Source organism: Haemorhous mexicanus, chromosome 8 (genome assembly GCF_027477595.1).
Source record: "Haemorhous mexicanus isolate bHaeMex1 chromosome 8, bHaeMex1.pri, whole genome shotgun sequence".
In the NCBI taxonomy this organism is placed as follows: Eukaryota; Metazoa; Chordata; class Aves; order Passeriformes; family Fringillidae; genus Haemorhous; species Haemorhous mexicanus.
In genome coordinates, this window is record NC_082348.1 from 8,674,994 (window position 1) to 8,747,082 (window position 72,089).

The window sequence follows — 72,089 nt, forward strand, 5'->3', positions numbered from 1 at the left end:
CATCATGAAAGACCAGTAGCTGCTGCAATTAAATATATAATACTTCTGCTCCTGTTACAATTTAGGCTTTTTTTTTTCCCTAGGAAACATCCTTATCTGATATAGAGTTTGAGGGACAGTAACTTATCTTTCTCTTCCCTTCCCCCTTTTCCTGAAAAACATTCCCTCTGTCTCACTGTCCATTCACTGAAGGAATTTTGATAATACTTTATAGCGGTCACTTGCCAACTATTTTGGGGAAAAAAAATAAAAAAGAACAACAAACTAGCCAAAACATGTTTATGCTTGTTTTGCAATTAGAGGCACTAAAAAAAAAAAAAAAAAAAAAAAAAAAAAAAAAAAAAAAAGATAATGATCAAGAGGAAATGTCAAAGAATCACTGACTTTGAACTACTATGTAAAAAATATGAATGAGGATGATCTGGGGAGTAAAGTGAGCCCTTCTGGCATGGCTCAGTGGGCAGGTGACATTGTATGAATCAGCACTGTCTGCACAGGGGATCTCAGTACATATGGGATTAACTCTTAGAGAAGACATTGAATTTAGGCCCTACAAACTCCAGATCTGGTAAATTCTATGCACTTAGAAATACTCCCAAGAGCAGTTGCCTGAGTTATAATGGATGTAGAGCCTCTGAGCTGATTGGGTGGGAAATGAATGCCCCTGCACTGATCCCTGCAGCAGCTTCCTGACAGCTGCTGGGGAATCTGGCAGCAAAGCCCAAAGCTGAACAACAGCCATAAGTGATGTCCAGTTTAAGTTCATGCCTACTTGAAATGGTGAGCAGACATTTACTTATTTTCACTTATTTGTGGGAGAAACAAACAGGACATCTAATTCTAGACTGTTCTAGTGACTTTAATATCTCTAATCCAACAGAATTTTTCTTTTTTTTATGGTGAGATAGGGGGAGAGTGGAAGGAGAGATATTTTCCTTATCCTGATGTTATTTTTTTGGTTGCAGGGCAGAAAATGAAAGTTCTGACATTGTGGCAGTAAAAGCTGACCATTATCCTGGAACCAGAGAGCACATGTTCACTGAGGTCTGAGCTACTCATGTAAAGGAGGAGTGGGGGAAATAATTCCTTTAATTATCTTACCCATCAGAAAAAAAAAAAAGCAACAATCACTGTAAAGTGGTTGGAAAAATGTGAGATGTATTTTTATTCCCTTGAAATACTCACATCTATTAGAGTCTAACATTCTCAAACTTACAGATAACCCCAATTACTGCCCAATGCAATTCCAGATGGAAAACACAATCTGGAGAGGTAACATGTTCTTTAAAAGACAGAAAAAGGAGCATCATTTGGACTCAGAATTTTGTAAAGAAAAAAAGAGGAGAGGAGAGGAGAGGAGAGGAGAGGAGAGGAGAGGAGAGGAGAGGAGAGGAGAGGAGAGGAGAGGAGAGGAGAGGAGAGGAGAGGAGAGGAGAGGAGAGGAGAGGAGAGGAGAGGAGAGGAGAGGAGAGGAGAGGAGAGGAGAGGAGAGGAGAGGAGAGGAGAGGAGAGGAGAGGAGAGGAGAGGAGAGGAGAGGAGAGGAGAGGAGAGGAGAGGAGAGGAGAGGAGAGGAGAGGAGAGGAGAGGAGAGGAGAGGAGAGGAGAGGAGAGGAGAGGAGAGGAGAGGAGAGGAGAGGAGAGGAGAGGAGAGGAGAGGAGAGGAGAGGAGAGGAGAGGAGAGGAGAGGAGAGGAGAGGAGAGGAGAGGAGAGGAGAGGAGAGGAGAGGAGAGGAGAGGAGAGGAGAGGAGAGGAGAGGAGAGGGACACTAAATTTTATTGTCTTATCAGGCTTTGCAGTCACAAATTATTTGATTTCCTATAAGACCAGGATTGTGCCAACATTCAGGACATAATTCATGAATCTATTGCAACCACAGGCAGCTTTGTGAGACACAGATAATTTTGTAGAAGAATACATGAATATGGGTGCATATGTGTATGTAAGAAAGACATGTGGGTCTTTCCAGTATATATATGTGTATAGATATTTAAACTCAATCCTCACTGGGAAATTTTTGACAGAATTAGTGATACAGATGCACAGAGGTATCTAGTCCAAGCTTGCCTTCAGGGAAACTCAGAGGTTTCAATACCAATTTGTAGAGTTTGGCTGTTAGGTGTCAGAGAATCTTTTTCTGCCTCTGCCCACAGTGATCTGGGTTGAGGGCTGGGTGAGGTAGCTGGAGCTGTTGGTGCCTCAGTTTATATGAGTGACAAGCATTGGAAGCCCATTGTCAGCAAATCCCCCAGTGTGCATTTTTCTTTCCCATCTCACTGTGTGCGATCACCTCACAATGCTCAGAAGCTGTAAGGGGTGAGGCACTCAAATGCACTGCTGATAGCAAAGTTCATAAAACTGCAAAGCTGAATGATGTGGGTAACTGGATGGAAGAGGAGGTGCTGTGGATTCCCTGAATTCATCAGAGACATTTGCAGTGAATCCATGGAGCCAGAATAACACCACTGTGCAAGGTTGGCCCTTTAATTATGTTGATTACCCTAAGCCAGATTTTTACTTGCAGACATATCCCTGCAGCCACACAAAGACTTTTGTCTACAGTGACAAACCCCCTGCACAAGGATCTGCCTGGGCAGTGTTCACAGCAGGACCTGGCCCTAACTTTCTGTGCCTACATTGAATGGCAGGTCAGCAGCCTGAGCACACGTGGGCCATGGAATGTGTGTGCCTGCCCCACTCAGTGCTTTGCTGCAGCTCCAGGCATTTGTGAACAGAGATGAGTAGTGCCTGTGCCTGTGCCAGGTAGGAGGATCTGCCCTTGCTGCTCCCACGGGGCCCAGGAAGGCAGGTTAAAAACTTGCATCAAACTTCAGGCATGGTATTTGTTTCCATCACTCTAATTTAAAATATCAGGTGATAATTTCCACACAGAACAATAAAGACTATGTCTGTATCTATGAAATCGCAGTCAGTGTCCAAAACCCAGATATCTCTAAGGGAGAGAGACAGCAGATACAAAAGAAAATCTGTTTTGATTATCACACCTGATAAGCCTCATTGGTTCATCATGTCCAGCATCTGCACCGCTGAAACCTAATGATCATGAGTGAAACCTTTCTCCCTGACCCATAATAAATTGTACTTGAAAGGTGATGAATTACTTTCTGCTTTTTGCATCTTGGACAAAAGGATTGTATCACCCTTTTCTGCAAAGTCCTACAAAGGAACTAGTCCATTTTCCATTTAAAAAAAATAAAAGGAAAGAAAGAAAAGAAAAAGAAAAAAAAAAGAAAACAAAAGACTACATGGGCTGTTTCATGCTCTTGTGGGAAAACTCAGTCTAAAAAGAAACAACAACTCTCTGCCAGTTAAAGCGAGAGGGATATTTTAACAACAGTCTTTGCCATTTCATTAGTTGCCCTTCACATATATTGCAAAATATGACCTCCAGTTTCCACATTATTGTGCCAGTGACTTTCCAGTGGCTGTCCTAGATCTTCCTCACAGCAGTAACTTGCCACAGGAGCAGTTTTACTGAAGGCATAGGAGTGCCTGCCCATCACAGAGGTTTGGGGCTCAGGATCAGCCCCAGGACAGTGAGTAGTCTGTCCGAGAACAAATGAGGGAATTTAGCAAAATGTATAAGTCCTTCCCATGCTACCTACTGAAACAAGCAGATCTATAGTCAATTTATTGAGCATAAATTACTGCCAACCTTCGCTAGAATAATTTATACTCCTGAGCCACTTCAGACAGGAAGGCAATAGGGAACTGTCAGGATACATGAAGTTTTATATAGAGATGAACGAATAGCTCATTATTCAAAGTCAAATGATATTCATATTTAGGGGTCAGAGAATTTGGGAAATGTTTAGACCCTCACCTGAGATTGAAGTATGAATCCTCTTTCCCCATAAGGTCTTCTCAAAATAAGTGCTGGCTTTTCCAATCCTATTGCCTTACCAGAATAGTTAACCCAGGCAACAGTTGGGTGGGGAGAATTAATAAGACTAAAGGAGCAGGAAAATTAACAGAGGGACTCAGTCGGCAAAGGAATAAGGAAATGAGTAAAAACAAAGGGAAAGAGAATTGAAAATATAAAGAGATGAGAGGGAAAAAAAGGGTGGGAAAGAAGAGAAATAAACAGACACTCAAAAATAAAATTATATCACAGTGTTATTTCTCAGAATGAAATTGTTCATTTTCTGGTTGTGCTTGATTATTTGAAAATGTTTGCACAATGCAATACAAAAGGCAGAATATTTTCCTCTGTGCTGCTCTGTGTATCAGCCTAAAATGCTCAGGCTTTATGAAGTAGAATGACATTTTTGCCATCTTTTTTCTGTTTATTTTAAGGTCATAAAGGTTATCATCTCAGCCAGAAACAAATCAGTTTCCTTTTTAACTCAATAAATCCAGCTTTACTTTAAATCAATTAAATCCCAGATCTCCACTGGAGTGGAGAACTTGCAGTAGAAAGAGAATCTGTTCCTGTGTTTTAAGCTCTGGCTTTTCAAACTGACACAGGTTTTGTTGAGCATTGCTTGCCCTTTAAGACTGAGTTTCAATAGAAAGAGCCTGGCTGTTTTTTCAGCCCTTTCCCACCCCATCACAGTGGCATTTGGGGCACTGTGCAAATTCTCAACCTGCACAACTCTCGGTTCACCCAAAGCCAGGGGGAAGCAAGAGGGACAGAGCTTTGCAAGTGACGGGAAAAATGTCAGAAAGCAAGGCTTGGTTTTCTCTACAGTATCTCCATTCATTCTGAGGAAATTCTCGTGTTCAGTGACCTTGAGTGGCACAGTCACAGAGAAAGTTCAGGGTAGGTTTCCCTCCAAATTTCCCTGGTGCTGCTAATTCCCTGATCAGCCATTAGGTTAGTTTACTAAGTCATCTGTACTCACCTACAGCTCCTTCACTTCATTACTCCCCGGCCAGAATCTCTTCCGAAGGCTCCTCTGACAGATTTATATTCTGAGCATCAGACAGGAATGTGGTTCTCTGTTTTCCCTTTACCTATACTACATAAACATGTCCTTGCAGGGCTTGCAGAGGATCCCAGGCTGAGCAGCACAGACACCTACAGAAAACTCCTGAGCTCCCTGTGACTCCTGCAGGCTGCTCAGGGGCTCAGATCAAGTCTCACCTACATTTTGGGACCCATTGCTTGGCTGCAAGGGCTGTGGTCAAGGGAAGCCATGAAAGACAGGGAAACATTTCAGAGGCATGTTATGCTCATTAAGACTGTGAAAGTTTGCTACACTGCACCATCAGTGTAACTAGGTGGAGTCTCCACACCTTTTTGGGTAATTTAATTTTGTTCTGCAAATCAATGGGAATTTTTGGGGGGGTCATGTTTTAGAAACTACTTTCTTATATCACGCAGGAGTGACTGCACAAAACCCAGCCCTCCAACTCTGTTCAGGCAATAGTGGCTTTCCAAAGCCAACCTCTTACCCATTTTCCCCCAAGAAGGTAGTGCATATGAAAGTGTTGCTAAGGATAAGAGTTCTTCCTTTCATAGAACAGTCCTCCTGTCTCTTGAGAACTTCAGCCATGAGGATTTGTATTAAATGAAACTAATTAGCTAAAGGTTGCATCAAAACTCTCACAAAGACCCACTGAGATCAAATTCCTTTCCTGCTAGTTATCTCCCCCGCAGATCCCCAAACAACAGAAGGCATTGTAGAGACAATTGTAGAGATGCAGGTATGAGACCAGCACAAGCAATGAGGGATGTTTCAGTGGTACAAGTGTTAGCAGAAAAAGGAAGGGAAAAAAGGCATCCTTCTCAGCCATTTTCTGAAAAAACTCCAACATGTCACTGCAAAACTCTTAATATTGTGTTGATGCTCCACAGTCCTGCAAAGAGCTGAAAATGGCACAGTCTTCACCTTGAGCTTTGTCCAGCCACATTGCCCTCATGTTTAATACATTATTTTCCTGGAAGCATTATTGTGATCCAAAAGTGCCTTTAAGAGATGTAAAATTCAGACAAAGTGGCCTCACCTGATGATTTTGCTCTCCCAGATACTCCCAGAAGAGAGGCACTAGCCCCAGTTTACACACAGCTTGCCCTTGGTCTGCACAGGGGAAAAGGTGCTGCCCACAGGTGTGTAGCACCAGGAAGGGAACCAGGCACAGCACCAAGCTCTGGTTTGGAGAAGAGACTGCTAAGGGCTGCACAGAAATTCCAATTCCTGTTTCACTGTGTGTGTAAGCAGGCACAAGGCTATTGATAGTGTCAGCTCCTGCCTGCAGAACTGGGCTTGTCTCAAACCAGCTAACCAGTCTGCAGGTCAGAGCACAAGGAATGGTGGTGTGTTACCCCGGGCATTCTCTGTGATGGATGGAAATTGCACTTGTAGGCTCCTGAAGTATTTAGTCAAGAAAATAAACCTGCAACACACACATATTGACCTGAAAAATTCTCACCTCAGCTACCCCAATATAATATCTTTCTTATTTCATTTACACTATCTCAAGGAGTGAAGCACCTTAGAAATACTTTCTTCATGCACAGATTGATGCCAAGAGTAATAACTGGAAGATCATAGCATACTCTAGAGGAAAGATTTTTTTTTCTAAGACCAAAGATGGAGAATTTTTGGTTGCAATTCTTTAAAGAAAATTAGAGAGTAAAAGAGACAAAGAAACAGGAGTGTTTCTGTGTATTAAGCATTAAAAACTGGGTTTGTTAGCTTGCTATTTTGAAGAAATATAGGTAAGCAAGGCAAGATAAATCACAGCAATTTGAAATGTCATTTGGCTCTCCTTTAGTGTTTGAATTTCTTCCATATTACAATAGATCTTCTCTCCTTGTGCCAGCTAAATTGAATTCCTCTTTTTGGGCTGTTTCTTTGAAGGGCTTTGGATGAAATGTCTCATGCAGTTCAGTTTGGAAGCTTCCCAAATCAAAACCCCAAGTCCAACATTTGTTTCAGTTGTGGGGAATGGGAATTCAGATTGTTTTTTACCTGTTCATGAGACATCTGCTTTCACTATTTGGCATAGCGTGGGGCTGAGGTTAGTGGGGGAAGGCAGGCTGATTAGCCTCAGAGGATTTATTACATTGGATACATTGAAGGGCTGGTTTTGCCTCCCCTGCTCTCATTCGTTTACAGCCCATACATTGAGATACGCAGCAGAAAGATTTTAAACCATTTAGATTTAATTATCCTCTCTTATTTAGCATTGAAATATCGAGAATAACTGGCTGGTACCTGTTGGTTTTGGAAGTTTTGCCCAGATTAAACTTCTGGACTCAGCAATGGAAGTCACAGAATGGGAAGTTGATTTACAAACTGCCTTTAAATCCAGTGACATAGGCTAAAGTGCACTGAATATTCACAAGCTCTATATTAGCAGCCTCTACTATTTTGTGCTCCCCATGGCTCTGGCTCAGCTGAGGAACACCCAAAGTGATCCCAGATTTTAAAGTCCGGATGATCCTGAACAGAGCAAATTTCAAATGAAACCAGAATGCTTTCACATGTCTCCTATGCACAGTTAACACTTGACTACATATGCTAAAATTTGTGGAGGTTTTTGATATGTGAAGTTTTATACCAATTTGAGTGAGAATTAAACCATTGGTAGACCATGATGTTTTGTTGGAAATATTTCTAAGTAAAGCATATTTGAGGATGATGCCATATCTCTTTGAAGGGGCAAAGAAACTAAAATGTGCTGTGAAAAACAGCCAGAGCTTGTCAGATGTGGAGTTTGGCCATAAGAAAGTCTGGTCAGAAACCATCTGATGACACACAGTTACAGCAGAAATGATGATATTTAATTGAAATTGTGAAGTTCACAGTGCCTGTTAGGTCCAAAGAAATATTGCCCAAACCAAGGCAAAATTTTTCTCAGAGTCTATGCCCTGGTCACCAGCAGAATTTTTTTTAATAACCTTTTCTTCTTTTAACAGGTCCAGGACCCAAGAAATGCTAAGGACCTCACCTGGAGTCAGTTTTTCTTCCAGCTTTGCTGCCAAACAGGATTAAGACCTGGTCACAGGTAGGATCCAGGCTGGAACCCGATGCTGCTTGGTCCAGGTGACATTAGTGTCACTTTTTGCTGAACATCTGAAGGATGCAGGGAGACTGGGCTCTTTAAAATACCAAGATTTGAGCTTCTGAATTGAAATTTTAGCTGCCTTTTTCCAAGCTGGGGATTTTTGCTTTGGTCTAATTCAGGATGAATCCAGACTGTGGAAGAAAATAGTGAAACCTTTCAGGTCCTGTTGTGCTTAATATTCTCCCTGCAAAGGTTTTCCTGCAAACAAGCACACATGTGCACCCCCAGACAGATCCACACACCAAAATGTTCTTCCCAAGCTGTGTTTTACCATCAGCATGTTATTTGCTCTATTACCCTTCTGGGTGGCCAATAAAATATCAAACAGCAATTCAAGAAGGCAAGAGATAACTACTACAGTGAGCTTTCTGAAAGCAGAGGCCAGGGTAAGCAGGCAGATTTATACATTTCAATTTGAGGCAAAAGTGAAATAATAGCAAACAATAACTGGTTGGGGTTTTTTTCCCAAGCAACAACTGCACAGAATTTACTTAAGGTATGCAACTCCCATCTTGATTTTAAGATGAGGACTTGGATTCTCACCTGGTGAATATCAGCCCAGATCCATCACTCAGAGCACAGATTGCTAAATCATGAATGTTATGCCTCAAGCAGAAGGCACTTGGCCAGCTCCTTCCCTGTGTTAATGATTTCTGTACATTGTGCAGATTTACATCAGCCAAAGATCTGGCTGAATGCCTCTTATTTTTGCTGAGACTGTAAATACAGCCCTGGTCTCTATATTCTGCAGAAATTTTCACAACTGTAATCATTAAAACCTTGCCTGGCCTTAATCTCTTTTCCCAATCTTTTAGTCCCATTCCCTCCCTTTACAGAACAGATAACAGATTTATTGTTGTCAATCCCTCTGTGGTTAAGCTGACATATTGGTGGTACATGCAAAAGTTGGTAGACTACTAGAATGCCTCATCAATACATTTTCATTTCTGGGAAAAGATGAAAGAATAATTAAGAGATTCCATTACCTTAAAGTAACTTGCTTTTCTAAGGTATGCATCTTGCCATGCTGAAAGAGTGGCACTTTTAGTTCAATAGCATCACAAATGGAGAACAAAGATGGAGAGGGAGATGAAGACATGCCCTATGTGGTAAAAGAAATGCTGCCATGCAGTAAATGAAGAGGAAAAGCACAGCATGATATAGAAAAGGAGGAAACTGGGGCTTATAAAACTGCTGGTAATCTTATACTGACAGAGGGAGGGGAGAAAAATGGGGCTTGAATAACCAGGGAAGGTTTTAGTTAATGGGAATCATATCTATCTCTGGCTTCAGAGTTTAAAGATTCAAAATCTGGATTTAAAGATTAATTTTTGTATTTAATCTAGCCCTTTAAAACAAAACTAAAACAAAAGATTAATTTCATGCAGCCTAGTCCTTGTGAAAGAAAAGACAGCTACAAAAGGTGTAAGTTCAGATCCCATTGAGGACAGTTTTTGTGTCAATTTGCAGGTCAAGATGAATCCTAGGGCCTTGTATTGTCTTTACTTGGACTTACTGAAAGTTGTTCCTAGGAAATGGCTTATCTTTATTAGGGCTTTTTATACTAATGCTAGCAAGAAACACATCTTTTCTGCTCTAAGTGGAGAATTCAATTCTCATTAAAGCCAGAGGAATTAAATGTCTCTGAGAAACCCCACAGTTTTGCAGAATCAAAAAGTGTTTCACTTTGAACAAATGCTTCCAAATTCAAATTTTTAAAGCAGCTTTACTTGTAAAGCATATTAAAGGAAATTTCAAAAGGAAAAAAAATCATTTTGATTTCAAGCATTTTGGTTTTAAAATGATGAAATAAAGCATTACAGCATTTTCAACATCATGGTTTTGTTCCAGACAATTTGGCAAAGCTACAATGAATTTAGAAAGCACTTCAGTATTGCTAAAACTGCATTTTTTTCAAAGAAAACAAAAACCAGCCAGAGCTAATGTGAACCCTTTGTTATGAATTAAATGAATCTGTGTTGTTTTGAGCAAGCTCACTTTTACCCTATTAATCTGGGTAGAGATTTAGTTTAATTTCAAACCACCTAACACAACACAACTTTGTAAGCAAAATCTTGTGTGTATGTTCATTAACATTTTCGACTCTAGGGCTTTAAGTCAGTGTGAACTGAAAAATTTTTTCTCTCAACTGCAAAAAGAAAGAGTATAATAAATCACAAATCCATTGTGGAACAATATGGCAATATGCTTTCATGTATTTAACTGAGACAGAGTTTGCCTTTCCACTTCTGTAGGAGCTAATGGTTGATTTAATCCAATGTTGCAATCATCAGACCTTCACTCAGATTTTGTTTTAGCAATGTGCCTCTGATAAATAAACTTCCAGACTGAGCATTCCGATCTAACAGGGGCTGCTACTTGGGATGTGCTAAACAGTGGCAAAACTGTTTCATTCAGGGAAATGTAACAACAGTGGACAACATTTTGGTTTTCATCAAGGAGTGTAAAGATGTAAATTTCTGGTTTATCTTTAAACATACATGGAATATGTCTGTGGCACTCTTTTGGTTGCATTTCATCTCTCTTTAGAAATACCCTAAAATGCTTTATAAATATAGAGGGGTTTGGTGGGTTTTTTAAATAATTCTTTAATTAAGGTTCCAATTTTTTTCTTTGAGCATGTAGAATCTTATTTTGTGTATTTTTTTCCTCTGACTTCAGAGCTATGAATGTTGTCTCCTTTTTTCCTATTCATTAGTAACAGATTGATTTCTTCACCTGAAAACAAGCACTCTCTTGTGTTGTGCAGTCATTAAGGGCAGGAGAAGTTCCTGTCCCAGAAAGATTAAAAACTGAAGTGATATTCTCTAACCAGCAGTCTCAGAATTATGGAAACATTCTCACAAAAACAGAGTTTATTCTTTTATTCAAAATATCATATAACTAGCACACTTTCTAACTAGCCCTTTTGTCAGATCCCAGTACAGAGGCTGTTGTCCTCTACACCCCTTGCTTCATGCCTAGGAAAGCACATGAGGAAGAGTAAGCAATAAATCCTCCTCATTTAAGGAGCAGCTTCATGAGACACATAGAAAGGCATGTGCTGCAAAGCTCAACAAAAGCTAATCAAGCCAGCTTGTCAAATTTTCTGCTCTTAGCCTATGCTGTCATTTTCCACACATGCAACTCCAACTGCAGTCACGGGAAGAGTTCATATTACCCAAAAAACAACAATAAAGAGCCTTAAGGAATTGTACAACCCACAAAAAAATTGCAACAGCTCACAGAAAAATTACATCTGCCCTATGTGTTAGATGCAACTTTCTCCTTCCTGACAAGAAAAACTCAAATGCCTTGTTTTGCTTTCTGCTGAACCTCGGTGTATTTTCTAACTGCTCAGGGGGAGTAGTAGCTTCCTTTTGTCCCATTTCTCTGCCATATATACAACATATTTTGTGCACCTTATTAATACACTGAAAATGGCTTGAAATCTCCCATTCTAGAAAGATAAGGGGAAAAGTTGTTCAGAGGATCTGAGTGCAGAAATTGAGCAATAATTTATTTGGATTATGGTTTTACAGAGCAGAAATAACATTGTTGACTAGACTGTGATGATAACACTCAGTGCCTCAACCCTGCAACCAAATTTCTGGGGATAAATACTCTCAGTTTAGAAGAGTGGGCAATGAGAAGTTCTCTATAGGGTGAGGACAATATCTGATGTCCTTGGAGGCTGGTGTAGATCCTTTGGATATCAGGGGGGTAGCTGGGTACGTTTTGGGAACTCTCCAGGCTTCCATCTTGCAGAAGCAGAGCACTGTAGAATTTCCTCCCACCAACATGCTTTGAGGCTGCTTACTGCAGATTCACATTTTGTTCCCAAAACAGTAAAAATTAGTTTGGCCACTGGCTTTTCACAGCAAGTGTGGTGAAACATAAATCTGCCTTGGGCTGCAGGAAGGGGGGGACAAAACCCCACCATTGTGGTGCCTGTAAGTAACAGATATTCCCCTGTATTCCTCTCCACCACTGAGTGACAGCAGCTGGAATTTATGAAGCACGGTTGTGCTTTGCACTTTCCCTGTTTTTACATTCAGGAGAGAGAGAAAATGTCTCTGCTTTGTTCAGTTTGTCAGGCCACTTCCTCCTTTATGCCCAAATATGTGCTGTGCCTTACAAAAGGTCCCTTCTTAAATTACATCCCAAAAGGTGAACGGGATATGTGCAAAAGTCATTTTGCCTTCAAACAGTATGCCACACCTGTATGGGATATGTGACCTTCTGATAAAGAAAAATGACCAAAACTGGCTGTGCAATTCCCACCTGAGTTGCTGCACTCAGGAATTTAAGATGGCTCCTTACTGCACTTGCACAGGCTGAGCCCTTTTTTGTGCTGGAGCTGGCAGAAGGTTTCATTCTGATGGCCATTGCAGTGGGTGATATGACTGAAACTGGACATAAAGTCAAAAAAATAAATGTTGTGTTTTCACTGCATATCTGTCTACGCCTATAGGAGAAGTGCCTGAAGCTCCTTTTCCCCTCCTGGAGGCCATTCCTCCTCGCTGAGCGCAGCGCACGCACACACGCATGCGCGCACGCACTCCTTTCTACCACTGCAAATGACTGAAAGCCATCAGGCTTTCATGATGGGAAGGGGAGGAGAGAAGGGAATCCATAGCTCAGCAGTATTATTTCCCCCACTTCCTTGCAAAACCTCTCTCACTGGAGTTTCATAGGCTCTCTTCTCCAAATTATTTATGGGAGAGGGGCAACCCACTCGACGCTGTATGTGCCATTATCCCCAGCTATTATCCAACAAGTAGTTAATGTTGTTTGAAGCAAGCATGATTCCTTCTGAGCTCCTCTGTGGCTGCTACTGCATGCCTAGGGCCTGGTTGTACTCCCTTAAAGTCGATGCTAAAACTTCCCAGCCTCACAAGGTGGTTGTGAGGATAAGTTCATTAACGTTTGCAAGGCCCCCAGATATCATAGTGCTGGGAGTAATATAAGTATCTAGATAGCTAGTTCTCAAAGACAGCATCTCTGAGGGTCAGATTCTGCACTAGAAATTCCCTTATGCCCATCAATTAACATTTGCTCTTGAATATGTATGTATCATGATGTTTTCCTATTATACATATTTAATTATGACTTATTCTCCAACAGCTATATAGTATATGGAAAGAAACATCACAGAAGCTGGAGTTTTTCAGACTACCTCAAGAAAAATAGGCTCTGAAAATCTGGAAGAGTCTAGGGGTTTTATTTTTGTCTGAATAGCTCCATCTGAGTTGCCATTTCTCCATAGCAAAGTGTAAGTTGTCCCCACTGTGACATGCCCATGACTGTAAATGTTTAAATATCCCTTATTCCCTTATGGTTTCCATTATAATTTATTTCTGTCGCAAGCAGAAAGCTGTCTGGGTCATCCTTTCAGCCAGGATGAAACACATAAAATGGCAAAGCAAAAGAACAGTAGTAGTCAAGAGAAGTTTGCTGAGGGGCACATGTTGGGCAATCTTTTGACTGAACTGGAAAGTCTTGAGTCCATTTGAATTCTTAAAACCTTTTCTCACCTTTTTTCAATACAGTGGGTCAAATTCACTGCTGATGAAATTCCTTTGGTTCTGTGGTCAGTACCAAAATCATAAATCAGTGTTATAGCCAAGTCAGATCAGTGTTAGAATGCTTAAGCATGTCCTTCGTTTGAAACACAGAAATGGAAGTCACCAGAAACAATTGTATGCATAAAATTAAATACACACTTGAATTTATTTCATTGGATTGATGTTTTAATCTGGTTTTATGACTTTAGTAGCGAAACAGAATCATTTTCCTAAATTAAAATTAAATAGAATTGTTGAGAGTGCAAATTATTGCCAGATACAATATCTGTAACTGGCATGAGGAACACACATACAATGCAGTTAGCTGTAAAGACTCAACCTCTTAATTAATTTTCCTGAGGCTTAGCCTTTCATTTAAAATACAGCTGTTCCAGTTCCAGGGAAAAAAAAAATAAAAACCACCCTTGGAGACATGGCCCAAATGCAACCAGCTCAGCAACGTTGGTTTGAATTGCAGAGAGCCTGAAACCACATCCATGACACATGAATTTCTCTACCAAGTGTATCCTGAAGCCAACGAGAATCACGCTGTTTCAAACAGAGACATTGCTAGCTAATTTGTCATTTATTGCAGCATTAAGAAGTGCCATCAGATTTTGAAGATCTCATCATTTTCCAAGACTGGATGGGGCATCTGCTGCAGGGCAGTGCAGGAAGAGTCAAACTCAAGGCAGAAGGTGAAGAGGGAGACATTAAGTTGGAGATGTTGAGCAGCTCATTATTGCTTTTTAGCCTGCCATAACTCCCTGCTTTGTGCTCTCTATTTGGGCTCCAAGTTCTTACTGAGAAGGACTTGTACAACACATGACAAAACATCCCTCACTGCGCCTGGAAGCCCCAAATCTAATACCAACAATAAATAAAAGTAAGACTCTATTTTCCCAAGGGAATGGGCTTTGCTCTCAAAAGCTTAGAAACCACCCCATTTCAGCAAACACATAAATCTCCATTGTAAAAACATTATGTCCATTTATACTTTTTAAATGAATTCATTCCATTTGATCACTTTCCTTTCAAATAGTTTGGCTGTTAATTGGACACAGGCAGGACACACAGTCAGAGCACTCCAACTTCCCTGTTGGTTCCACATTTCCAAGCAGATATTTTGAGAGACAGGCATTGTCTGTTAAATGGGAGTTGTGAAACACAACTACACTGGGCACTTTTAAAACTTTTCAGTTGCCTTAGGTAACTAGGCAATTTTCTCTCTTTTTTTTTTTTCCATATTCCCTAGGTATTTGCTGCACTGCATGCCAGGGAAGAAAGCCCTGGAGGGAATATTAAGGTCAGGACGAGATGGAACTAACAATATACAGAATATTTCTGCTGCACATAGCCATCAGTGCAGGGTTTGCCCTCAGCTTCCCTGGTGTGCCTTAGTTACCATTGCTTCAGTATTCCCTGGGTATCTCTTATGAAAATTCCCTCTCTGCTGTGGGGAGGGGAAGAGCAGAATAGAAAACAGAATAACAATGGGAGGAGAGGAACTGAAACTAAACAGTTATTCATGAAATTGTACTCATAAATAGGGCCATGCTGCACCCTATAGTGTGTGTGCTCTCATGGCCATACAATCCCTATGGCCAGAGGATGTCCAGCACTCACCCAAACCACAGCTTTAAGCAGCTGCAGGACTGACCTGGAAAAATGCACTTTACAGTGGGTTTTGCTGGGCAGTGTGAGCTATCCCACCTCTGCCCAGCCCCTCCAGCTGTGCCAGCTCCTCAGGTTGCTGTTCAGTGGGCTTTGTGCAGCTCATCATCTCAATGTGCTCCTCATTTAATGCCTTATAGCTTTCATATGGTGTGAATGTTTTTGCATCAGTTGAAGAGAACTGTAAGTGCTATTGTCAGTTTGGTATAAGGGTTCGTGTAGGTTTGACTGTAGTAACTCTGCTTCTTATTTCAATAGCCCAGCACAGTAGGGACAGCATTCTGCCATAACACAATAAAAGATTTTCCAGGCAGGGCTGACACTCTGAAAAGCAGAACAGATAGTGCAGTCTCATCCTGATGAAATTAGCAGGGGAGAAGTATGAAATCTCCACCTTCCATTACACACATTCATGGACATTTGGAATCTGATCTGAGTATGAATCTGAATAATTTTTTTCTCTCATCTTACAGCATGTATATTTACTATATAAAGCATAGTGTTTTCTAAGATGAAACAAGTGTTGTATTAGGAAGCAAGGAATACAATAAACCTTTAACTCCCAGGTCAATAATCATATAACAAAAGGACTTGATGAAGTGCCCTCTATACCTTTTTTTTAATATGTCAGCAGGAATAAAAACTGCTTTACTTTTTACCTCAGCTTCGCTACTTTAACCCAAGCTGATGGCAAGAAGCCTAGAAAATATTGCTAGCAGCCTGTTCTCTTATGACACCCACCCTTCATCTGGATGTAATATCTCAATATTGCTCCAGAAGATTGGATTTTATTTAGTCTTTTAGCATGATGTGAAAAAATGAACCAAATTCTTAGATGGCAGGGGCTTTGTCAATTAAAGGAGTCTAGTTTGCTGGGAGCCAGCTGAACAGCTGACTTTATCATATGCAGGAGATTAATGAATGCTACTGCTAGTCAAGAGAAACAAGAGGTCATCCAAAGACTACTTTGTTTGCTCTCTTGGTACTTTTAAAAAATGTTTCTTTAAATTCTTTTAAGGCAGGCCTGTTCAGTGCTATAAGGAACACACTTGCCAGTTAATCTGTGATACATACCAGCATCAAAGATCTCTCCTAGTTCTCAGGTTTGCATCCAAAGAAGCTTTTGTGGCATCCAAGCTGGAGAGGGCTGTATATTTTTTAACACAACTCCTGCTAGGAGAGCAGAGAATGAGAGATGTTTTCTGCACCTTTCCACTGCCCCCTATTACTAGTCACACCAAACATTTTTGTGGTTTGGCACCTGACTTTATGCAGAAGAAACTTCAAATTAAGTACTTAGACCGAGGTTTTGAATGAGGGTCACTTACTGCACCAAACTAGTGTGAAAATCCTCTGTTTGGTTTTTCTCATACTAAGAGTTTCTAAAAGTCTCAAGTTCATTTTGCACAGCAGTGAAAACAAGAGCTGGAACCTTTAATATTTCAGCAAAATACTTTTTTTTTTTTTTTTTTTTACTGGGAGCCTTGGACTTGAGGAATGACCACACTGGGTCTGCACTGTGCCCACCACCCAGCAATCCAACAATGGCAATGGTCCAGCAGGGTGCTGGACATGGGAGCAATTGCTGCCTCCCAGGAGGATCCCACTGGAAATCTCCAAGTACCCTGTTCCCTTTTATGGGAATGTTGTTGGCTTTTAGCTCCTATTTCTTGTTCATTGGGAAACAAATTCCTGCTGCTACCAGGGCAGGAGGAGCTTCTCTCCACTTTGTGGATGAAATCCTCCCTTGAAGGCTCATGGATTCACAGCAGAGCTGCTGTGAAGGCATCACTGCAGCCATGAGGTAGTAAAGGAAAAAGCATAAAACTACAACTGTGTGTACTAAACAGAGGTTCATAGCTGAGTGAAGTAATGCAGAGAGGATCCCAAAGTTCCTCAGCTCTGGAAGTCTCTGGGGTCCTTTCAGCTCTTTTCTTTATTTCCTGCATGATTCAACAGAGAAGAATCTCCTGATACTCAGGCTTGACTTTCTCAGGTGTGCTTCCTTTCCCACCCCATATTCTTATTAAAATAATAAAAGGACCAAACACTGCAGATAACATTAATTCAGCATTCCCTAATCTTCTCGCAGCCAGCAATAGGTGCTTAGTTATACTCTGACTATAAAGATGCAAGAGTTTCCTTTAATTTTCCAAGTGCAATAACAAATCTTGGCTGCAGCAGAACATTTATTTTCCCATCTGGATGCACAAGAAATAAGAGACAAGTTTCTTAGCACTTAGTAGAATTTATCTCTTGGCTGGCCAGATACTTATGGAAATAGCCTGTGAAAGGAAAGGGCAGTAGGCTTGCTTGACTCCATTCCCACTATCACTAAAGGAATAGCTAAAAAAATAAATCCATATTTTATCATTATTTTTACCTCCCAGTGTACATCACTAAAAGGGTTTATATGCAGCCCTCTTAATTGGCACAGCCCCTGCTGGAAATAGAAACATGCCAATGAATTGCTCATTCAGATTAGGCTCCCAGGAATATATTGTGCTGAGAGACACTCACTCTTATTTCCTGAATTGCTTTAACGATGAGCACTGAGCAGCTCTGCCTGCGCTCCCTCCCTCCCAAGAACCCTGAGCTGCACAGCAAGGCAGCAGCTAGAAGCTCTCAGCCAGCCCCCACAGCAAGAAAAACCTGCACATAAATACCAAAGCACACCTGTGAACAGCTGGGAGTGGGCCTTCAGATATTGTGTTTGCCAGCTAAACACATAATTCTCAATTAAGTGAGCAATTACCTGTTATTGTTTAGCCCGTGAAATTCAGCGCTGTGCTGAATCTATTCCCTGGCAATGGTCCCAGTGAAAAAGCAAGTCATCTCTTTAGGGTACAGATTTATATTCTCTGGTAGTAGGGTCACTAATAGCATTTGGAAATAGGATTCACAGGTAAACTACAAAGACTTCAAAAGGCTTTGAGCACCTTCAGCTCCCACTGTGGAAAGGCTATTCCCAGAAATCATGGTTCTCCTTTTCTTCTAGCTACTTGTTCAAGAGTCTTGTCTACAAAGTTATACCGTTGTTTTTGCTATTGTGAAGAGTGGGAGATAGGCTTATAAAATCTGGCAGGTCTAGGTTCTATAACAGGGTAAAAAAACCACAGTGCTTCACAGAAAAGTCCTCCTGAACTGTTAGAGTGAAAAAGAACATCATAGCCAACAAAACTGGGACAAGTTCATCTTCCAAGAGTGTTTGGTCAATAGACTGAAATTACAGGACAGATAAGGCTTTGTTTTCTTAAAAACTTGTAGTCATGTTGAAGATTAAAGATCATTAATTGATAAACCCAGACAAAGATTTTCTAGCTTTTAAAAAATGAAAATTCTTTTTTTCCAGCTGAAAACCAAAAGCTGGGTGCCAGACACAGATAACTTCAGCATGGCTGGTAGAAAGAATCACCTCAAATCTTGTGCTTTGTGGATACTTCCTAAAATATTGAAGAGGAGAACATCCAGAAGTAATTGAATTAATCTAAACCCAAATTTTCTATCAAAAAAAGTTATTACTAAAGATTTTCCAGGACTCTCAGCTGCAGTGCAGACCTGTGAGCATTTATATGCAGACCACAGCTGTTTAAAACTGTGTACACAGCAGAGATGAAAGGTTGACTTCAATCTAATGGTATTTTAACCTGTCGTTTCTGGAAACCAGATTATTTGGGTTGATAGGTTTCTGTTTCTCTTCTTAAAAAAAAAGAGAATTTCTTAGATGGCTTTTTAGCTCCTCAGTCCTGCAGAGGAGAGATGAGGAGGGGAGCAGCCCCCAGAGTTCAGGTGGACTGAGGACAGCAGAACTTGTTAGGCTTTGAAAACTCTTTGATAAAGAATTGGGAAACAGTCACATTTCAAAATCGGGAAAGAGCTGGAGCAGGGAAGGCTTTTAAGTGTTGCTCAAACTTAACTTGCTCATTGGGTTAGATTTTATTCAGTTCTATCTTCAGCAGCACCCAAGTTGGGCAATACAAATCTGATGCCACTCATGATGGATTGCACACAGGACCAATTGGAGCCCTACGAGCTTTAAAATTGATAGTACAGAGACCAACGGCGGCGGTGCAGTTTTTCATCAAATGAAATGGAAAAGTGATTTAATAATTCTTTCTGTCTTAAATTGCTTAAAGGAATTCTAGACAGTTAAAAATTGCATGGATTTTGAACCATATGTGTGAGAGTGGAAAAAAATAAGGGTTTTGTTTTTCCTATTTTTAATATGAGCCAGATGAAACAAAAAGATTGTTTCCTTGCAAACTATAGGTCAAGTACCAATGTAGGCTTTGAGATGGCTCTGTAAGTTATCATGTTATCTTTCTTTCTTGACAGTATACCATTATGTGGTGTATCATTTCAGCATTTACTATCTTTCATGTCCTTTTATCTTCACACTAGGATTTCTTTCTAAATTCCAAACTGTGCATTTGGTTTCATTATATAACACTGGCTTTTACGAAACATTGGCTCTTCATATTCTTTGGTTTCATATTTGTCGGCATCAGGCTGAAATAGTAAACCCGCTACGTCTATTTTATCTTGTTAAAGATAAAAACAATATGGCAAATGAACTATTTGAAGAACACTGCTTTCAAATTAAAGGAGAGGAAAAAGTATTAAGTGTCACCACTGAGTTGAACTATATTGAAATCTTGTACTGAAGGGATTTTTTTTAAAAAATTGAATAAAAAGGTGACCCAAAATGCTACAACTGTCATGCAGGACTCTGTTATCTTAAATTATTTATTTAACATCTGGTAAATATTATCCAAGCTATAGTACAGATAAATTGAATAAAAGAATACCAATGCCAGGGGAAAAGAAGAATTGCTTAATACTGTAAGTATATAGAACTGCTCCACAAAGCAGCTCATTCTCTCTCTGCAAGGGGAGATGAGAAGCATGGTATTGGGGTAAAATGCATCTGCTTCATTTCACCCTAAGTATGAAGCTATCAAAGCAGTTTTAGAGATTTAATTTAATCTCAAACACAAATTCTATGAAAACAGTCTGACAGCGACATGAAATTTTACATAACTTCTTTTACCCCTCCCCCTTTATAATGCAGCTTCCCAGCTGATTCATTTTATTTTATCCTATGCGTATTGGGGATCAGATTGAATTTTCTTTGAGAAAAGAAAATAATTAAGCCATCTGTAAAGCTCTGGCTGGGCATGAACATTGCAGCACAGGATAGAGTTACTTGGAGGGGGGAATGAGGTCAAAGAAAAGTACTGCAGGGGAAAAAAATCAAGTTCTATAACATGGAGAACAAAATAAAAAGAGGATGGAGTCTGAGAAGGGGGAAGGGACCTAAATTCCTTGTCAATTTGCGGGTTACAAATGAAACAAAGGGCTTATCTTAAATATATGCAGGTTTAGAGATTTTTTTTTTCCTGGAAGCTATTGAGAACTAATCAAATTATGGTCAAGTACTAAGCATTTCTCCGGTGCTTCCATGGTCAGTTTCTGCTGAGCTCTTCTTGGTTACTGGATACTGCTTACGAAATAAAGATTGATTCCCAAATATTTGTTCCTATTCCCACTTTGTGGATTACATTATACCACTTTTCATTCTTAAAGTCTTTGCTTAAGCTGCAGGATATAAGGGCCCTATTCCGACTGCCAACTGCAGCCCCCAAGATTAAGAGGCTGCTATCGTGCCGGAGTTCAGGAGGGTAATGAGCAATTCAGACCACCAAGAGTCTGCAGCTGCCAGAGCCTGGCTCTGCACTCCCAACAGTGAGCAGCACTCAGGACACCCCAACTGTGCATGCACAGGCTAAGCACAAAGATTATTTCTCCCGACTCCACGCTCACTGTATTGAGAAACAAAATTTGGCAGCCTGCGTGCCAGGCACCGGAGTTGGCTTAGTGCTGCCTTTGTCCCCAGGCAGCCACAGCAGCCAACACAGCCTGAAGGCTCCAAAGAACACCAAAGCCAGTGGGCAAACTGGGATCAAGCATGCTGGTGTGAGGGTCAGGATAATACAGCTGGAAAACACTTCTAGTCTCATACAGGATTTTGACCTCAGGTTTTACAGAACTAAACTTAACATACCAGCACCCACAATCTCCTCCTAAGTCCCTCCTTCATCCCCACCTTTCGGCCCTGCTAGGCAGCCTCCACTTCCTCAGATAAGGGCAGAGAGGGCCTAAAGATTTTATGTACCCAGGACCTGGGGATGCAGGGGTGGGTAGACACATCTCCCAGCCTTACTAACGGGGCTTTTGTAGAGGAATTTCTTGTCTCCTGCCCCAAAGCCAGTGGGTTGGAACAGCTGCCTGTTAACCACTCAGGCTGATGACTTCTGTTCCCACAGCCCAGGCTGTGGATGCCAGGTTGGCTTCCCAGACCCTGCTTTCCCAGGCCCTGCCACCTTCCATGAGCAGCAACCACCCTTTACTGGGCTGCCCCTAGACCTGGGGAGAAATAGCCAGACATGTGAGAAGAACCTGATGCCTCATCATTACATAAAAACCCATAATGGAAAACCAGAGGCCAAAACATAAGCCATGAGAACTTCCTCTGGTTAGTTCATGGGCAGTGTGGAAAGTTTGAACCTACTCAGTTTCTGTAAATGGATAATCATAAAGATTAAGTGAAATGCCACAGAAATCTGTAACTCACAGAGCCAAAACCTTCCTCTATAGTTGTTCCAAGGTAAACCTTTGCTTGTAAGAAATAATTTTCTGCCATACCTGAATTTTTCTTGCAATCATGGTTAGTAGCAAATCTGAATCTGTCAGCACAGCAGTATAATTTAAAAAGTACAATTCACAGCTGACAGGGGATTTCCACCGACTTCACTTGGAAAATATGTCATTTGCTAGCTCTTGTTAACAAGGAGTAAGGTATCCATTGCTTGCCCACGGTTACATGGACCAGCAAGAGACATTACTGAGGAGAAAGAGAAGAGAGAAGGGTTGACAGCAGCAAGCCAGGTGCAGAAATGAAGCTTGTAAATTTGTGTAAAATGCAGAGCAAAGACCTGTTAGTAAGTTGCTGACACCCCAGTTTATCTGAGCTGTCTGTTTGCAAAGTCTGTATCGAAAGTTCTTACTCCAAGTGCCAACCAAGCAAAAAACCCAGATCTTGAGATAAGACTTGGAATTATGTGAATCATATTAGAAGTGAAGTTGCTGAAAGACTCCCAGTAAAATTCAACACAGGCAGGCACAGTCAATGTCTCCTTGAAGGGCAGAGGCAGCAGGATGGCTTGGCACCTAAAGCATTACACCAACATTTTATGTCCTGTATTGTAGCCACCATAATCACACACACTCTTGGAAAGGTACATGCTGTCCTTGCTTTCCATGACCCAGCATGAATGCTGCAAGATAACAGGATTCCTTTCTTCTTTGTGGTCTCAGTCTCAAAGTGATGGCCTGAGAGAAAGTGGGTAGGAAGCTCTCTGCAGCATCATCTTCCTCCCAGCAAATCTCTCCTGGAATGAGGAAGCAGGATTCTTCCCTTGCAAACAACAAAGAAAACCCACCCACCTTTCATGCAGTCTCCTTTATTTACAGGAATGGTGTCAAAATCTTCTCTTAATAATTGCAAAAAGACCATCAGCAGAAGGCAATTTTCTTGATCAGAAACCTGTAAACCTACATTTCTGATTTATTCACTGTCCAAGGAGCCCTGTTTGCCTACTCCTTCCCCTGACAATCCTTGAACCTACTTCTCTTGCTGATTATTTCTCATTCTCTTTCCCCCACGAGCTCAGATAAAAAGAATGGATTCACCAGCCTCCTCATCGGTCTTTCAGAATTTTTCCAGGGGATTAGGTATGTGTCTTTATCATGCAACCCAACACCAAAAGTTTGGTTTGAACTATCAGTATACAAGAGACCATGTGGCTGTTTCTTCATCTGGATTTGAAAGAGTGTTTCTCATGATTTTTCAGTAAACCTGTAATTGTTTATAGATAAAGATCAATTTGATAACAGCTATAAATATAGTTCAGTATAGCAATCTTAATATACTAGCATTTGGGGTCTTTTTCCAGAAGAATTAGACCAAATTTTCTACAGAACTGACCACAGCTTATCCTTTTATCCCAGGGGTTTGTCATGATGAAATTTTTAAGCAATATTTTGGCAAGTGACACCTAATGTTCCCAAACTCATGCTACAACATTAATGATAGACTCTTCCATAACCTACAAAGTCTATAAGAGCATTTCTTCACTGATTATCCCCACTATCTGTGCCCCATCTTTCACCTTCAGAAGGGTCTATTCTTTATGGTGACAAATACTGAGACTGACTCATAGGAATCCCATTTGTCTTCCAAATTCAAGAAAAGAAATCAAAGATCTCCCAAGGAGTTTGTGAAGTTTATCAAACAGCTATTTTATTGTACACCTGTTATTTCAAGTAAATCATATAGGTCAATTTACCAGAGCAACTGTTGCAATTCATAAGAAAAAAGCACCAGTACTAAAAATAGTCCAGGGCTAGCCAAGGTTACTGACAGGGGATTTTGGAAAGACTATAAAAATTTCACCTGAAGAAACATTCCTATTGACAAATTATTGTTTTAAATTTTATTGACTATTTGAGATAGGCTATATCTTGCCAAAGCTGTTACATAGTGTGGTCTAGTGCTTAATATTTTCATTACAGAGATTACAGTCCTTGAATCTGTTCACAAGTTTGTATCTTTATTTTCCTTCAAGTGTAGGATTTAATCAGCTTACCCCTCTTACTAAAGGACATACTAGCTTTGGAGAAGGATGCCATGACATTCAAATCACAGATTACATTATTATTAGGTAAGCTTAGGAGAAATTTGGAGGAGTGCATAGAAATTACAGACCTTATTTATAAGTCTGCCAAACATACTGAGTCTAAAATCTGTTAGAATTCTCTCCTGTTCTCCCCAGTAATTTACTTCCTTAGGTGGATTATCATCATAAGGCATTACAAAGAGCTTATCTTAGAACACAGACTAGAAATATTTTTCAAGGGCTTTGCAACAGAAAAGACACAAATATATGATGAAACAATGAATATACCAAATAAATACATTTTATTTCACTTTTTAAAAGTTTTTTTCCTTATTTAGAACCTCTTAATTGAGAGGAATTTTGCTCTTCTGATAGTTTCATGTTTCTTATCTCCTCTGTGGAGGGATGTGTTTTGGTGGTGGTTTCTCCCTACATCTTATGAAAATGTCTCCATTAAAAAACCTTAGAAGACATAACTATGGCTCCAGATGCTGAAAAGGAGTTTGAATTTATTTTTTTCAGACTTCCTAAGCAATACTTCATTAGCTGAACCCCAAATACAGAATGCATTTGCCCTACAGAAGTGACAATTACACCTTAGAAAATCTTAAATCAGGAGCAGTCTTTATGATACATACACTAAGTACAAGAGGAACATTCCTATGAATTGAAATTCCTAAAAATCTGCAAATTTGTTTATCTTGTTCCTCAGAACAAGATAAACAAATCTTTCCTGTGAGAACATCATGGAAAACGCAGTACAAATGTTTTACTGCAAGCAAAATATATAACAAAGCAGCCTGTGACCTGCTTATAACCCCTTCCCCAAAAAGAAGAGTCTGAAGCATTGTAGTTCAGCCAAATCACCATGAATTCCTGCAAAAATGCTGGAACAAAATCCTGCTTCAAACATATATTTCAGGGAAGAACTTGGAATATAGCAAAATTAATAGGATCCTATGTAGCACATAGGAAATATTGTATGACATATCACAAGCCAGCTGATTTCTGCAACAGGACAACAGCCTCTGTGCATGGAGAAGAGACTTATTATCATATGCTTTAATTCTAGTGACAGTTTTCATGTGGCTTCTGCAATATTCTCATAAGAAATCAAAATACATGAGGTATTCACATAGCTTCAAGTGAGAAGCAGAAAAGCACAGTCTAGAAAGGTCTGAGGTGGTTTAGTCAGACAGAAGGACTGAACAAGTGACAAGAGCACACTCTTCAAGTTTCAGTTGCAGCTAATCTGTTTTCCGTGTCCATCATGCACAAGACAAGCACTAATGGATTTATATTTTAGTTGTATAGATAGGTGTCAGCAAAACCTTTGGAACACTAAGGATAACAAGGCATGTGAAGGCTGGGCTTTCCCTTGTGGGAGATCTCTAAAAGCAGGCTAGACAAACTGCATTTAGAATTGCAAAAGGGTCACTGATCTTGCCTTAGGGTGGGGAAAGGCTCAGAAAAGCTCTCAGTGTCCTTTCTGTCCTATGATAAAACATGTTGCTCCTTCTCAGAGCCAAACCTGTTTGCTCACTGGGACTCAGAGGGCAGGCTCTCCCCCTCTTTCTGTTCAGATGACCTCTGACATTTGCCCACCCATTAATCAATTACAGTCTGAAGAGTGAGCATCTTGCCTGGAAAAGATTCCTGGGGAAGTGACACTGACAGAGCATCTGAGCACACACTCACACACACACAGGCACAGATGCAAGGTAGAGCTACCTCCAGGTACTCTGCTTAAAGGTTTTGTCTACAGTCTCTAGGAATAAAGTCTCCTGTAGGATATTTCTCTGTTACCATGCTTAAAGGCTCAGCAAACAACCACTGACTGCAGCCTGCCCACATGGCATACCCAGGTGGACCATGGCTAATAGGGACTGCACAGTCCATGTGTGAAACACATGGATGTGCTCTGCCCCAGTACTGTGGGAGCTGCATAAATTACACAAGTGAAATGTGTCAAGCACGTGCAGACAAGCCTTGAATCTTCATGAATTTTTTGGTACAAAATAGCACCAAGTGTTTATTTCAACTATTTGTGTATTTATGAGGAGGGACTTCAGGAGAATTGGTGCAATATTCAAGTTGCAGAAAATAGAAGATATTATTTATCCCCTCTGCTGTCCAAGTTGTAAAGCTGGATGCCAAGATTTCCCTTCCCTTCTGTGACTTTTACTCCTGCACATTTATTACTGCGTAGAATTGGAAACTCTTGCTGCAAAATGTAAATTAAGACAGCACACTGCAAGCTTCTGGAGGTAACAACCCATTTTAGGTATCTGAATGCTGCTTTAAGCTGTATCTCTACTTATCAGCACTATTTAGCAGCAGACATTTAAAGCAAATGGGAAGTGAAGTGACTTTCCTCTTTCTTGCAATGTATCAGTTGAGTTTTTTCAACATAGCAGTGGAGAAGAAAACAAATTAGAAGAGCCAATGTTGAATTAGTAGACAAAATCCAATTCCCAGTTCTTCAGGGCTCAAAATCTGCAGCCACCACTTGCACTTGTTGAAATAGGACATTGAATACAAACTGAAAAGATGAGTTTTGCTTCTCAAACTGAATTTGCAAGTCACTGAAATTGTCAATGGAACAGGCACAGGTTTTTAACTACCAGCTTTTTCTGTGTGTTGCCTTCCTAATGGAAGGTGGGATTGCTGGCTTCTTCAGCTTGTGCTTCTTCATGTTGGGTAATTACCCTATACCAGGTTTTTTATTCTTTTTTTCAGCAGGAAAAAAAAAAGACAACTTGGATAAAAGAACAAGTACAATAAAGAGGCCACTGTATGAAAGAATGGTCAAATTTAGAAAATTGCAAGTTTTCCCTACTTGACTCAGATGTCCTTGCAGGGTAGAAGGAGATCAATTGCGACACAGAGCCAGCATAATTCCCAAAAGCAGTTCTGCAGTCCTGCTCCATGAGTTCTTCAAATCCATTAAAAATGCCTGCTCTTACAGAATAAGTCCAGCACTTTGTTCCTCTGAGATGTCTCTTTATTCTTTGTTTCTCTCACTTAAAATAAAATTATCCACTCTGTGTTGACCTTGAAGTGCAGGACTTTCAGTGTCCCCTTGCAGAGTTTGGCCTAATACAAAGAACAGCTGGTACCACTAATACTAATGGATTTCCTGGTTTTAGTTCAAATATAGTAAACTTTTAGTTTCATATGCACTAAATCTGAAGATAGGGTTTTCATATTTGTTTTTCTCCAGTGAGAATCACAGGCTTTAAATGTACTTTTAGAAATAAAAAATGGAAAAAAGGGAGAAGGAGAGTAGTTTTTAATATGCTGGCAAAAATAAAAGAGTGCCATTTTCTTTCCTCATTTTGTTTTAGTCCACTCCTGTGAAAGATCCTAATCATGACCCCAGAACTGATCAGATGATTTGTGGGACCCCAGTGAGAACATGTACTGCAATGGAAAAATTTAAAACATAATTATATGCATTCAAGAAAATATCTGTCAGAGCTGTTTCAAACTTTAAATTAACTGTATATGGAGTGTGAAGGGGTCAAACCAGTATTAGCACAGCACTGTATGAAGTTTCATTTCCCTGTAAAATGGGAGAGTGCAGAGTAGTGGGCAGACTTAGGGCCAAATCCTGCCAGGGCTGAGTGGCAGCCTGAGAGCAGTGAGAATGGGGCCCCTCTTTGTGTCAGAGAGGACCAGCCCTTTGCAGGACAGGGAGATGTCAGGAGATGGCTTTGCAAGTTGTTTTGCAAAGAGGTTCAAGCAGGCAGGAATACATAATGATTGGTCTAGCAAACCTAGGGTACTAATTATATACATTTATTTTTCATGCACAAGGTTCTTTTGAAACTTGCCAGTCTCTGCAGAGACCTCAACCATCATTTACATATTTCTGTGATGGCACCATATAAATCCATAGTCTCTGGTATCACTCCCAAACACAGTAGGGTTTAGCTGTAGCCAAAGGCAGACATGCTGACATGACAAAGATTAATTTCTAGGCTAGAAAGTTACCAGAATGGAAAGTCAGTAGAAACAAATATGTTCTCGAAGGAATTCAGACTGCTGAGGGAGATTTTAGCACCTGGAAAGCAATTCTTTATGTAGCTGATAAGCTGAATATTAAAAATATAAAGTAGTCTCAGAGCACAAGGTTGGTCATGATAAGTGTGTTCAAGGCAAGTTCTACTAAGGGATCTTCAGGGAACGCTTCTTAGCAGGATATTGCTGAAACTGAACCAAGCAACCCTCATTCCATATGAGCATTGTATTCCCACCATGATGCCCTCAAGGATAACAGTCCCTCAACAGCATTAAGGAGCTGGTTTACTTCATGTGAATTGTTCTCCTTGGAACAGATCTGATGGTCGTGTCCCAGCTCAGAATGGAATGTGATTGGGAATGAGTTAAAAATATTTTTGCATTCCTGCTCTGTCTGGGTAGTGGATCCCCATATTGGTAGGTAGCAAATCTGTTTTTAAGGTGTCTTTTTCTCTGCTTTAGGAAAGGGAAAAGTGCTGTTGTCATTCTTCCACATCACGTGGAAGACTCGCCTGGTGGCTTTTTCTCACAGCAAGTTCTGTTTCCATAGGATTGGAACTTCTGCCCCTATGTGAAAAGTTTGTTTTTACCTGATTTTCCAAAGATTCCCCTTGAGATTTTTCTCTGATTATTCCTTCTGGATTTCCCTCTTGCCTTGTTGTTTAGCACCACTGAGAGAAAGGCAAAGTGATAAACATCTGCCTAACATGAACTCGAACTGTAGCCAACTTCAATTCTCATCAACATTGATTTTAGTGCTCTGATTATAGCCCCAATCCACTGCTTTCTTTTGATCTTCTTTCTGAGTATTTCTCTACCTTGATACTCTGATGATGAGACAGTATTTGTCTTAAGCACAGCAAACACTTCATTTGGGTTTCTAGCATCAGGCATCCTGCTGACATACATTAAAGGTATAGAATGTCTCTGCTTCCCAATTGTCAGTTCATATTTTGGTGTTTATTTGCAGAGTCTGGCAAATCTGTTTTTCAGCTATCAGTCACCCACATTTTGATATCAAAACACTGTAAGGACTGGGTGTTTATTACTTCCTGCTGTTCATTTACACAAAACAGATATTTTAATGGAAGTAAGTATGGTGCATGATTAAAACCTAACAACTGCAGTACTTAGAAAATGATACATGGATATGTGTGCTGCACCCAGCTATCTAATCATGACTGCATATGAAATTTTTTCTCCTGAAGATAGATTAATGGATCTTTAATCTATTTACTGCCAGTACACTCTCAAATTTTATTGCATCTTTTAATAAGAGGCTATTAAACTTATATCTGTGCACATGTTGACTATTTGGGTAGTTGATCCTTGAAAATGCCATAACTCTTATTTATACTCAGTCATATCATTTTTCCTATCCTTTCTAGGCAGGGAGGCACTGTAAATATCAAATTTGTATGCATTATCTTTGATCTGTATTGTTGCTGTCTGATATTAGGCAGGAATTAGGAAATGTTCCAACTTGTGTGAATGCTGCAGTATGATTGTACAATAAGAAACTTATTTCTAGTTCATTCATTCCTGAAAAACAGTGTCTGCTAAGTTAAGCCAGAGAAATGTGATGTTCTAGTCTTTACCCCAGTACACTTAGCACAGAAATGAGCTACAGTCACTGTGGAGTGTCTTTGGAAAATGCTGACTTTTCCAGCAGTTGCATCTGTGTCATGTTAGTGTACACACACAAAAGGTTGTGGGTTTGGTTTTGGTGTTTTTGAAGTTTAATGTTGTCTAAGACCTCCTTGGAAAAAAAGTGTTAGGAAATTTTGAGAACTTCAAAAATTCTGGGTCTGAGTTTTGCAACACAGCAGCATTTTGAATTCAAGCTGCTCTGTCTTCTCCAAATAACCTTCTGGAATTGAAGTAGTGGAGTTTTTGCAAAGCAAAGAGCAGTAGAAGATGAGTTTTCAGGACTGAGTGAAATTTTTGTTTATTTAATCCATAAAGAAAATTACCTCCATCATTTTTTGTCCTCCTAACACCATCTGTAGGTCTGTTGGCAAAGTTCCTCTCCACAAACCCACTTTTGCAGTTTGTTGTCAGTATTTAGGAGTCCCTAAGTGTCCAACTATTTGAGAGGTGCAGAAGGAGAGGAGGAATGGGGCTGGAAAGGAGCTGCTGAGCCCCTCTCACGAGCGGGCTCCATCCCAGAGGATGAAAACCCATGGGATGGTGCATTTATTGGAGTGTGTCAGGGAAAGATGAACCTGGATTCTCTGTACAGCTGCAGAGATTCCCAGCAGTGCTTTGGGAGGGTAACCTTCAGAGGTGAATGCAGTGGGGTTTTTATGGGCTTTCTGCTTTACTGGGGCAGACCTCTCTCATGGAAATGCCCCCAGGAAAGAAAGCACAACAAGGGCTTCCAGAGCTGCCTGCCATCAGCAGCAAACAAGAGGAACTGCAGGATGCAGTGATGATGGAGCAGTGAATTAGAAACTTCTCAGACCTTGTATGGGGATTCTCTGCACTTCTCACTACCTGCAGTCTGGGAAAACTGGATATAATGAGTTTCCTCTGCATATTTTAGAATTAGTCTTCTCGGCCTTCTTACTATATCAGGATCTTTTTCTTTATTTTCTATTCATTTCAATGATTCAAAAGTGAAAAAGGTTGCAGAAGAAAACATATTCTGTGAATATTTAAAACCCACTGGTACTTCTGTTTAAAAGAATACAGGTTAAGAACATAATAAATTCAAATAATAACTCAGAAAACCAAAATTTTATCTGTAACTTCAGTGCTTTTTTTCAGTTCTTCCTGCTTATATATTTTGCCGCTATTATAGATGTGGAATTGTAAGTATATTTAAGAAATTGGCATGTTTTATTTAAATTTCCCTTGGTTTTTGATCTTTAGGTATGTTACTTTAAAATTTTTTCCAGGTGTTCTATCATCTAGTATTAAGGCATCGGTTTATGTACCTCAAGCATATTTTTATGGCTTGTAAGAGCTCTGAATCTGAGCTTTATCCTTCTTGTCCACAAAACTCACATGGCAAACTGACTGTTCAATGAAAACACATATAAAATATTCATGGAATATGTTTCTGAAAAGAAGTGCATAATTTTTTGTCTTTGGAGAGAAATATTACTCCAAAAACAATCTAAAGCCAAAGGGAATTCCAAACACATATGCTTTAAAAATGATTATTTTCTTTTTAATTCATTTTTTAAGTGATCACACAGGATTCAAAAGTGGAAATGTAGCCCAGCTTAGCTGAACAGAGGGTAATAAATGCAGGATTTATAAATGAGGCATGCTTTAAAAACATAACTGTAAAAACCACTAAACTGATAGAGATGTACAGAGATCGAGTCTGGGGAATAGATTCAAGCTAGTCAAAGATTTATAAATATGGGATCATCACCAATACTGCTCATGAGTTGTACAAGTGAAGAAAGTGACCTGGTTCTCTTTTGTCTTACCAAGTGACAGCATCTGGAGAACAGTTGAGAGCATGTACAGTGATTTTTATTGTGTCAAACTAGAAATTTCAGAGTCAATAGGGAAGACCGTCTTCGTGGGCCAGTTTGTGTTTTCTTTCCACGTGGAACACCATGGGCTGATCAAAATTTCAAAGTAATTATTTCACTCACAAGTGTCAGGCCTTTCAAAGGTTATTGTTGAAGCACTGATGTGAAACTGCCCACAGAGAGAGTGGCTGCAGGAAGAGGTACATTTACAGCAGGAATCTACCATTCCAGTGGGATCTGTGGGTCTGCCATTCCATGTGGGACAGAGCAGAATGGGGCAAGAAATCTTTCAATCCTGTGTTTCTTAGAAACAACAAGAAGTTGGTAGTTTTGCACGTGCAGCTCCTTTTGTCAAACTATTTTAAATAAATGACTGAAAACCACATCCAGAATTCTAGCTGGATTATCTCAAATTTTATCTCTAAATTTTGATCTGTTCTGCAAGAGAAACTCAAACATATCCCCTCGAAACTTGGAAACCTTTTGAAGTTTGGTTTGGTTTTTACTTAAAACATTAAAGCCTTTAAAATATGAAGGTTTAATTAAACCATTTTATTTGGCATACATGGAATTTTAATGCTGTGTTATTTGAATTCAATAATTTACAGTAAAATGGATTAATAGTTATTGCAGTGGCCGATATTTTTCAGTGCAGTACCTAAACATCTGCACAAGTGTAGGATGCTGCTGTGCCAAGCTCTGCATAAACACAAATCAGTGACCCAAAGAGCCAGCCTGAGAGCAAAGAGGGACACAGAATGACCAGTGTAACAGGCACCATGAACATTTTTTGTCAAACCAAATACTTTTAGAAGCCTGGAAGGAAGAAGGTTGTTACATGGAGCTGAGTTTCTGGCTGGCTTCCAACGAATGGAATCGAATATATGGAGAAGATGAAATGAGAATCAAATGTAGACAGAGTGCTTAATCTTTAAAAAAAAAAAAAAAAAAAAAACAGAACTCTTTTTTCCTCAGGAACAGTTAAAATTACACAAATACATTCCTAATATTAGTGGCAAAGTACTTATAAGAAGTGACTGCTTTGTCACAGTGATATATTTTGTTGTATCTTTATTTTATTCATCACAGCAGTGTCTGGAGAACCCAATTAACAATCTCCACCATATTTGGACTGTTTAAAAACAATTGAACCAAATTATTCTGTGTCGATAAGAGAAATTTAAAGTAGGTATTTTTACTGTGTTAGGATGTTTTTCCACTAAAATGAATTATTCAATGAAGAAAATCCTTTGTAGTTAGGAGGAGAGCACCTGCAGGTACCACTGAGAAAAAACTTCATTTTGAGGTACATAGTGAAGGTGTAAAAGAGAAATATTCTTGTGTAGTGTGTCACTAGCAAAAGGGTGATTTATTCACAAGGAACTTCCATACTGAGTGACTGAGTGATGTAAGTCTGTGGGGTCCATTCATTGTAAATAAGTGTGAAGTGATGTATGTTGGGGAAAATATACTCTTGGCCATGTAAAATCACTGGTGGACTCTCACTTATCATCAAAAATGAGAGGCCAAAAAGCAAACCAAATGCTAGGGCTTGTTTGGAAAGGAAAAGACCCTGAGACGTGTGCCATCATGATGCCTCTGTGCATCCACCATGCTCCCACATGGTGAGTATTTCACATAGCTCTGGCCCCAACCCCCAATCCCTTCATTTAAAGGATTTAAAGGAGAAGCTTCAGAGGACATTAACAACCACCAGAATTATGGAATGCCTATTGTTAATCTGAGAAAAACAATGCCTGAGGAGGTCCATAAACTCATGGACATCTGGGCTGGATAAGGTAACAAGAGTTGTACACTGTCTTTTCCAAGGCACCTTAGGAAGCCAGCAAGTAGCAGCTTCAAAAAGAAATAGAAGGAAGTGGTTCTGCATAAAGTGCACAGGGAAGTTGTGGAATCTCCTCGCCTCAGTTAAAACCAGATGCTCAAAGTTTGGTTATACTTTTTGATCCAGTGTCATCATCCTCATCAGCCAGCACTATTTTACACTCCTAGCTTTCTTTTGGAGTGCCTCCACTTTCTCTGCACTAGTGCACCAGCTGCTGCTTCTACAGTTGGAGCATACATTTCATCTCAATGAAGCCTGGAGGGAGCAATATTTAAAACAAAGGCTGAACTGCTTCACTAATTGCAGATTCTGTGTGAATGCTCACAACAGAATAGCAACCAGATCGAAACAACACTATCACAGACCTGTGAATCGTTAGGGAAAGAAAGCCAGGACACAAACAAAGCTAAAAAGAACTCTCAGCCATTGCTATGTGTTCAGTGCCACACTAAAATCTTTTATCTTGTCAAAACTATGTCGCTCAGGAGCCATGAAATACTTAGCAGTGAAACAAGCAATCATCAGTCAGACATGAAAAGACAGATCCAAAATGTGTTAAAAATACCCCCAAACTATAAAGAAAAATACTTTAAACAAAAAAAAAAAAAAGCCTGTTGAAAATCTTACTTACAGAAATATTATCACTGAAGTCAATAAAATTAACTTGCATGAGTAACCCTGGTTTAAATGAGTAACCTGAATTTACAGTTGAAACAGAGGTGCTGAAAGTCAGACTCCTAAATTATTAGGATTACTTATAAACTGCCAAATACTCTCCACTGTTCCAGTTCCAATGTTTACTGAAAAACAGATCTCTTCCTTAGCTACCCCACACATACTTTTGTTCTGGTGAAGATTCTCCTGGCCAGGTGTAAACTCTATTAAACCCCAGACAGGCACTGCTGCTGTGTGATAGCCCTCCACAGAGTGAGAGAGAAGTTGTTAGTCTCTCTCTAAAATGCAGAAGGCATCAGACTCACCACACTATGATCTGGGTAAGTCAGAACATCATGAAAGATGCCTAAAATCCCCATAAATTGAAAACATGGAAATAACTGCCTGCAGCTGGTCTGTCACAGCCCAGTGTCTTGTCTCCAAGACTGTTTCAAAGCTGAGGAGGGAATTCTGTCTCCTCCAGCCAGCCCTTGTCCCTCCCAAATGAGAGTCCTACCTGCTCAAACTCTGAGAGCTTTCACCTTGAGAACATGACATTTTAGAAATGGGAAAACTCCTCCAGGGCATTATGTCTTCCATGACATTCTGGTCAGAAAACAGAGCGCTGTAATTAGATAAATAGGCAGACAGACTAGACAAGAGACAACCTCAAAACATAAAGGGGGAGGAGGAGAAGATTATAAAGCATAGAATTTGACATACTTGCTGTCTCTCAGTTTTTTCTGGCATATACAAATCACATTTTAGAGTGACAAATGGATGCACATTAAATTTAAGGACAGATGAAGCAAGGTAGGAGTAATTTACTCAGCTTGTGACTTCCACATGTTCTGCATTTTGCTCTGTAGATATCTCTGGGAAAAAAAGAAAATTATTGCATGGAATCCAAATTTCAAAACTGTCTTTTCATATTGCACTTAGAAAGCACCTTCCTGTCACTCATGGCACTAAAAGTTACATGTAGAAAAGGTACTGGGGGCACAAAGTGGTTCCTCAAAATATTTGGGCGACTGTAAGCACCATGGAAGAATGCATTTGCCTTCTTTATGTCCTTCTGTGGAAAAAAGTAGACAATATAAGAACTTCTTCTCACCAGAGTATTGTTCATGTTGTGGATCAGGTCAAATTTTCTGTAGACAGATTCAGAGATTAATTCTAATCTGATTCCCCCTAGTATGATTATTGCAGTTTTTAGGTAACTTGTCATACAAGTCAATTACCTCAGGCTGTCTATGTATCAAAAACTGTTCCTTGGGGATGCTGGAATATGTTTCTTTTTTCCCTTTCCTGTCCTATAACTTTTTTTTTTTTAATTTCTGTGTGGAAGCAATTCTACAGTAGATGTCATTCTGACCTGGAGATCTGGTTGGGGAATTAGATGTTAAAGACTTTGGGGAGGAAAACACTGATTGTTTTAAAAACTGCTAGCTTTTCTTAGTGAGTATTGACGAAACTTCCTCATGGACAGCTTCATAGAATCCAAACTGGAACTTCTCCTTCTGCTGTTCCTAGGAGATCTGAAGACCACATCTCCCTGCAGCATATCATGAGATAGCAGAGATTCAGGCTGAAGATTCCTCCTCAATTATTTCATGGAGGGGGACCTGTCAGGGATGAACAAGAAACACCTTAAAATCCTTAAACACCACCTCAATAGTTAAATACTACCTAAAAGCATAGTTTAGGTGTGAGAATGACAGAGGAGAATCTCTGATTTGCCTCTTCCTCCTCTGAGTGGCCAATGCACAGCAGTGTCCTGGGGCTTGGTCCTGCAGCCCAAGGTCATGGAGGAAACTGTCCTGCATTTCTCCCAAGGTAGGTAAAAACTGTAAAGAGAAACCCACATGGCTCTGCAGAGTGAGAAAATCACAGGTTGTTCAGAAGTGAGTATTTTAGCTTTGGAGTCCCAGAATCTGTGGGACAAAGTTCTGAGAATGGGAACATTTCCAGATTTTTTTTAAGTTTTAAAAGACTAAAAAAAGTGATTCAGTTTCATTTCCTCAAATTGAACTAACTTCTCTCAGTTGAGCTAAGTCAGGAACAGCTCTAGCTTCTTTATAAAAACACGAGGGATCTGTGTAAAGGTTAGCAACAAAGGAGAAAATAAATAATTCTCAGTGTAATTTCTGGCTAGTACACACATTATCCTCACTGATACTGCTTTGACAAGGTTTCTAGCAAATCTTTAGAAATTACCTTTTCACTATTCCTGAAGGAAATTTTGAAGTATATAAATGATAATTTTAGTGCAAAACACATTCTGTGAACTGCTTTTATGCTGAAATGCGAACGTTTTAAACCTTTTCCCATGCTGGGTAGTGAGAAAGATCTCTTTATATTAATTCAGACTTCATAGATGTCACATGATAGGAACACATTCCAAAAGTTAAGATACAAGATTACTCTTTAAGCATAGAACAAACCAACAGGAATTTTAATCAAGAAAATATCCAATAATGACTGAATGTTTTTGGAGGCGATCCAGAATACACATTTGGGAATTTTAATCTTGACTGCCTTTGAATTTTGTAAAAAATATTTTTAAAGTTTGGGGAATATGCCACTCCAGCTGATTCCAGAAACGAGCCATCTAAGGTATTAAAGTGTTTCATCTGTTCAGACATTGAATATTGCAAATCTGTTTCAGTAATTCATACCAGATAAGTTTGCAATGAATGGGCTAAGTGAAGAAACTTGCTTCCCTTAAAGTAGAAGAGCAAGTCAGAAATGGAAGAGAATATAACTGAGCCAAACTTTTGTTTTTAAATCTTCCTCATATTTCAGAAAATATTAAGGCAGCTGATTTTCTTAACTTCTCATCAGCTAATTTAAAATGATTGAAACTCTGCTGTTAGCAGCGCTGTGACAAACTGAAATTTCTTGCACTCTGTTTGTGTTTCCACATGTGTATAGATTAATCTGTGTTTCTGCATATTTATTATGATTGAAATGTTCAGAAAATTGCAATCACTGTTTTGCAGAAGGATCATGTTATCTTCAAAATATATGTGTTGGTGTATCATGACTTTAATGCTCCAACCCACATGTGTTGTGTTTTGTTTGGGCTTTTTCCACCTAAAGCAGATTCCAACAGGCTTTGCTGAGTTCTCTGAAATGCTATTGTAAACTCTGACAGTACTAAACTATATATATTATCACTAAATTATTGGCTTATCTGTCCCACAACTTCCATTTAGAGTAATTTTATATGGAGCCAATTTAAAACAATTTGAGAAAATGAATCCATCTAAATTGCTCATTTGAAGCTTGCACGAGGTCTCATTTGAAATATCAATATCAATGAGAGATGAGATTTTAGGCAGAAGGGGATTTAGGCTTCTTAGAATCAACAAAAATGGACATTTTAGAGAGCTGGTAATCTTCCCTTTCTAAGAAGAACCCACCTTCAGCTATTTTGAGAACTGGATATGATGGTAACTAATATTTTACTAGAAAAAAATGGCAAAAGTATTTGTACTTTTGTTCTTTTTTGTATTAATATAAATTCCCATTCCTTTGTTTTCTCCTTGTAGCCAATGAAACAACTCAATCTTCTCTGTGCAGTGAAAGTTTAAAAGCCTAATTCTGTAAGTCATAAAACAAACTAAGCACAGAAAGGAATTTACAGTATGTTAAAAGAATAGAAGAAGAGGCTAATAGAGTTGTATACATTTCAAGGATAGATATAATCAAGTGTGTACAATATAAAGCAGAAGGTTCATAATGATTGAAAAAGGAGAAGGGAAAAAAAACCTATTTTGTAGTAGCTGCATGAACTCTGGCTGAACCTTGCTATTTGGCAGCCTCCAGTAAGGACAGCCTAAGATGAGGCATTAGGGTTTGAATCTGAGAAGTTGACATCAAGCAGACAGCAAGACATGATATCTTATTTTCCTGAGCTATGCTGACACAAATTGAACTCCACTTATTATTTTCTTATGCCAGTAAAGTTGCATTCGGCGTTTAAGCATTTTGCTTGCAGATGTTGGAGTGCTGGTTGTCTTAATTTAAATAATTTGCAGATTGTTTGGTAGTATTAAAAGATAGAAACTCATTCTTCATATGAGTCCAATTTTATAAGCTTTATTTTTTCTCTGACCTTGTGCAAGGTAAGAATTTGATATTAAATCCAAGTAGCCCAAGGGTATAAAGCCAGTATTCTGTGCTATTCATAACTGGGAGTGGAGAAAACTTGCTTTGAGCTATTTAACTGGTAGGTATTTAAAAAAATATGAAAATTCTTCAAAATTATCCAAGCTAAAGAAAATGAGACTGTTATTTCTTTGTCAGGCAACATAAATCATAACAATAATACAGAACATACATGAAATAGCAATTAGTTAATGTTTCTAGCATATTCCTCATTCTTTAAGGGAGTTATATATCAAGAATAACATCTATCCCTTCTCACAGAACTGAAGGAATAGGTGAATGGTTGTCATTATTTCTGTACACAGGATGCTTGAACATTTTCAGGTTTTCCATACAGATGTTAGACTTTCCCTTAAAGAAAAAAAACAAATACTCTCTTCTCTTGTATCTTCTGTTGCTGTTATTTCCTTGTTCCCATTTATAGACAAAACATTCTGAGAGAATTCTAGTGATTTTTGTGAGAAGAGAATAAGATGTCAGTTTACATTACAACCCCCCAGGGTAAATGGAGAGAATTCATAAAGGTTTAGAAAAAATGTAGCACTTTATAATGAAATGTACTTCGTGTAATTTATGACTGCACAGTTAGAGTGTAGTCTTTCTGTTCCATTTTTTCCCGTGGTGCCTACAAATACTTAACAATTGTCATGGGGAAAAAATACTTTATCACTTATTGAGAAGCATTCTGACTTGTTTTCATGTCGTTGTACCAAAAGAGTTATCTTGGAGAAGTACATGGCCACTCTGTCAGATTCTGCTAACAACCTATGGACGTGATGCTGGGACCTAAGGCAGAGGAGATCAGGTGCAGCCCTGCTGAGAGATCCACCAGGGCCCTCTTCATATCCCTCTTTTTCCTACCTGAACAACCAGAAGTCATAAATTCTGTCCACAACCACAAAAAAGCCTTGAAATCACCACCTGAAAAACATTTGGGATTGTTAATCGCTGGAAAATCTCGAAGTATTTGTGACAAGAGACAATTGGGCCTGCTCTGTCTTAAATCCAAGTTAAATATCACCATGCAAAATGATTTAGCTCGATTGCAATGAGTCACTCATGAAAAATGGGAAGATATATGTCAAATCACAATGTGTGTCTTAACTAAAGGGACATTTGAGTGGGATTTGATAGATTGCCCAGAAAGTCATTGAAAAAATTGTATGTCTGTTGGACTACCAGGGATTAATGACAGCAATTAAGGATTACACAGACAATGCAGAAAAAATTAAATTATTTATTGGACTTTGTCGTTACCACAGATGATGTTTGTGACACATTTTCTCTTTTCTGGAAATAAAGATCAGATACTGTCAGAGGCTGCAATAGCAAGAGAGGACATACTCGAACAGAAGGAAAGAATTAGAGAACCACCAGCTATTGAAATGGCAGAGTATATTTCCAGGGCTTCCAAAGGAGCTTAAGAATGAAATGGTTGAACTGCTAAAAGCTCTAAAATTCAGGCTCATTAAAATCAACTACTGTGCCTGATCACCAGTGACTATCTTTAATAAGAGAGCTACAGATGATCCTGGGAATTGAACACCAATTTCTTTTCTTAATGCCAGGGGTATTGTGACACAAAAATAAATAAATGGGAATCATAGTAGAATAAAGACAGTGTCTACTTGGCAAAGAAAAACACACCTCCTTACTGTATTAGAGTTTTTCAGGGACATTGTTCACAAAGAAAAAAAATAATTTAAAACACCTTTGACAATGTTCTGAAGAGATTATTGAGAAGTGGCCAAAGAAAAAGAGACTAAATCATTTCAAGGATCAAAGCCTGGCAGTTCATCTACACAAGGACTGTGAGCACTTCACAGGGGGTCACTTCTAAACTCCTTTTGTGGGTTCTCCCAATGAACAAGTGGAAAATTATTTAAGTGATGCTTCACTAGTACAGATGTGGATGGAGAAGGGGGGAGCTAAGCAAATTGTTCAGTAAATTAATCAGTGATTTCCAGAAACCTGGAGATGGTACAATAAGGGAACATAATTTAATGTACTATAGGTTTAGGTAGTTATGTAAAAATTAAGACTTGTATTTAAAGCACCAACATCAATTTAATGTAGACTGGAAAAGCAGAAACTTGTAGCATTCAGATATCCCAGGGCTGGAATCAAAATAAACTCACACATCATGGCTCTTGTGGCTTTTACTTTCCAGCAGGAATTGCTCCATGCTATTAATGGCCAAAAGGACCTACAGTTAAACACAAAATAGAAATGTAGAAAACAGCTGTGTTTTCTGCAGCAGAGATGAGCTTAGCTGAAAACCAGTGCACTAGACAGAGGGAGCTTATCTGGAGAATATATAAGAAAGGCAAACTTGGTATGCAACACATTTCTTCCAGAAAACCATAATGCATGGTGAGTGCAGGAATGTTGCTCTTCCATTTCTTCCTCTTGCATTACTTCAAGTCACACTAAAATAAATTATGTTGCAGATCTATTATTAAACTTAAGTCAAACTAGCTATGGGTTTTCCTAAATTTTATTCCATCTTAATTTTTTTTTTTTTTTTTAGCCTACATATGCTGTACTTTGCAGTCAACTCTGGTCAAGCTTTCAAATATAGCATGGAGCTAATGAATTACTTCTGTATTCAGTCACTTAGACTTCATGAATCCGTCATCTCCTCCTGAAAACTGCTCTGGTCTGGATCTTTAACTAGTGTAAATTAGCACTGTGCCAAGAGAGACCTGAGATGCAGTACTGTACAAAAGTCAGGGACCCAGCACTGCAGTTCTGTGCCACTATTACTACAGCACCATTTCTAAGTGTTACACATCAAAATGATTATATAAGGTAGATCATCTACAAAAAGAAATATAAAATTTTCTTCTTATTTATGAAAATTTTCCTCTTTCTTGTCAAATCTATTAATCTAAGACAGTGCCCAGTGAATAGTATAGTTTGGGTAATACTAATTTATTTTATATGATTTGTGCTTATAATTTAAGAAATAATGGGAAAAATATGGAAACTGTTTTGTTGTTGTTTTTGCTAGCATATTCTTTGTTCCTAAAATTTTATTATCAAACTAATTTCTACTTTTCCATTAGAAGACTACTTCAAGCCACAGGTTTTTATTCCTTGGAAGCCTTTTTCTGCAGTTTGCAGCTCTCCAGGCCATGAATTTAGGCTGCATCTTTGTTGCACCCCTTGGGTATAACATACCAAGCACAAAACCATGGCAGTGCTAGTAGAGAGCCAGCCAAGAAAAACAGAAATGCAGCAGGAAGGAACCAAAAAGAAAACCCTCGTGTATCCTGTCCTTGCCTTTAGGCAAAATACTGCAAGCTGCTCTGATCCCTCCAAGACAGCGTGTATGAAAAATCTTGGGAAGGGCTGTGCTCAATCCTACTCTGTTTGTTTAAATTTATAAATATCATAAAAAATCAAAGCTATTTAATTGCTGGGTACCCCAACTGGTTAGAGCATGCTGTTAAGAGCACCAAGGTTTGTGGATTTGATCCCTGTATGGGTCATCCACTTAAGAGCTGGATTTGACAATACTTGTGGGTCCCTCCCAATTCAGAATATTCAATGGTTCTGGGATTATTCTTCAAATTATTCACCTTCTTTATAAGAACTTGGCATTTGTACTTCTGGAATTGCATGTTATGGCTTCTCTGGAAGCAAAGCTGAGTTCCTGCCCTGTGAAAGACTCCTCTTCCCTACCACATCCCCTCTATTTTCTCCCAACCTCTCATTCCATCCCCAGGCTGTGCTGCCCTCACACTGCAAATTTTGTCCATGTTACATCTTGTACATGATCCAGGTCATAAAACAATCTCTGACATCCTGCTATTCCTTGAGGAACATCATCTCCAAAACCACTGTTCCTAGAGGATCCCTTTTCCCTCCATGGCAGTCACCTGCTGCAACTCCAGCATCAACCTGGATGTCAGGCACCCTGGTGGTAGGGGGGAATGGAATGGGGACAGACCTCTGCCAGAGCAGTGTGTGTGCTTGAGGACTTGAGGAAACTGAATACTGGGATCACTTTCCTCCCAAGTTTCTTCATGCAGTTAATAAGCTGGAGGGGAATATTAACATCAGTAAAAGAGCATTGCTTCAGGGAGGGAACTGGAAATTTTAATAGCTATTGGTCCAAATTCTCTCTCACCGGACTCCACAGACATTACTAAACTTAATCCAGAGAGGAATTTGGTCCACTGGGTTTAATTTAAGTATGTAATATGATGCAGTGTTGGGAAAAGTACATCTATTTGGTGAATGTATTTTTGGGATGTCTCTGCTAAGTTCAGAGAGTTTGAAGCTCATTTTTGTTCACAGTAGTGTGACCACAGCTAGAATGTCATGCTGTGTTTTGGTTTCAACAGAAAAGGCAGAGTGGAACCAGAGAATGAAAAGAAGGGACACAAGCAGATGATGAGAGAGCTGAGGATCCATCCCGTAAGGAGAGCCTCAGAGAATTTGGAGAATTGAATCTGTGCCTTTTACAGGAGAGGTGGCAAAGAGCATATATCCACACCATAAATATAAGTGTTATGCTGACATTAAAGTGAAACAACAGCATAAAGGCATCAAGGCAAGGAATTGGAGAATAGATAAAACTCTAATTTTAGGAAAACACTATAAAGCAAAAAAACTTCATGGAAGCTGAATTCCATGAACCTCAATTTTAATGAGAGTCTCTTGATACTCGAGCCAGAATTACCTAAAGGTGAATCTCATGGACACTGTTCCTGTGTGTAGCACTTTCAAGTGAAATTCAGCAGGTATTTCTTTTTTTCCTGCTGGACTATATTCTACCAACCTTATTCAGTCAAATAATCTCCCTCAAACCAGTGGGACAACCTTTGTGAAAAGGCAGAATTATTTATTCTACTGGTGGCACAGAGCTTTCCTGATATAAAATGGCAAAGAAACAGAGGATTTATGGCTGTAATATCATCTGACTTCTGTATCCGAAATTTGAAACATGAAGGATAAAATATGCTTTCTCTGTTGGAGAAAAAAGGCAGAGGAATTACTTTCTTGGCATATACGTTAGAAATGGCAGCACTGGTGAGATTATATCTGTTATCTTCAAAATTGCTTTAAACCAGAAGCTTGGGTAACAAAGGACAGAAGTTACTTTCATATTAGCATATATGTCATGTTTAATCAATCAAAAGAGAACTGTAATTACTTTGCTCTCTTCTTAGCTAACTTTAAAGAAAGGAAGTCATGAACCTATAAAGTAAATGTCATCCTGTTTAGATAGTTATAGTTTTATAGGTAATTTGTTGCAGATTTTATGCAGATAATTTATAATTATTTCCTTTCATGCTCATCTTTTAGCCTGGAGTCCAGTTTTAACACAAACATAAGGACTGCAGATGCAGAGAAGCTACCTATTTTTCCCCCCCCCAAATTTGGTGCACACATTTACAAGTTTATCAGCCAGTGTACAGCTACTGAACTTGCCAGTAGCTTGAGCTGCATATGCAATATCAAAGTGAAAAATCAAGTGGTGGTTATAATTAGTAGGCTTGTTTAGATGACCTATGACTTTCAGGAGGCATTTGTATGAGAAGGAATTCATTCCTTCTCGCAGCCTGAGCCCTTAGTATCACTTTGTGTTGCACACTTTGCAATAGGTGGTTTCCAGCCCATCGTGCTGCTGCTGAGAAGGAAACAAATTGCAGAGTCAGTGGAGCAGGGAACTTTAAATTGTCAAATGTGTTGAACTGCATATGCAGCAGCAAGATGACTGTGTTTGAAAACAGTCTCAAATTGCCACAGCTGCTTGACTTTAGCATGTTTCCCACCACAAAATAGTCTGTATTTTCTGCTTCACAGATAAAACCCCTACGTTGGAAAAACTCACAAGTAGTCCTGGGAAGCAAAACACAAAGTCTATTTATGCAAGACAAGATTTGTTACAATTGCTTGCTGGCATAGTAAGATAATTTAGCTTTCTTTTGCTCTTTAGAAAACTCTTATAGAGTTAAGAGGCAGAAAACTAGTATTCCTAAATATTTTAAAATGTTAAGCCAAAATGTGGATTTGATTTGTTACGAGTATTGGCAGTCTGACTGCTGACTGTCCTTTCTCTTCCAACCTACAATAAATTCTAGAAAAAAAACTATTATTTCATCACTCACCAAACTGGAATGATTAAAATATGCACCAGGGAAATGCTCCCCAGCCAGGAGAAATATTGATTAGACTCTAAAGCATGGCATGTCCTTTGCTCTGCTGAGACCCCAAGCACAGCAATCCCACGGAGGGCTGGATAATGACATGGATGCTTCAGAGCTGGTTTTCTCCTTTCAGTTACCCAACACAAACCTATCAGACTAGTTAAGTCAAAGGTATCATGCAAGCAGTGGTGCAGTTAGCACTTGTCCACCTGTCTGTGCCTGCTTGGCCTACAGTACTAAATAGACATTTACCTCTGGGTTGATTAGCAAAACCTTTGACATGAGTCTGGAGCAAGGCTTAAGCTCCTGCTTCTGGATCCATAGGGAAAAATGCTTAACCAGCTTTAACCACTCTGCAACAGCTCCCTTCAGGCTGTTATGAAACATGAATTCATCTGACCTCTTCAAGGTCTGTTTATATCTTCCTGTCTGGGAGATCCAGTCATTCCTTCCTTCAGCCTGCCGCAGACAAATGAATATCTCATGGTACTGTCATATAAAAAGCTACTTAAAACGTTTCAATGCCAAAAGGGCTGCTAGTTTATACTCTTTGAAAAATCAACACAGTGTCTAAACAGCTCCATAATACACAAGGTTTCAACTGCTTGAATTTATTTCTTTCCAGCTCTGGGTGTTTTTATTCTTTTTGACCAATATGTTATCTTAGTTCGCGGTATATTTCATTTCTATGGTATTAAGGATTAACTTGTCCAGCCAAAGGATGCTTCAGCTGTGTGTCCAATTCACTCCATTATGGGCCTGATTTGTCAAATATATTAAAGAACCCTCAAGTCCAAGAGCAGCACATGATACCTGAGAGTCTAGCATAGGTGTGCCAGAGGTTTGGTGGCCAAACACAGGAAAGCAGCATTGGCAACACAGAAAAAGGTCATAGCAGAAGCTGGAAGGGAGAGAAGGGTTGGATCTATGTTGCCTTAACACGAGGATAACAAAACAGGAGTAAAGGCAAAGGGTGAGACAAAGAGAAAAGGCAGGAGCACAGGAGGGCAAGAATGTGAATGTGCAGAGAGGTCCTTCCTCTCCCACCCTTGAGGGTAAATATATAATTCTAGTCCAGGCTAGCTGAATAACTGAAAATGCTAATGAAAATAATTTGGGAATTGATGGGAGAGTGTAATGAATAATTCCACACGTTGCTAAGAAAGGATTGTTGAATTATAAAGAGTCCAAATCCCAAATTCTGGAAGGCTGGAAGAAAAAGTCAAGCTGAATGAGTTTACCATAGTGTGAGAAGATGGGAGCAGTTGTGGAGAAACCACAAGAAGTGAAATAAAAACAGGTTGGAAACAAGAAAGGGCAAAGAGTCAAGAAGGAGCAAAGAAAGTGAAGGGAGGAAAATCAAAAGGAAACAGAGACATGGAAAGGAGGAGAGTGATAGCTTAGATGGTGGAGAAGGAGGAGGTACAAGAAAAGCAATAAATGCCTGGTGGAGCCATCCCCTGGGGCCTCCTGGCTGCTCCCAGACTGCTCTGCCACCCCAACTGCAAGCAGTCTGTGTCTACAGAACTCTCTTAATTTTTCATCCCCTTTCTATCATCCAGTGCTAAAGAGCATTCAGCAGCTTCAAAAGCTAGAAAATTCAAGGCAAAACAAAGTTTGAGGGGAAACAAAAGGAATTTAAAAGAGCTAATTCAATTAAAAGCAAAAATTACTAAATAGCCAAGGATTTTGGAGTCATAAAAATACTTAAGAGCTGAGCATGCAAAGAAAACCCGTACTGATTAGCAATATATTCAATATAAGTAAACATATATATTTAACTCAGGTACAGTGACATCATTTTCACCTATGAATCTTATTTTTATGAAGCAACAGTCTCTTGTTAAAATCTAAGTTGTACAACCTTAAAACAAGCCTATTAACTCTAAGTTATGAATTATTATACATGAATAGTGTAGGTCCTCACAATAAAAGAAGCATTATTTGAGTACAGAAAGTACTTCAAATATTTTTAATCTATTTTTTTTCTGTTTTGCTTTTTTTTGCTATTTCAACTAGGATATCTTACTCAATTCTTCTACCATTTTACCTCTTTCCCCCATATAAATCTATACATTTTTATATTTTCTATAATTTCTTTGGGGGCTGTTTCCTTTGTAGCATATGAGAATATTTTAATTTGGTTTTCTCTCCATTCCAATCATTTGGGGTTAAATTTTCTCTAATAGCCTAATCCCAGTCCAAATAAGTTTAATGAGAAAACTCCAATGTGATAAAATGGAACCACGTTTTCCCTCTTAAGCCTGCACAGCAGACTTTTCTGGCATAATTGTGTCGTTCAAGGGTAGAATGAGGTGTGATCCGTGGCTGGCACAAGCAGAAGCTTTTCATTGCAGGTAAACTGGTGAAAAACACCCTATGGCCATTTCCACCCGACTTTGTTCGGCAAGCCAGAGAAAACTTACAGCACCAACAGTGGGGTTTTGTTGCCATGAGCTGCTTTTCTAGTACAATAGAAGGATATTTCCATTCCAGGAAGACCTTCCAAAGTGGCCCTGGGCTGAATTAGGCTCGTGTAAATCGAGCCCAATTCGGCCAGGGCCGCGCAGCAAAGGTCGCGCTCACTCCTGGTGCCCACCAGTGAGCTGCAAGGTTGGCTGGAGGAAAGGCTGCTGCACACCCTGTGCTCTCTGAGTGAAAATAAGTCCCCTGCCCTCTGTGCCAGCTGCTGCAGCTCCCACTCAAGGAGAGGTGGTGCTCCCAAGCAGCCATTCTCCCAAAGTCAGAGCCAAGGCACTCCAAGTGACACCCTCGCACAGGCATGCCCGTCTCACGTGCTTTCTGTTATGCCTCTTTTCTTTGATCTCCTCTGCCTGCAACAGAGAAGGAGATCAAAGAAAAGCTGAGCTCTGCCTCTTATCTCTGCACTCCTGTGTCTTTTCTTTCCTTTTTTCTTTCTATTTCTGACAATTGCAGGGGAAGGGAGACACGGAGGGAGCTCGGCTGTACCAACCGCAGCCTCCTCCAACCCCAGCCCAGAGCTGCAAGGAGGCCCTTGCACTGTAGCCTGAAGCAGTTGGCCTCTGAAAACTGCCAAAGGTGACAAAAGCAAAGTTTCTTGGTTTAATTTCACAGGAACAATATCTTGATTCCTATCAAAGACACCAGGGTGCGAGAAAGCATTTAATAATGCTGTAGGCAGTTCCTTCTGAAGAGTCAACTGTAGCCTGAAAAAGTCCCAGCAATTTTGTTAATGAGTGTGAGACCTGTGTTCTTCTAGAATAATAGAAACATTTCTGAGCTCATGGTATTACACTTGAAAATACAGTCATGCTGAAGAGCAGCTGTTCTGTGACAGCTGGAGGAGACATAACCAAAGCCAAATCAGTTCAGATTTATCTGTGCCAACAGTGTTTTGCCCTTAACTCTTATGCTTTACACTTTTCATATGTCTTTTCTCATTAGCCACACAGAAGAGACATTATTATAACATTCCTGCCTAGATGGTCTCAATCTTTCCAATTGTCCATTACCCATAACTTCTGAGTGAAAGAAATTAATCTGGACCTTCAAAGAAAAGCTTGCAGACCTTGTTTTCTGTCTTGTGGTTCTGTATGCCCACAGGACTGCTCCTCTCTTCAGTACTCCCAGAGCATGGGTTGGAAGTGAATCTGGTTTCCTCGCCTCCTGTGCTCCAGGTCAGCCTGGAGCAGACCTGAGGACACAAACTGGAATTCTGCAGGGAGGAGTTAAGCTGGAGGACTCCAGTCATTAATTGCAGTTACAGCCCTGTGGTGGTGGACACTCAGCTGACAGAAATGGTGAGACACAAACCCCTCAGTCACCTGCTGTTCACTGACAGCCAAGTGTTCCCCTGCTCCTGTTGCATCACAATGCTCAAAACGATGGCCCAGAGCCCCAGCACACCTTATCTGAGAGGCTCTGTTCCTCCTCAGTGGCAGAGCATCCTTTCTGAATATATCAGCTTCTTTCTGAATTTGCTGGACTGCATTTTAATATTAATGATGGAACTCACTTTGGGTTTTTCTAATGCTTCTGGGTTCATTAGGTCAAATTCAGGATCAAGAGCTGCATAAAAAGACACTTTTTAAGGAATAAATTAATCAGTACATTTTAAAAAAATCAAACAAGATTACTTTATGACAGTGAAGGATCCAAAACAAAACTTCACCACCTTTACAACAACATGAATGAGCTTTTAAAATATGACTGCTTGTTGGAGAGCTGGTATGAACACATTAACAGATTTTTTTTTTCTCTCCAGCGTACTGCTTTCATATTTTCAGTGGCAAATGAACTGAGACTTAAAATGAATGAGCTGTTTAAGAGTAACATGTCTCCCCTTGCACCTGCATATGTTGCTGGCCATCAGTGGAGCTCTGTAGCCTGAGTTTCTGAAGCTCTGACTCTTGTACCATGATTATTTTCTTTAGTAATGCATTTAAAAAGCACTAGCAGCCTACCAAGGCTGCCACTCAGCATAGCAATTCCTGCTATGCCTGAGACAGCCTTGTTTATCTATTTCACTGCTCTTCAGAGCAAACAAGCATCATGTGTAATTCTACCAATCTTATTTATCTTGATTTATGTGATTATGCATATGGTGCTAATTCTTGCCTTCAGCTGTGTTTGTTCAAATTACACACCCTTCCCTTAAAAATGCTATTGTACTTCTGGAGATTGATCTCTTTAATTCCATGTTTACATCCATTTTCATGCTGTTCAGTTGACTTCCTTTTTATATTTCTAGAGCAGGAGCACTTGCTATAGAAGGCATGAGGCATATACACATGCCTTGAATCTATCTTGCTATCACTGCCTGTCTTTTAATACTCTTCCTGAATTTTTTAATCTGAAATATGAATAACAATTTAATGCCTTCTCAGGGGCAGAAGGGCTTCCATAAAAAATATCATATTATATGAGTTGCATGGCAAAAGGATTTGTGATTTGAATTATTACTGAACCTCGCTGAGTATCCTTTCACAATCATTTGCATTTATAGTGCTATAGGAATAGGGTCTTTATGTAATAGCTATGGCATCAAAACCCTGTGGTTTTGGCTGTGGAAGTCAAAATGCTGGACTAGTTCAGCCTGAGCTCAATAAGGAGGGCTCCTCACAAACATGATGCCAGTCCTCATCAGTCTATTTTGTTTTCATTTAAAGATAAACTCATGTTTCTTCTTGACATCTGCCAGCAGTTTGCTAACCAGGTATAAATGGTTATATTTATGCCAGGTTAAACCAGCCCTCACTGGCTGAACCCCTCAGTCAGCTTCATTTCTCTGTCTAAGCTTGCACACAGCCAGGATGGCTGCGTGTGTTATGCTTGAGTTTCAGTCTCTCAGGTAATAAAATATTTGTGGTCTAATTTCAAGAATGGCTGGGATGATGAGTCCTCTGCTTCTCTTCTAAGCTCCCCATGGTCCTGTGTGTTCAGTCTGCACTTAATTCAGCTCCTGAGGGTTTCAGTGACAAAACTCTTGGAGCTCATGAAGGTAGACATCCACAATTGCCTCATTGTTTCCTTTGGAGGTGGGTCCTCAGATGATTGCCCTATGGAGGAGTTCCATCTCCACCTCTTTTCACCCTCTCTATCCAGTGACCATGCTGACATCTTAGCTATGTTTCTGCACTTAGAGCTTATATTCTGGAAAAATAATTATTTTCCATTTCTTGAAAGAGTTTTCCAGTGAACCTGCATTCTTTGAGTTTTTCTGTTGGTGATCCAGGTCTTTTGTTCCTGTGCACACAGATTGTGTTGGATTTGATGAAATGTGTGTCACTAAAGTAACCCCCTGCCATACAGCACAAACATTCTTATATTCTCTGTTGTGAACCAGACTTGTGGCCAGTTACACCATTCTTAATGAACTTACCAGGAAAGATCTCCCAGTTCATGGAAGGTGCTGGTGTGTACCTTGATAATATTTGTAAATCATCATAAGAAAGTAAAACCAGAGCAGGGAACCTGGGGTTTGTTAATGGTAATCTGAACCAGTAGTCTTTTTTTTTCCCCTTTTTTTATAGAAATTAAAAATTGAAAATTTTTCATTCAGGTCTTTTTTTTTTTTCCCCAGCATTTTTCTCACCTTTCTTTTCACTTATTTTTATTAAATACTTAGATAAACACCCATTTTTTATTATTGCTAATGAGATGAATTGGAAAGATTTTAGTAATCCCAACAATTAATAGCACTGCTAAGAAAAGGCTTCTTCATGGTAAGTGGAAACATCCCTAGGATGTGTCAATTGTACTTTTACAGTGACTTTTAGAGGACCTGCCCATTTCTGATCCTCAGCCCATTTAGTATGGGCACCTTGGTACAGGCTGTATGAGCAGATGGTTTTTACTAAATTAGAATGCAAGAGAAGATTCTATCAGTTTAGCCTCAGTGAAACAGATAATTACTTTCATTTTAACTTTCCTGTGTTGTTTCATGGATCCATCTTGTTGTGTTGCATAGTTGTGGTAAGATGCATTTTGCTTGCCACAAAAACTCCTGGAGGTCACTTCACCCTTGGGGCCAAGGCAGGAGTGAGGAGATTTGGTGTGGGTGTCTCCTGATCAGCTGGCAGCCTGATCCCCAGGAAAGGCACCAGTTGCTTTAACACTTCCCCCACCCCACCTTTGTCAATAGAAAAGAAAGCTACAAGAGGTAGAATTTATCTTCCACCCTGCTTTTTCCTATGCTTTCTCCTTCTGTCCTTCTGCTCTGTCTCTGAAAGGCCTGTGCTCTGGGAGAGCTATCTCTTGTACCCATGGGCCAGGAGGAAAAGCTGTTGGTTTGTTGGGTTTGATGAAGGACAGAGAAGGTTGCTTTAGCCTCTGCTCTTCCTGCAGCAGACTGCTGGCAGGACAAATCCCTCTCAGGGAAGGAGTGGGAGGGTTCCACGTTGTGAGCATCGTGTTTGCAGCCCAGCTGAAGGCAGAGCTCACAGGCACGTGGGGGCTCGCAGGACGGAGCAGGATGAAGACAGAAAGCAGACAAAGCACAGGGGAGCGAGTTAGATGTACAAGCACAGTGGTCAGGGTGATGATAGGCACACATGTTGTTAGTTCCTCTCCCCCTCCCTCCTGCCAACCACTAAAACAAGCAACATGTGATAGGAGGAGGAGAGGGGTGAAAATCTGAAACTGTACTTGGAAAAAACCCCACCCATCTGTAATAGATACATATTTCATAGGTCTCGTTTAGGCTTCATTTACGCTCTTGGAATTAATTTCTCTCTCTTACAGAGAGCCTTGTGGTCCTCTCCAGCTCCTTTTCAGCACAGTGGAGGGAGGTGGCAATAATCTGAACTGCAGTCTCCTCCTTTAGGGAGGGAGAAATGTTTCTCTTGGCAAGCAGAGGTGTGCCTGTGCTCCAAGGTCTTAGGTGTACTTAGTGAGGATGGATAAGAAGTGATGACTACATTTGAATTTCATGAGATGACTCAACTTTCCAGTACGTGTTTCTCAGATTTGAAGGAAAAGAAAATATGTTTTCAATTTCCAATGCAAATTAATTCTGAAAAAGATCCATTTTAGTCAATTTTCATTTCACAATTTTGATTTAACAATTTTATTTTGCTTCCTACATCATCTGTAAGTCTTTCCAGAAGCATATTACTGGCATGCTACATCTGGTACAGTATCATTAAAGTCTTCCTTTTTTAATATCTTAGTTATTCCTGAAGAATATTTATATTCACTACCGATAAAAAACAACTTCATCTCCCTTCCTAGATCAATCTCTCTCTTGTTTTGTAATAAGACATTATAAGAATGTGTATTGAGTTCAAAAATAAGTGACATTTCTTTCTCTTTACACCTAAAGAGTATAGTTTTATTACTGAATTCTGTAGGGTGAGGGAACATTTAAATTTTAATAGCTTTATTCTGAAACAAGGCTTCAAGCACAGATGTAAATAATTCTGCAGTGGAAAGCCTACGATATGCTGCAGCAGTTCCTTGTGTGCCTAGAATTCATCTAGGTAGACATGAAAGCAGATATTAAGCTGCTCTGCCCACAGCAGTGTCACCATGGGGCTGAGTGGTTGTAGGTGAGCCACGGAAATTCCCTGTCTGGTTGTCTGCAAAATGGGGATAAGCTATTCATTTCTCTGGAATGCTGTGATCCTCCAATAACGGATGATGTGAACATCTCTGTTGAAATACTGCATCATTAATTTTCCATTTCTCTTTTGCCAATGTTTGAAGACATTTAGATCTATGATGGTTCAGACTTTAAAGCTACCAGCAGTGCTGCAATAACTGTTTTCAATTTTTTTTAAAAAATATCTTCTTTCCTAACCTCTTTCTAAGCATTTGCAACTTGAGCCTCAAGTGCACTCTTACAGAAATCATTGATTATGTTTCCTGTGCTTTGCCTCTTCAAATAATGTCAGAGGGTATTTGATAATTAATTCAAAGCCAAGAAGAGTTTTCTATCCCCTCTGTGTTTTGGAAGCAGGGTCCTGGATGTTGTCCTGTAACATGTTGGCCAGGAGTCTCAACTGCTCTGTAACTCACTCATGAGAAAACAAAGCAGAAATCAGGACTGGAAGTCTTTGACAATCATTTTGTGCAAAAAGGAGTATACAGTAGGCACAGTTCTTGAATTGCTGGGTTGCTGCAGCCCTCACTCCAAGCTCTAGGCATTCTTTTCCACCTGAAATGACATTAAAAACAATTTTTATAGAGTTGGTGGACTTTTTCTAGACTTTTTCCTCCTATCAATAAAATTGAAGTTCAGCTGATTGGAGGTTACACATGAAAATTAAGGCAGTTTTACACATGTTTTTAAATTGAGATGTTTATCTACTTTTTGTACAGATAACACTCAAATAAGCTGCGTGGTGTCCTGTAAGCAAAGCTCTTCGCACAGCCTAGCAGTGGGCAAATATTAATGAAACACATCATCCCAGGAATGTCCACATTATGGCTTTTGTTTTAAAAGCTGTCCACAGTAATGAGCTCAACATAACCTCCTGCCCCTCAGATTTCTACAGAGTGATCCACCTGGCAAAGAGTTAAGTCCAGACCATAACTGCATAGCACAGCCTGCAAATGTCAGCATCTTTTCCTTGCAAGCTCTGTGTGCATGTGTGTGTGTCTGAGCCCGTGTTTTAAAGACTTTGCCTAATCACACCTCACTTATTTATAAGTAGAACATGTGGTTTAACTTTGCACCCACTTTTCTACCAGGAGACTAAATGTTAACACCCAGGGGCACCTGTCTTAGATTAGTGGATAGTTTACTACAAATGATGGAACCAAACTGATGGGATTATACTTGGTTCAGAAGCACAAAATTGAGTCAAACAGGCTTTTGTCTTCCCTTTATTTATTTATTTCATGGTACAGAAGATGACAGGAAAAAAAAAGAAAGGGAAAATGTGTCTATAATGCCGTAGTTAAAAAACATCTGACAAGTTTTGCTGACATGTTTTCTGTGTGGAAGGACCTGAAAATCTCATGTCCACTTGACGAGAGCATTTTTGTCATTCCACAGTGGCAAAACAAGTGCAAAATGTGAAGTGGTCTGCACATATGGCCTTAGAGGGCACTGAGGTTTGGTGAGGGTCAACTTTTTTTGGATCTGGGTAAATTTCATGGTCCCAGCTGTCCAGATGATTTGCAGAGGACACCAATATACTGAAGCAACCTGCTGTGAATCTTCATCCAAACAGGTTAATGCATGGCAGGCACCCTGTATGGTTCTCAACAACTTCACAGAAAAAAACAAACTTTCACCAGCACTAGCTACCTTGAGCTTTCCTCTCCTTGTCTTCTCTGACTGGATATAAATTACATCATTCTTCTATGATCATCTAAAACCCTTTTCTTCCATAAATATCAATTAATTCTCAACTGTATTGTCAAGGAAATAGTTATAATTTCATGGATATTGTGTTTTTTAGATTCTTAATTAACAATCCAAGTACTTAGGTACTGCCATGACTGAATTTTTTTTTTTTTACGAATGTAATATTAGAGAGGCAATAATAGATTTCTTTTTTAATGCTTTCAACCACAGCCCAAATACACACTCATCTGCACACTTACACATGCATTCATGCTAGCACACAGGAACACACATTATTACTTTGCACTTAGACTGTTGACTCTCTTTAACCTCTGTATGTGTCTAATATATTATTTTCCCTTGTTTGTCATCACCCTCTGTCTGATTAGTGTTGTGAGCTGCTTTGGAGTAAATACACGGAGGGAGGAAAAAGTGGAATTGATAGAGATCAATTGGTTGCTTTTCTGGATCTCTTCGTATTGTCTGCTGCTCTGCCCACTGAATCTTTCTCCTTTCCCAGGGTATTTTTGTGGTGTCAAATACTGCAGCAAGGCTTTGTCATTTCTTTGGAATGCACACTGCATGGTTGCTGTAATACTGTTGCTCCCATGTTTTCAAACCTCTATTTTAGATGTCTTTGCTAACACAAATTGGAGTAATTTAAGAGGCAACTCACAAATAACTTATTTTTCTGTATTTTATTGTGATCTCTTAATTGCTGATTCACAGGCATGGATGGAGCAGCACCATCCAACTTCTGCCCTTTTCCACCTTCTACCCAGAAGGGACTCAAAGTATTTCACCTTGTATTAAAAAATTGTATCACTGGCTTTCATATTCAATTATCCAAACATTTTTCTGCCAAAGGAAAGTTCAGTGTTTGATTGCCAGCACTCAGAAAAATAAGATACAAAGTACCACCACAAAATTGGGCATTTAGAACCACAGGTCTGTACCTTATACAGTTTATTATAACACGGTAATACTGGGTGAATTCAAATAGCTTTGTGTCTTGGCACAGACCATTGCAGAGCTCCTGGTGACAAGCTGGCAGATACTGTCGCATCAGTGTTTTCCTCCAGATAAATGTGATTCCCAGAAATTCCTGTCACCCACCTCTCACTGCCACTCCTTCATCCCATCACAGCAAAACCTCCAGGGCAGCAGAGGAGAAATGGCCTTTTATCCTAATTGCTCCTGCTGTCTCCGTGCACCTCTCTGGGCTGTGGTGCCCCTCAGGAGAAGCTGGTGTGAAACCATTCCTGGCACACACTCCAGGCTTTCTTGCACTGTTGAAAAATACTGCTCTGAGCTCCTTAAGCAATGCACCAGTCACGGTTTGTGTCTCTGGACACGAGCCCTCTCAAAAGCATATGACTGAAAAGGTTCTTTATTGATTGCAGCTCTTTGATAGGGGAAAAAAAAAGTCAAAAATAGACTATGAATGCCAATAAATACAGTATGGGAATTGTGAGTTATTAGGGACATCAGGTTTCCAGCAGATGTTTTTATCCCGTAACAGAAGCTGATTTACCAAGTCTGCTTACAGCTGGCCTTGGAGCCCCATGGAGCTGAGTCAGCAAGCCAGGCTCTGTGGGGCTGGATCTTCTCTTGCCCTTCACCATCAGCCATACAAATCAGCTTTAATGATTTGAGAGAGCCTGAGTTCGTGCTCAGCACCTTAAGAGAAAGTGTGAGGTGGCATCGTGCAGTCACTGCTGAGGAAAGTGGTTGTGTTGGTAAATTGAAATTTCCTCCTTCTGGGGAAAGGCTCCCACTTCTTTGTGAAAACAACCCATGTGTTGAATAGAGCCAGAGCTTCTTTTGCACCAAGATGCCTGCCCTGCAGCTGTGAAACCTGCAGATGCATAAATCTCTACCCTTTGTGATAAAATCTGTGTCGTGAACATTTTCTTATCACAGCAGATCAGGGAGAGAAGAAGAAGGGAAGGCTGAGGAAAGGCTGCTGACAGATTTGAGCTGCTTGGGAACATGGGCCACTATTTAAAGAAGGCATCTGAGTCGTGCTTTCCCCGGAGCTGGTAATAATTGTGTCTTTCCCTTCCATGGGAATAGGAGGAGGCCTTTGGCTGGCAAATGTTTGCATATAGCCCAAATCAAGTCATTAGTTGCCATGTGGCCAACCTGTATTTTAAGGCCCTCCAGCTGAAAAGTCCATTTGCATATTTATCCAGCCAGGAACATGGTAATTAAGTCTGTGGCATTGTACACAACCCCGAGGAAAGTCTGCAATTCAATAGTTCAGAAAGGCTCCTGCTGATTTCAATGGGGCTTGGAGCAGTCACACACTCAGAGGGTGTTTACTGCATCCCAGACAATCCCAGTGTTTGAAGGAATGGTGAAATTAAAACTTCAAATTATCAGCGCCTCCACCATGGGAGAGTACCAGCTCCACCTCTTAGACCAGAGAAAAAGCATCACAAAAGGGGTGAAGTTTGGGGCTGGATGTGCTCTCCTGGCTGCTCAGGTAGAGTACACCCAGCCTGCCCTGGCTCCCAGCAAAGCAGCTCATCCCTGCCTGCCCAGGGATGGGGCACAGGCTGGGACCTGAGCAGGGCACAAGGCTGCCAGCACAGCAGGTAGGGGGAAATGATGGTGCCAGAGAGAAACACAAAGGCTTTAGGCTGCCATTAAAAGATGATCCTGCTATAAACAAACAAACAGCTGTAGCAGCAGAGGGTACTTGAAAGGTGGATGAGTCTTCCATGTGGGGGGGAAATGTCTATGGTAGGAAAAAGGCATTTAGCAGAAGTGAAAATTCTTAACTATGTTTTATGGAGGCAGGCCAAAACCAGTTCCTGCATCTGGAGTGTTACTTTGTTAAAAGAGACATAACAATCTTTTGTGTAATTTAGAAAAAAAAAATTATAGTGTGAGCTGAAATTTTAACTGCACCCATGACTGCAAATGGGGTTTCTTTTTTCAAGGGTCTGAATCATATTTATTTATTTCTTAACTTATTTATTTGGATTTGTATTTCTGGGGACAAATACTTAGCTGCTGTAAATCTCCAAAGTCCTTTTTGATTACAGTGGAGGGGTACAACATCCAAGGCTGTCCTCTTCCACAGCATACCTGTGAAACTTTCATCCTTCAGCAGCAACCTAATGCACCCTGTGTCTGGTTTGCATCTTCTATGCAGCTGATAATTGTTCCATTTACACAAAACAGCATCAAACCCCAAGAAATAATGCCAATATGAGAGCCATCTTAAAAGTAATTTGAAAATATCAAACCTTTTGAGAGGTGGATCTACCTCCAGCCAAGGTTCATGCACTGCAATTTCTACACCTTCTTCCAGCTCCTCTGTCTCGCTGGCCATCAGATATCTCTGCCAGCACAGGTGGGCCAGGCAGCAGAGAGGAGATCCCATAGCATATTCCATATTGCTGAATGAAAAGGGGAGGGAGGAAGAGGCCTTGCAAAAAGAGAAGAAATACTGACCCAGAGGCAGCTAAGGATGCCTGAAAGAGACAAAGATGTTGGGCCTGATTCCAATCCCATTGAAGCTGATGGAAACATTTCAATGGGCCTTGGATTGGACCTCTGCAGTGAAATGAAATGGGGAAATAATGGACGGCTTTGGAGACAAACAAATCAGGAAGGGGAGGAGGGAGATGGCACATTGGCATAGAAAAAGGGGTCTGGCAGGGAGAAGAGGGCCTGTGCAGTTGAGAACTCAGATAGGGCTTGGCAGCTCACAGCACAAGAGCCTGGCAATGGCCTGAAATACTGAGAGAGAGATTTGTTTGCTTGGGGTTTGTAGTGTGTGGCAGCAAACAAGGCCCAGAAATGCAAAAGAGAGAAGAGCTCCCAGCTGGCTGAGTGGAGAACAGAGCCAGTGGTTCCAGCCAAGGGGACCATCCCAGGGGATTTCCCTTCCCTCTGCCCACTTCTTGATGGTTTTAGCCAGGAGCTCATTTTTAGCCTTTGAATATCTTGCCCTGAAAAAATGCATTCCAGGCAGGCTCTGGTGCAGCAAACTGTGGATGTGACCCAATAAAGTCTCAACTGCTCAGCCAAACATCCAGGGCTTTTTTTTTTCTTGCTTTTTTTTTTTAATAAAAAATAAAAATACATAATGATTCACCATGTAACTGTTAAATCCAGATTGTATTCCAGAGTTAAGCCAAACCTACCTCAGATCCTTCTTCTTCATCCTGGCAGAAAATCCTTTGCCTAAGGTTTCTGGGAAATGGGAACATATAAGAAAAAACCACAACAAACACAAGTATGAATTTAATTACCAATACTATGCTCCAGCCTCAAAGGGGTAGAAGAAAGATAATTGCTTAGGGTCTCTGAGTGGAATCCTGTCCCCATGGCCAAGACAACAACCAGTCTAGCCAGCATCTCAATGACAAGAGAGCAACGTGCAGCGTGTTTTCTAGTGTCAGTGATTCTGCATAGAGTCATAACAGGTAAGTGAAATGGTAATTAAAAGCTAAAGGAAGTGCTGGCCAGAGGTGAGAACAGGTGGCATGGGGAGGGGGCAGCAATTTGTTGAGTATAAAAGGGCAAGATAAAAATATACAGCAACAGTAAAAGCAACCTTCTCATGGGGAATTTTTGCAGACGGAGAAATAAGGATCTGAAGTGGAAAGGTGGAGGGGTTTTTTCCCCAGCCTGCATAAAAGAGCCTGGACAATTTGTGGCAGTCCAGCCAATGTTAACAGATTGTTTTGATAAAGCAAAAAGTCCTGTGGGAAAACAGATTTGAAGTGGCAAATGTGCTTGTGAGGGATAAGTGTGAGCTTTTGAGGGGGAATGGCCACGACAAGGAGGGGAGGATGTGATGGTTTCCGGGGGATGAGGGCTGCTGGGGACTCCAGTGTGCTGCCTGCAGGAGCACATGTGCTGCTCTGGCTGGGCCAGGACAATATCCTGCTTGCTGTCCATGCAGTGGGGTTAACTTCAGGGACGTGAGAGGGGACACAGAACCTTGCTCTGACTCTCCAGTGGTGGAGGTTTGAGGCAGCATCTCTCAGAAGGGAGGGAAAATGGGCTTAAGGGTGGTCTTAGATGCAAGCAGATGAATAATTTGGACAGAAAAATCTTTAAGCGAGTCCCTTTGGTCATGTGCTTGTTTGGTTTTGGTAAATGGACACACAGCATCTCTGAAATGTTTTATTGGTGTTACAGATGGCTGTCCCAACAGAAATATGTCTTCCTTTCAGCTTGGAAAGCCAAGGTTGATGTGGTCTTAAAATTTACCTATTGGATTTATCTTTTCCTTATTAATAACACACACAGGAAGCATCTGAACTTCTTTAGAAAACAGGGAGACTTGAAGTGTTAATATATCAGATGATATTTCTCCTTGGTTGGGGGAGGAGTGATTCCCTTCTCCTGAGGTTACAATTCCTCACTTCCAACCTGCAAGTGATCTTCCCTTCATGCAGATAAAATGATGGAGAGATATACAGGGCACTCCACTCCGGAGTGCTTTAAGCACTCCCTTCATTTTGACTTGTGTTTGCTTTGGAGTTTTCACCTGGTTTCCTAAAAAATCATAAATTTATTTTCTCACTTCATTCAGATAAAATTCTAAAAAGCTACTGAATGTTTCTCTGACATAAAATGCCTTCTAGCAGGAAAATAGCACCTTGTCATGCAATGTCAGCTCAGACCTTTTGAACCTGCTCACTGATTGTTTCTGTAACAGTTTTTGAATTATCATTCCTGTGTTTGCTTTTTGCTGCTAAATGTCCCTGCCAGTCAAGAGTTATAAAGTGCACTTTATGGACACAGAAAATCAAAATAGACTATTTTACTATAATTCTTTTAAAAATGCAAGCAATCGAGAGGCAGAAGTCTGTTGGAATCACTCCTTCCACAAGTCGTTTCAGACTAGTTTTAAATTTTGATACACCAGGGGAGAAAAATATCTCCCTGTATGTTTGCAAAATACCTTTTTCAGTGCAAACTGTATTTTGACAGAAGCCTTTGATCTCTATCAGAGTGCAAATGACTAAAAATTAAACATGAGGAATAGCATGGGAGAAAGCATTCAGCGCAAACTAGACAAGGGGGATCTTTTTCTTCTTCATTTGAAATGTCATTTAAATTCTCCTTCCTAGACAGGTATTAGGAGACACCAGATTGGTTCTGATCCTGCTTTGCTCCCTTCCTCCTCTGTCACCTGCAAGAGGAGATAGGTTGTGGAACTTGGGATAAAAGATATCAAGTGGGACTGAATTTTCTGGCTCTGGGGCATTCCCAACCTTTGTGGGGCAGTGCCAGACCCTGTGGCCCCTGAGTTGCAGAAATCAGCAGCCAATGAGGGCTCCAGCAGCTTGTGAATATACAAATAACAGAGATCACAGACATTGCACAGAAAAGTCAGAAAGTATCTTTTGATGTTTGGGAAATAAGTTGGGTTTAATCTACAAAAGATTCAACATTTTGTGGCCTCTTCTATCTGCCATAGCTCTACAACTTTCTCAGCTTCTCATGTAAATCCCTTTTTTGACAGATACCTATTGAAGATACTAATTGGATAGTTTAATAACCCATTCCTCCCTGCTCATTAGAAGGATCTGATGAGAATAAGAACAGTGTTATATAGGTGAAAGGCAGGTGGTGAACTCTTTATTCCCTGCCAAAATCAGCCTCTACCCAAAATTCAAAAAGTAAAATATTGGCTTAATATCCTGATTTACATTTACATCTCTCAGATATTTGTATGCATTTTCAGCTTGGAACATGATTCAAGTCTAGCCTGTTTGTATGTCCTGGCAGCTTGTAGTGTTAAACAGGAATTTCAAACAGGTCAATTAACACTTTTCTTCACTTTCTGTTCTAACAAATATGGACAAATGAGTCCCATTTTTTTAATGGGTGTTTATGCTGAGAGTTTTCAGCTTCTAAGTGTGCTCTATGGTCCTATAAAAATGCCACCATTTAACACATGCAAATTTAGTGAGATTCACAGATTTAATATTAAGCACACACTTAATTTTTTTACTAGGTGTAGCTTCTTACCTCCTTGCCAGCTGGAGGTCTTGGAGATTATGGGGTTTTTTTTTGTCTCCTACATGTTCAAGCCCACGTAAGGAAGGCAGAAAATCAACACAGCCCCATCAGCACAGGCTGTGACTCTCGCAGGGGAGCAGAGCACTGCAGGACTCACTGCAGCTTTGGGTACCTCTCAGTGTCCAAGCATGGGGGTGTGGGGACAGTCCCTTGCCTTTACATGATATAATTTGCCACATTCTTTCAAGGGCAGAGTACTGGTCATAGCATTTTTGAGAGTGCTGGAGAAAATTCTAATATCATTTAAAGAGGCACCTGAGGATACTTGTTGGGATCAGGCATCTCTTCACTGCTACAGGTCTGTCCTTGCAGTGACAAAGTTGGGTGACTTCGTTTGGAATGGAAACGTGAAGCAATGCCAGTGCTCAGGTGTTAAATACTGCCATCAGCCCCTGGCTCACAGGGAGAGCTTTGGGGAGATGGGTTCAGTTCTTCCTTATAGTAGATATTTTTGTTCTTGATGAAGGAGAGGAATGCTGAGGAGGACTCCATTGCTATTAGAAGGTTAATTAATTACTTTATTATACTATATTATTTTATATTATACTATGTTACATGACATTTAACCTGAATTTGCTAAGTACTCAACTGCACACAGAACTGCACTTTACAGCATCTCGTGAGTGTTAGTTGACAGTCCCAACACACACACACTTAGATTCAACTGGTCAGTGAATCCAAACACTCACACTAGGATTTAATTATCAATTCTTCTCAGGTAAACAACTTTCCACGATCTATTCCACTTGTGAACAACACAAGAGCAGTAAATGAGATAAGAATTGGGTTGGGTTTTTTTTCTCTGAGGCTCAGAGAATGTAAAACCCAGGAGCATTCTTGAAAAGAATTGTGCCAGAAAGAAATGCAGCAACACCTCCTCAGCCTGCCGCAGCATTTCCGAGTGCGGGGGTGCCGGGGGCCGGAGGGAGAGCCCAGCCCGGTGTGTGTGGGTGCGAGCAGCGGCGATGGGGTGTCCCGCACCGCGGTGCTGCTGCTGCCGCTCCCGCACTGGATGGAGCGGCGGAGCGGGAGCGCGGCGGGCGCGCCGAGCTCGGGCTGCGCGGGGAACTCCCGGGCCGATCACCGCCGTCTGGAGAGCGCTGACTTCAGCTCGCTCCGGCTTATTTTTAGGCACCGAGCTTCGCAGTCTTTAAGGGCAAAGAGAGGGGAGTAAAAATAGGCCAATTAGTGTAATTTCTAAAAAAAATTCCTTAAAGATCTTGAGCAATTGCGAAGGTGACTTTAAAAATTTAAGAGGAATGAAAAACAAATGGGCTGGGTAGGAAATTTGGGGCCTCTAAGAAGATCGCTTAGCCAATAAATTGCCTTTTTTATTCGAGGATCTTTGAAGTGTCCTCCCAGGAGGGACTATCTTAAAGCTAGCTTTAGTTAGTAGCGTTGGGTCGTTAATGGCTTCCGAATGTACCTTCCCTGTTTTCTAATCTTACTGTAGCCTCTTACCTTCCCTAATTGTTTTGTTATTTTTTCACTTTGTGTTTGAAGAGCAAACTTAAAACTGTGAAAAGTGGGAGTTTTGTGTAAACACGAGGCAATATGTGACATAATTCCAGGCTTGTCGTGATCTGTTCCCCGTTTGTCACACATGTTAGTTTGTCTGCAGCATTGTGGATTTTAGGAAAAGATTTCAGTCCTGCTTGGAAATCTTGCCATCAACTCGTTGGACATCTGGTTTCAATTTACAATGTATCTGCCTGAGGGTACCTAGCACCCCTAGAGTAAATAATAATAATAATGTTAATAATAATAACAATATCTATAATATAGTAATAATAGATGTAAATGAAGTACATGTTCTTGTGTTTCCAAGGCGGGAGAAAACAAATTAGAAAATGAATTGCCTGGAGGTTTGCATTTACATTGCGCGGATGGTTTACATTTTAAGCAACATGAAAACACAGTGCCTTCAAGGAAGACCATGAATATTTTGGGAAGATTTATTTAAACCAAAGATTTGAGGAAATGTTAAAACCAGATGAATTCTATACACAATGAAAGTGCTAGATCAGGGAATTTGCTTCAGCACCAACTGTGGGTCTAAGTACATGAGCGAAATCTATACTTCAAATCAGGGATGGGAAAATGTCTGCAACCCAACAGGAAAGCAAAATGTTTTCTGAAGCTAAGCACAGATATTCACCTGTGAAGGTTAAAAGAAGATGGCTCAATGGAATTGCATATGTGGGGGAATTTTTAGACTCTAGTATTTCCACTTGAGTCTGTCTTGAAGAAAGCAAAATCTTTCCCAGAAAAATATCAATTTGAATAAAGCTTTCAAAGAAAGTGAGAAAGACAAATTAGTGATGGTGCCAGTGATCACTAACTCACTCACATTTTGTAATAATAATCTTTACTTCTTTTATTCCAAAAAAGAAAAACAGACTCCACAAGTCTGTTGACTGCATCTTTCACCCAGCTGTCAGAAGTTCAGGTTCAAGGTGCCCCTCAAAAACAGACACAATCACAACTTGAGCCTCCAGGTCTCATCTCCTGGGACCTGACTCTCCAGCTATTAAATATTCATTCAGGTGTGTGTTTTTCTTCCTCTTGTTTTCCAAGGAGAACTTCAGGGGGTCTCAAGGTCTTCATGCAGACCTTGATGCAGAAACCTCACAGGTAAAATTCCCATTTCACAGCAAAAGCGGGAGCAGTGGAAACTGCAATAGAAACTGTTCCAGTGCTGCAGGTCACTGGAAAACACTGGAAGGAGGAGAACAAAAAAACTGGTGAAGAACAAATGCCTTTGTGTGTCCTGGCTTGGCTGGTTGAGCATTGCCTTAGGAGATGGTCAGGGAGAGGAGTATCTGGGTGAGAGGAGGTGCTGTTGCTCAGAACAACCCCTCTGCTGCAGGACGTGAGCTGGTACAAGGTGTGAGACCTTAAATAGCACAGTGCTCGTGGCATGAAGAAGCACAATTTGGCTTTTCAGGAATTTACACCTCGATATGCATGCATGTGAAAGGGAAGGAAAAGAATACATTGTTTATTTCTGTAGAAATATACTAAAGGGAAAATTCAGGGGAGGAAATCACCACAGAATATGTTTAAGGGAATACTGACAGAACCATGGATAGTGTTCACATTTCACTACCAAATGCAATTACAGAGCAGGAAAGCTACCAGGGAAGAGACAGTCAAAATCCAAGCTGCAACTGTCTATTCAAGCAACAGAAAATATGATTTGAAAATTAAACTTTTCCCCAAGTGAAGCAAAGAAGGAAAAGTTTCTAGAAGGTGGGAATATATGGCTCCATGTCTGAGAACTGCAAGAAATTGGAAAAACAAGTAACCAGAGGCTGAAATTAATTATTTGTGTGCCTCAAAACAGAAAAGGAGCACTTTCAAAAATGAAATCATGAATAAACATAGATGAGGAATGGGAACCAGAATGGTATTTAATGTTATTTTCCAATAAATTGAAAGACTAATACCTATATTACCCTATACTTGGAACATCATCAAGTTTGGACAGCATCAGAGATAAAAGACCTGAAAACAGAGGGCATGAACAGTAAAAAAAAAAAAAAAAAAAAAAAAAAAAAAAAAAAAAAAAAGCCCTGATTCAGTCAAATATTGACTTTGTTTTAGGGAAATTTAGATCAAACATTAATTCTCCTGGAAATGAAACAGGAAATAGATGTGCTCTAAGGGGATATAGTATATTTGGCCAGGTAGCTAGTGCTGGCCATTATGCTATATAGTATATATAGTAGTGTGTGTATATATATATACACTATGTATATACTATATGAAGATTGTAGTGGCACCCTGAACCACTTTATCTTCAAGAAGAGCATAGGAAGAAATAGATGCAAATAAATCTGTTTTATTCCCCCTTTCAAAGACTTAAACAAGAGGAGATGTGGGAAGATGAGTGGATATCTGTGATACAGACTTTAAAAAGTCATCACAAGACCAAACTAAGACACCTGTAAGTCTGGATTACAGTTTTGTGTGTGAGTGGGAACTGTGGAAGAGACAGCACCATGAAGGGGGTTTAAAGGTCCCAGTTCTGGACTAGAACCACAATTGTGGTAAGGGGCTGGTGTTATCTCATGCTGCAAACTGAAATTAGGCAGCCAGCCCTGGCAGAGGTGTATGAGTATCTCTGGGTAGATCTCAGAAAAATGAGGAAATCAGACAGTACTCTGTCAGACGAGATTCCACTTCTTTACAAAATAATTTACTTTAGAAGGTACAAATTAAACTTCATATTCACTCCTCTGGGATCCAAATTTGCTGTGAACTTCTGAGGAAAATGATTTAGGCATCACTACGGACAGCTCAGTAAAGACATCTGCTCAAATTCAATATGTAGCAGCAGTCAAAATTGTAAATTAGATGTTAGGCTGCATTAAGAACTGAATGGCTGCAATACAGGAAATATGGTACCATTTATAAATCTGTGAAACAGACCTGGAGACTGAGAGCTTTCGGTTTGTTCTCTTGATCTCGAACAAAGAAAAAGAAAGAAAGAAAAACCAGAAGTCTGAGGTGGCAACAAGGGATCATAAGAGTTACAATGAGGAAACATTTAACATTGGAGTCCTTGGGAAAGAGGATCTAATTTCTAAAGAGGAAAAAATAAGCATGCAGGTAAAGGTAGAAACATATGCTGTGGTGGAAGCTGAAATGGAAATAAGATATTCTGACATTGCTCTTTTGTACAGAACCATTTCTGTGGTGTTTGAAACAAGCACAGGCTTTTATAATTCTGCTTGGCCTTGGAGATCCGCTGGAGCTGCTGACATGAGGTCTGGAGTTTCAAATGCTTTTGGTCATTCAGTGTTTGCAGCAGGAGGTAACGTTGCAGGAAAATTCCGATTCTTCTCACTTTTAACACTTTCCACGTTTCTAGGGACATTGGCAAAAGGCTCATTTGTATAAGTTCAAAAACTCTCTTTAATTAAAAAGCCATCTTTGTGAATGCAAATGAATACATCAAAAACTCTCAGAAGTCCACACAACTAATAATTAATCTAGATTTCAAGGACTCTCTAACACTATTACATCATTAATACCTCCCTTACTCAAGAATGGGTATCCTTCTAGCAATTAAAAGAAAAATTCAGAAGATAATTAGACACAATTCTCATCACAATATTTTACACAGGTATATGATTTTGAAATTAGGTCAAGGGAGGGAGGGAAAATGGTGATTCATTGCAGAGGCTCCAAGAAGCAGAATTACCCCATCATAACTTCTAAGTAATCTGTTTTTCTAAGTTGTCAGTGTAAGAAATGACCATTGTTAATAAATTAGGAAGCCAGAGAACACCTTACAGTGTATGAATAAACTGGGTGCAATCTGACATGTGTCTTTATCAAAAAAATTGCCAATAAAATTTTTTAAAAGTTTACCTATTACAAAATCTGCAGGCCATATATTGCTTATACACCATGGTGATGGGCCATACAGAAAAGAGATGATTACTCCTTTAATATTGCACTTGCACAACAGCAGTGACAGAATAGACCTGGGATGCCAAAGCAATTATGCCAAAATACATCAGCCCTTGCACTCCCTGGAATAATAGGGGAAGGGATAGGTGAGATTTATTTTAATGGACCAGCAGAGATAATAAAGAATTGCTTAATGTCTTTCTTCACAGATTTAGATCTTTACGATAAGGTTTTTATGAAATAGAATATATAACCCAAATAAAGTGAAACCAGATTTAATGAAATTGCCTGTCAATAGCACATTTACAAGTTTGGGGGGGTTTCCTTCAGTCTGCTTACACAGCTTTTTGTGCTAAGTGTTAATAGTAACTGTTCTTAGATGCTTCTCTGAGTAATCAAAAGTTATCTTCTATAACTGGTCTGGTGGAAGACAATGTCCAAGAGCTCAGGCAGGTCTCAGGAGTTCTGATGTTCCAATTCTGACACTGGTTTTGTTACTGATTTGCTGTTTGACCTCCGATGTAGCACGTGAGATAGTATTAAACAGGTGTAAATAGTTGTACCAAGAACACAGAGTTTATCACAGCTTTAATTAATGTCTATGAAGAGCCTGAAAAAAGCCCTTGTGAAGCCTGAAAGGCTTTCTAGACATCCAGAGTATTATTGTTTAAATAGCCTGAAGCCTTAATTGCATTTCAAACAAAGTTTGAGTACACATAGATAACAATATTTCATTAATGTTTTGATATTCAGAATTTTCAAATAAAATGTTTATAAGGTGAATATTTTTATAAGTACAAGATCGAATGTGCTCATAAGCATATATTTACTCCTTTTGCCATTTTATCTGTAAACAGTGCATCAAAATTTTGGGGAAAAATAATTTCCTGTTATGTTTATTCCTCTGCATGGTTGCGCTGCTGAGCATTCAAGAGATTTCAGCAGAAACTGGATAGGATGTTTTTGTGTGAGCAGCTCAAAGATCAGTAGGGCAACCTAGTATGTGACAAGAGGAATATTAAATCTGTTAGTGCCGAGTGTCTCATTTCCCAGCACTGAATTGAAACTGTTTCTGATGCTTTTCTGAAGAAATTTTTTAAATCTCTGTTGAGATCTGGTGTGGATAGGAGCTGAGGTCAGGAAGAGGATTCCCAAGTGATTTACCAGAGCTGAGTCTGTGGCAGTGGCAGTGGCCTCATCCCTGGAAAGTTTGGACAGGAGTCTGAACAACCTGCTGGAATTACAGTTGTCTCTGCTTACAGCGGGGGGCCAGCACTAGGTGACCTTTAAAGGTCTCTCCAGCCCAAACTATTCCATGGTTCTCTTTCCAAACACTTGGCAAAAAATGGATAATTATTATTCAAAAACACTTGGCAGCAGAGCCATTCCTTTCTTTGAAGAACTAGTGTTGTTCCCCTAAAAAGAGTTTTTAAAGTAGGAATTCTTCTACTGTTCTAGGAATCCTTTTCCCATTCACCTCTGCCTTCTCTGACATGCCCTATAATAGTTCCCTGTCAAGTCAGAGGTAAAAAGCTCAACCAGCTTTTGCTCCTGATCTTCTGCTCCAAATATACAGAATTTCTGATGGGTGTGGTTTTTGCCTACTTTTGTTTTGAGAAGTTCTCTATTGAAGAGCACTAACAGTGAGGAGAAGAAGTTCTGAGAAAACACTGGGTGTTACATGGGGCAGGTTCTGTTTCTCAGAAACCAGCTGGCATCCAAGCTGTTAGTCTGTATGAGCAAAGAAACTGGAAAAAAAAAGTCAGGGCAGTTTCTGGGAGTTAAAATTGTATTATTATTGTAAAATTATAATACAAGCAGTAGCATGGAACCAAAGAGCTGAAACAACAGCAATCTCTATCCCAAATACAGTCAGGTTTAAGACCTGAAGGAAAAGCAAGCATTGAAGGGGATTTCAGTTGTTCATGAGCATTTTTATGTCTGTTTGAGATGAAGGAAGTACCAGAGCAATGGGAGAAGAGGAAAGCAGAAGACTCAGAAGGATGCTAGAGTCCAGAGGACAAGCTAGCAGAGTGCTCTGGCTCAATGAGGTGATGAAGAAGTCAGTCTTGGCTGGACAAAATGTTATTGAGGCCCGAGGTGTAACAGCTGCCCTTCATTCCAGAGAGCTGAAAAGAAGCACTTACAGTCATTTATGAAACTGTAGCAGCCTCCAAATCAGAGCCAGGAAACATGTCATCACCCAAACAGCACAGGCAAGTGCCTGGCCATTGAGGAATATTTGCTGAAGTGAGGAGAGGGAAGCAGAAAACAGACAGACATGAGGCAGAAGCCCAGAAAGAGAAAGTAAGATTATTTACCAGAGTTCAAGATGTGGGCTGGAGACAAAGGCAAAGGAGGGATCTCCTACTATTTGATTTTTTTTGTGTGTTCAGGAAGATTAGACTTTATCAGCCTTCATTTGGATGGAAGACACTCCCACTGCATTCAGTTTTTCCTTCTCTCTAGAAAAATCTAATTTTTTTAAGTCAACTGTTTGAATCCAAAGGATGAACCATGTGCATTATTCAGGGAAACGTGTCTGCATGCTCATCCTTTCTCCTGCTCTTCATCCTAACAAGGCACTCTATGAGACTGAGCACAGAGAATGCAGAAATATGAATTAGTATGATACCCCACTGGTGTATTATGGAATAACTTCAGAGACTCACAGTAAACTTAGAGACCCACCAACAGTTATTTCACATCTTCAAAATCTTCTCTCTCCCTGAAAATTATGAACCTGAGCAAATTGTAGAAAGTTTCCAGTGAAGTCAGTTGCTCATTTTCAGCAGGAAGCAGAATGGTCCAAATGGAAACAAAGTCCCTAACCAGCTGCTTGCCAAGAGATTCTCTTCTTGCAGGTACAGAGGCAGAATCTACCTGCAGAAGACATTGCAGCAATGGAAATCTCATCTCCCTGTTGCTTGTCTGTGCTCCACTCCAGCATCTCAGCCTGTGGCACAAGAGATTTAATGATCAGAAACTTTACATATATTTCTTTATTTTTCCCTAGGAGTCTGAGAAAGTTAGCTGGGAAACTTTGAATGGAGTTCAGAGGGATTTGGATCAAGTACTCAGGGAGAGGGCTGAGGGAAAGATCTTGGTGGCTTCAGTGTACAAGTAGGAGGGTGGTAGTCAGAACAGGCAGGAAATGAAATGGGGTAATGATGCACCTAATAACTTACTGAAAATTCTGCAACAGGGAATAGAGCCAAAATCTCAGTAGAGATGTGAGTCTTTATTTCAAAACAGAGCAAGAAGCCTCTTGGCAAAGGTCCCAAAAGCAAGGTGTGCAGTTGAAAGAATTATTTCCAAACAATTCCATTCCAGAAGTACAGACTGAAAGGAGATTACCATGGCTACCCCAGGGCATGGCTAACCAGGACTGGTGAGGGAGATCAGGCTGGTGAACTCTAAAGGCTGAGGTTTCAATAACATAGTGTGTGATAAAGGGCCAGATCCTCAGCTGGGGTTGGCCAGGGCAGCTCTGAGGAAGGACATCAGTGGAGTTGTGTCATTTTATGTGCCAGGGGAGATCTTGGCCCTTGGAGTGCACGCAGAGATGATTCATGGTTTAATATCAGGTAACACAAGGCTCTGTCAGAAAGACTTTAAACTAATAAACTGTGATAATCTAATCTTGTTATCTCAAATACAAACCACTTCATCAAGCTCAGATTAAGCCAGTATGGGCTACATCTTCCAACCCTTTAGGAGGAAAAATGCAGTAATTTGCCATCTGGTAATGTGAGGGTCTCACAGAAAGAACAAAAGTGTCTCAATATATAAAATTTTTTGTATTCTAGAAGTTTGGGAGAATGACTCTACTGTCAAGACCTATTTGTAGGAAAGTTATAATGAGGGGATATGAAGAAATAGTCATTATTGCTCAGCTCAGAAAGCTCACAGGGTTTGCAAAATAGGGGAGAAGTTTTGCAGAAATCCTGCTATTGTTCAGGCTCTGATACACTGACATTTCTAATATTGCTTCATTCATTTTTTTCATTTTACATCTGTTTGTACAAGCTTGAAGTCAATGCCACGAGTCAGTCTATACTTATTTGGGTGAAACCAAAATCCCAGGATACTTGACCTCTTCCTTTTGTGCAATCCTATATTGCACAAGAATCCCTGTCCTCCCAACTTCAGTAACTAAAATTTGGGGTGACTTTCCCAACTTATTAACTTTCTCACACTATTATTTCTCAGATATTTCTCAGTGAAAGCTTATCTTTTTTATTATGACAGTAATTTTTTTTTGCAAGTCAATCCTAACTCAGCTGTTGGTGGAAAGATTTCTGTTTTGAAGAAAATTTTAACAGTTTATTAAAATGTATTATGTCAAATTCTTTCTGATAAGCCCTTGAATGAGCAAGACAACGGGCATAAAATTGGTAAAAGATATCTAGGGAAAGGAGTAAAATAAGATATTATACCAATGGTTAACAGAAGGTAAAGGGATTTCAGGGAGATGTAGGGTTTTTTTAGACATAAGGAAAAACTTTTTTAATATTTAACTAAGGTTAACATAATTTAAAAAATCACTCCTGTGTTATTTTGGACTTATTTATAACTAAGTCCGTAAAAATTCAAAGTAGCTGCATTTGACAATGGCTGTTGATGAGACTTTTAGGCAGATGCCATATTCCACTGAAGCTAATGAGTGCCCTTTGCTTGATCTCATTTGGCTTTGGGATGCTCCACTTACCTTTTAATCAAAATCTTGCAGTCATAATTGAGCTGTCTTGGTATTGGAAGTATTAAAGGTGTGTCAAGACACTCTTACTAATCCAGGAAGGGACAGTCTTTCCTGAATCCCAGAGACATTTAATGGTTTATGGGACATGACTTTACTCTAGGTGTCATCTTTTAAATAGCAAGTAAAATTAAGGTCTGGCCATTTGTGATTATAAAAGATCATTAATTTCATTAAGAATTGAGGTGCTCAATTCCCTTGCATCTAATTGAATTGTGCTTAAGTTACATTTCTTTGTTTTTCTATTATTTCCTGCAAAAGAGTGATTTGTTCTGATATTTAACTTGGAGTTTAAATGATGAGACATAATATCTGTAAAATGGACAACCTTAAACCCACATACACATCTTTGACAGCACTTAATTTATAAGTGTTTCTTTAATATCCCTTTTTTGTTCCTTGAGATTATACTGCCTTAATAATGTATCCATGAAATAGGATTTATTATGTATATGCACATATATCTCTCACCCTATAAGTAACATAACATTTATCATACGTTCATCATTCATTAAGAATTAGATAATCAGTGTGGGAACAGTCTTTGCTCCTCACATGGAAAGATGCATCTGTTTTTTTCTTTGAAACATCTCTGATGTTTATAACATTATCATCAGATACTGAGCATCTGAGCTGAAACAAATAAGTCCTAAGTTAAAGGACACCAATCTGTCAAAAATTTTCTCAGAAAATATTCATGAATATCTAAGAAAGG